The 70904-nt window shown below is 45.0% G+C and overlaps 2 protein-coding genes and 1 non-coding gene across 5 annotated transcripts; 1 reads left to right on the top strand and 2 right to left on the bottom strand.

Moving 5' to 3' along the window:
• Positions 1-20267: 20267 nt before the first annotated feature.
• Positions 20268-20337, bottom strand: Trnal-caa (transfer RNA leucine (anticodon CAA)). The gene has a single exon. It is a non-coding gene; the product is annotated as a tRNA-Leu (tRNA).
• Positions 20338-25693: 5356 nt separating this feature from the next.
• Positions 25694-48455, top strand: LOC124094791 (tumor necrosis factor receptor superfamily member 10A). 2 transcript variants are annotated; one of them, XM_046447755.2, is made up of 10 exons: positions 25694-26016; positions 34818-34890; positions 37519-37629; positions 38979-39090; positions 40099-40172; positions 40260-40394; positions 40853-40884; positions 41288-41449; positions 44734-44809; positions 45776-48455. In XM_046447755.2, the coding sequence occupies exons 1-10, from the start codon at positions 25732-25734 to the stop codon at positions 46093-46095; spliced, it is 1380 nt and encodes a 459-aa protein (XP_046303711.1). In that variant the 5' UTR covers positions 25694-25731; the 3' UTR covers positions 46096-48455. The 2 variants fall into 2 exon arrangements, with proteins under 2 accessions (XP_046303711.1, XP_046303710.1); XM_046447754.2 differs by having other exon boundaries at positions 40099-40394.
• Positions 48456-48855: 400 nt separating this feature from the next.
• On the bottom strand, positions 48856-68793 carry Rhobtb2 (Rho related BTB domain containing 2). 2 transcript variants are annotated; one of them, XM_046447753.2, is made up of 10 exons: positions 68245-68793; positions 63986-64187; positions 63270-63373; positions 62615-62800; positions 60677-61695; positions 60284-60402; positions 58071-58221; positions 53930-54018; positions 53173-53278; positions 48856-51689 (listed from the first exon to the last, which is right to left on the bottom strand). In XM_046447753.2, exons 2-10 carry the CDS (start codon positions 64175-64177, stop codon positions 51472-51474), a joined length of 2184 nt encoding a protein of 727 aa, XP_046303709.1. In that variant the 5' UTR covers positions 64178-64187; positions 68245-68793; the 3' UTR covers positions 48856-51471. The 2 variants fall into 2 exon arrangements, with proteins under 2 accessions (XP_046303709.1, XP_058436401.1); XM_058580418.1 differs by lacking the exon at positions 68245-68793 and adding an exon at positions 64408-64569.
• Positions 68794-70904: the final 2111 nt, after the last annotated feature.

The raw sequence follows: 70904 nt of genomic DNA, 5'->3' as shown, positions 1-70904 counted from the left end.
GTTTTGATAGTTAGCCACTCGCATATGGTCTGTTGTGTGGCTAGGAGGTCAAAGGCTGTGGCAGTCTGATTAATAATTTCTAGTACAGCTTGTAAGTGAATAATTCTGTTTAACAAGTAAATAGGAGTTCTATAACTCCAACTGCCATTTTGTGCCCAGGTATCTGGAGCATAAGTGGCAATAATCCTCTGGGGTGGCCAGTTACCTTCACCCTAAGATTGGTAACTTGATTCCTAAATCAAGTTTCTTTCCAATGGACCTCTTTTTCCTTTCCAAACAGTCATCCATCTATAACATTTCTCTGGTGGGACAGGTCCTAAATATATGTTTTACCACCTCTTATATATAGTGGATTGTCTTGACACATGGTTCACATGATCTCCATGGTTGGAATAGGAGTAGGGCAGAATCCCTTATGGTTATCAAAGGAAACCAAACTAGATAATAGACTAACAATTTTGGTTAGCATAGGTTAAACAACATAAGTTAACAAAGCCAAACCAATAACACCAAAGAAATCCTAGAAAACTTATATAAGCAAGATAAAAAAATATAAGTGAAATTTTGTTATCCAGAGTCCAGTCAGTAGGAGTTATTGTTATCAAACCAGTAGCAAAAACAGAGAATTACATATATATCTAGAAGCAAGGGGTGGAAATGCATTATAGTATAAGAACTATCTTAGAGGTTGAAGGAGTTCATTAGTCCTGGTGGGAGGTTTATCCTTCACTGTGTATTGATCAGCCAGTCCCTCCTGTGTGGATGAAACAGGGCCGTAGTCTCCTCAAACTTCGGCCATGCATAGACCAGTCAGCTTCCGGAGTGACTGGAGCAGGGCTGTTGTCCTTCTGATCCTCAAGCTTCTCCGGTGCTCCTTTTTCTTCGGGATGGTCAGCTTCAAGGGCATAGCAGCATCTGGAGAGCACTCCCAGTCGGCAGCTGCAGGCGTGAGTCTGGTGTAGTGAATCCAGGGACCTATCTCTGCAAACTTTACTGCAGTTGAGGTGGATAAAATAACAGTGAAAGGGCCCTTCCAAACAAGTTCAGGGGTTGAATATTTCATTCTTTGACTCAGACTCAATTTCCAGGCTTGAAGGAGTGTGCACCTGGGTCAAACTTACTGACAATCTTTCTCTAACCCATTGGTTGAGAACCTGTAAAATTTTCCCTAAGACCTGAAGCTGTCGACTCAGGGTTAATTTTCCTATCTCTCTTAAGTCTCCCTGTACTCCCGTAATAAGGGGGGGGCCTCCCCTATATTATCTCAAAAGAAAAGAATCCAGTCCTCCTAGTGGGAGTAGATCTAACCCACAACAGTGTAATAGGGAGAAGTTCATCACAATGTAAGTGAGTCTCCTGACACAGCTTTCCCAATTGAGCCTTAAAGTTCTGTTCATCCTTTGAACTTTACTAGAACTCTGCAGCCTATAGGCAGTACATAACTTTCATCTGATATTTAAACTCTTGGTCAGTAATCGTAACACTTCTGCCCAAAAGCTGGCCCATTGTCTGAGCCAATAATTATTGGGACACCAAATCTGGGAATAATTTCACAGAGAAGCATCCTAGTATTTCCCTAGCCTTTTCAGTGCGGGTGGGAAAGGCTTTCACCTAGAAAGAGTATGAACACACAAAAACCAAAAGTTATTTATAGCCCGGTGAGCTTGGTAGTTCAGTGAAGTTTACTTCCAAGTCTTCAAAGGTGCTCCTCCTATAGTTTGGGTTGTTAGCACAAACCTCATATTGTTTGCAGATCATCCAAGTGTTGCTTGTGAGCCAGAGGACATAGAAATGTTGACTCAGAACTGCCTCAAGTGCTGTATGTCCAACATATTTTCCTGCAAAACTGTTTGATAAAGGCTGGGGCTAGAATCTCCGGGATGGCTGTTCCAGCCATCAGAAAATTTCCACCATCCACCTGGGAGAAAATTTTCTTTTTCAGTCTTAAATCACTTACTTTCATGTTGGGAGTATGTGGGCTCCCTTTCTGTTAGCTAGTCGGCCAGGCAGAAGGGCAGCATTTAAACCTGGGACTGGATTTTCTTCCCGTTTCTTGCAGACAGCTAACCTGGCCTCTCTGTTAGCTCTCTGGTTGCCCTGAGAAACTGCAGTGTTTCCTTTTCGATGACCTTGGCAATATATAATCACAACCTTCCTGGGAGCCCACAGTGCACCCAAAAGTTTAAGAATTTCTTGTCCATCTATCATGTCCCCCCTTTTTTTTTCTCCTGAGTTAATTAGCCTACATAAGGCCCTATGAACATGAAGGGTAGCGAATGCATATTTTGAGTCTATGTAAAATATTCACACAGACTCCTGCTGTCAACTGAGGTACTCGAGTCAAAGCAATAAGTTTTACTTTTTGTGCCGAAGTTTCCTGAGGCAGACGTTCTGCCTCGACAGTAGAGTCCAGAGTGACCATTGTACATCCAGCAAAACATAATTCATCTTTTATGAAACTGCTTCCATCTATGAAGTACTCTGCATCAGCGTCCTCGAGAGGCTGGTCTGTTAGGTCTGATCTGCTGGAGAACACTTCACCCATGACCTCAACACATTAGTGATCAGGTTTTCCAGGTCCAATGGGCAGCAAAGTTGCTGGGTTTAGAGTTCTGACAACCTCAGCATGTGGGTTTTTACATAACATGCCCTGATATTTGACTATTCCTTCATTGGTCAACCAATAGTGTCCTTTATATTTTAACAATGTCAAAATTGAATGAGGAACTCTGACAACCAGTTCTTGTCCCATGGCCAGTTTATCAGCTTCTAACATCAGAAGAGCTGTGGCTGCAAGAGCCTATAAACAAGGTGGCCAGCCCTGGGCTATAGAGTCCAGCTGTTTGGACAAATAAGCCACTAGACGGTGCCATGTCCCCAGTATCTGAGTCAAAACTCCCACAGCCACTCCAGACAGATCATGGACATACAGAAAGAAAGGCTTTGTGAGGTCAGGGAGCCCTAATCCAGGTGTACTGGTGAGTGCTTGTTTAATGTCCTCAAAGGCCTTTTTGTTTAGTTGACCCACTTTGTGGCTTCATAGAGGGCTTTCATCATAACTGAAAGTTGGGGATCCATATATGGCTGAACCCAGTAGCCCCCAAGAATTCTCTAGTCTGAAGGCAGGTTGAAGGGACTGGAATTGAGCAGATCTCCTGTTTCTTTTGAGGCCCAGTTGCTAATTATCTGTTCTGTTGCTGAGTCAGATGGTAACCGAAGTATTTGACCTTTTTCTTGATAGATATGGGCTTTTAAGTCAGAGTCCAGTACTGTCCCAAGGATGGTGTACTCAAGCCCCTGGGAGGAACTGTCATTTAGGGAAGGGAGGCGTACATAGAGCCTCTTGTGCTTTAAGATGCAGGAATTTTTTTGTTATCTCCCAGTGCAGGATCTTGGCTGCTAGGATTCTCCAACTCTTAAATCTAATGTAAATCTTAGCAGAGACTGATGACCTGGGACATCATTTGTATAAAAGGCACCTATGTCAATCTTGCCATGGGCCGTCTGTCAAGGTTGGAGGGCAGTGGTGTGGTCCCGTGCAGGTCCTGGCGTGGCAGTCACATTGTGCCCACCTAGGTGTTTCTCCTTGTCTGTGTGGCTTTTCTCCTCTTGTCAGATGGGAGCCTGCTCTAATTGTCTATAGTAGCTGCCCCGATTGTGTTTTTGTTCAGTATGCCTACCCAGTATGCCATGCCACTCTGTGGCCCTTTCTGCTGGTGGCTCACAGCGTGTGGCTTGGAGCCAGGGTGGCATGTCCTTTTGGAGTGAGCACCCTATGGCCCACTACTGGCTGTTAACATGAACATATTCCTGGTTCATTTGGAGGCTTGCAGCAGCTGAGCCCTCCTGAGGCGCTGGGTCCCGTGCATCAGATGCAGTTCTGTGTGTCTATGGGACCCCTGCCATATTCATCAATCATCAACTTCCGAACAAGTGGGAAGAAACTGAAAGGAGGGACTGGGGCCAAAACATTGACTCCTTCTCTGTTCAAGGCTTAGCATTTGAGCATGGCAGTGGGTGCTTGTCTGCCGGGGCCACTGGAGGCTTCCCCTTTTGTCTGGCCACGCTTTTTTTTTTTTCTTATAAACATTTGGACCATTGTCTTTGTTCTAGTGAGACTCCCCTTTGAGTGACCTCTGGGTTTGTGGTGAGGGCTGCTCTAAGGAGATCCATCCTCCTTTTTATCTTTCTGGTCTGCCTGTCTTTGAGTCTCTGGATCTCGATTGATGAAAACTGTGGGGGCCACCTTAATCAGCTCACCGGCACACTTCTCAGTAAAGTCCTCTAGGATTGTAATTTTTGGCAAATGGCTCTCTGAACCTGTCCACAAAGGTTGCACTGATCACCTGTCACTTGCACCTGTGCATTTTTTCACTGACAAACTTGCATTGCGGCTGCATGTTTGTATGGTGCCCCTCTTCCCCCCGGGCACCTCTGGGCAGGGAGAGGGGTGGCAGCGGCAGTGGCCTGGACATTTAGCTCTGAGTCAGTTGGGCACATCTCTTATGATCATTGCTGCCAGTTTCATAGGGCAGAGGGGCCTTAGGCAGATGTGGGGCCAACAGAAATGTTCAGGGCTATCAAGGGTGTGAGAAGGAGATGCTGGAGCAGCGGGAGGCTTATCTGGGCTCTGTTTGTCTGCAGATGCGCTCCGCTAGGGCTAGGGCTCAGGGCTGGCTCCGATTCCTTCTAACTCTTGGACACAGACAGTGTGCTTTGTTCTCTCTCTCTTTTTTTCTTTTCTTTTTAGACTTTCTATGAGGGCTTCTTGACATCTCTTTATTTTAGAACTTCTTCTTTGTTGGGGCCCCAGCCTAGGTCTGGATAATGGGCTGCATCAGATCAGTCATGGCCCAGGGTTTCTCCGTGTAGGAGGGAGTATGATTTTCCAGCTTATGAGCTCAATGGTGGAGAAAGGCTGGCACACAAAACTGCCTTGTCTCCCTCAGGCATTTCCCTCTGGTCAACATGGGCAGGTCCTTTAGTCCCTTGCAGGGGCATCTGGAGAGTTCTCATCTGTAGGTTGTGGCTCTGGTCTTGGGACAAATCTCCCACCTTCATCTTGGGAGGTGAAAGAGTCTTTGGTCCTAGGAAGCCTTTGGCTCTGAAGACATCACAGAGGAAGGAAGAGCCAGTATTGGGAGCCATCATTTGTTTCCTCTGAGGACAAGGGGAGCTAGGGGACAGTCTGTTGTCCCTGTGGTCTTGGCAAAGTTGGTCATGGGTCCTCTTCTGGCTCACGGGGAAAACTGTTTCCTTTCCTGTCTTTCCTAGTCAGGTTTTCTGCTTAGCTGCTTTCCGCTGGGTCTTAGAGACCACTATGCTCCTGGCCAACATCAGCTTGGACTGTCCATCTAGACAGGCTCTCAACCAAGGGGGCTGTTTCTGTACTATCTCTTGCCAGCAATCAATATAAGAGAAATGGTTCAGGGGTTCCAACAGCAATCAAAGGACCTCAGCAATGACTCTCTCATCTAATGATCCTTCTGGTGGCCTGCCCACATCTTGGGTGGGCCACCCTAATTCACAGAGTATGCAACCTTTGTGGAGTGAGTCTCACCCCACAGTTACCAGGAAAACCTTCCTAAAGGTTTCTAACACACATTTCAGAAGGCTCAGTTTCCTTAGTGTGCCTCCTGTGTTCCACCCTGCATCAGTGTCGCACACTTAGAACAAAACACACTTAGGACAAGACTCGCTTCGTCCATCTCCAGCTGCTCCCCTCGCGGGGACTTAGGGCCCTCTTAGCCTTGTGGGTCGGTATCAGCCCCCGACCTGGAGCTTTCACCTAGACATTGGTTGGGGAAATTCCGCCATAGACTGTATGAGGTGCCACGGAACCGCGGATCAGGACTCTGCACTCGCTTCGGCCCTCGGGTTGGGTCGGAACCCTTCCCTTTGTCTGTCTCATTCACACACTTTCCCACAGACATGGCCAGGACAGAATTTCTATACCGCCCAAATTCCAACAATTCCAAACCAAACAGAAAAGGGAGTCACGGTGTCCCCTCTGCTCGCTGACCCCGAACAGAGACTACTTGGGCGACTCCCTGGGTCCTTTTCAGCTCCAACCACTTTGGAGGGTACTAGGGACCCAACAGAGGGTGATCAAGCCTCTCTCCACCTGCTTAGGCCTCGAAGGGGAAGTCAGGTGGGCTACAAAACCAAATGGACCAGGGTCCTACCTGTTCATATGGGTGGTGCTCCAAAACCCTAATTCTGGTTCCTGCTGCCTGTGGGTTCTGTTGTGCTCCGGGGTGGCAGCCCCAGGGCACTGGGTGAGTCGATCATCCTTCAAGCCAAGAGTGGCCTGGGCGTGCCAAGGGAACCGCTGTCCCCCATCACCCCAGGGAAGCCAGTCCCTGGAGACAAGAGAGGCAGAATAGCCCTCCTTACCTCCTCTGTCCCATCTGGGTCACCAAAAATGTTGTAGGGACAAAGGAGGCAAGGCACCAAAGTTAGCAGGAAACAGTTTTATTTGGCTGCAGCCAGGTTCAGAGGGCACAGCCTGAACCCCGAGTTCAGGAAGTTTCAGAGTTTTCTACCCAGCATGTAAGGGGAGGGGCTCAGAAGTTCACAGTCTGCAGAAGTTCACATAAAAGCAGCTTTTCCTTTCACTGTTCTGGGCAAGTTAACTCTTCAAGGACAACACCTGAGAAGGGGAGAGCTTCTTCTCCCCTTTCTTTCCTCCCCCTGCCAGCTGTTACCATGGAGCCCAATTGTAACTTATCTTAAAAATGTAGACATCTCTGTGAAGCCCAGCTCAAGGCCAGAGGCCTTGTTTGCACATTTCTTCAAAGTACTATACTGGATACGTTTGTGGAAAACTAGTAAGGGGGTGTCCAGCACCTGGAGTGCTGGTATCTTCTCAGACAATGGCCAAGTAAACAGGGTGACATGAACATAGGAAGTTTATCTACATTGGACTCTTGCTGACAGTCCTAAAATCAGCCATGGTGAAGAGGGCTTTTCTGTGGAGAAAGGGGGTGCCACTTCATGAGGACAAAGCCTTTAACATATTATCAGTTATCAATTATATAATTCTTCAACATATGGGTTCTTGGGGGACATCCAATGGCCAAACTATGACAGGATGCAAACTGGTGCAGCTACTTTGAAAAAGTTTGATGTTTTTGCACAAAACTACACATTCTCTTTCCACACAATCCAGCAATTGGTTGGCATTTATTGAAATGTATTGAAAATCTATTTACACACAAAACACCTGCACATAGATATTTGTAGCAGATCTACCAATAGTTGTCAAAACTTGGAAGGAGCAAAGATGCCATTTTTTTTTTCCTGGCTGAAAGCTTTATTGTTTTAGTGATAAGCATTCCAAATACTTTGAGATGATTAAAATAGTTATTTATGGATTACTATAATAAATGTTTTTCAAAAATTGAAATCAACTCAATAATCATACAGACTTTTTCTGTTCACTAAAGACTTCCAAAAATAACTCTTCTGTATTTAAAAACAAAAACCAAAAAACTTCCAAATGTCAAAAGAAAGCTAAGTAATGGCCTAGGCAGGACAAGAAGAAAATTCTGAGCTGGGCAGGGTGGCACACACCTATGACCCCAACAACTCAGGAAGTTGAGGCAAGAGGATTGCAAGCTTGAGGCCAGCTTCAACAATTTAGCGAGACCTTTGGCAATGTATCAAGACCTTGCCTCAAAAAAAAAAAAAAAAAAAAGAAGTGCTGAGGATTTACCTTGATAGTAAAGTGCCCTTGGGTTCAATCTCCAATACGCACCCCACCCCCCAAAAAAACCCAAATTCTGCTTGGGGAAACTGTTGGGATAAATGCTAATGGGTGCCTAGGAAAGCTTGCATTGTGATTAAAAAATTCTCTGAAGACTTTAAGAAGGAAGAAAACAGAGGAAGCTGGCTACTTCCCTTATCTCCAAGCTTTAGGTGAGGATCAAAACAGAGTGCCATTGGTTTTAAAGTTAAAAAAAAAAATGTACTCACTAGAACATTTGAAGAGGGTTTTTTCCAAGATGGTGGAAAAGAGCAGGTCACTTTCCTGGCTGCTCAGTGGTGTGAAACCAAGAAAGCAAACAGACAGTGTCTCAGCAAGGTGGGTGGATGAAAAAAAAAGGAGAGGAGGGACTTTACTGAATTTCATACTGGGCTCTCGAAGCAGATCAGGGACTCAGGAGGTTGGATCCCCCTGCCGCCCCCCAAAAAATAAGGAAGAAATCCCCAGCACCACAGCTGCTGCCACACCCAGAGCGGTCCCTACATGAGCAAAGTGAAGGGATAAGGGAATTAAAGGAACCCTTATTTTTAGGAGGCCCCCGGCACGTCTGGGTAACGGGAGTTTAGAGCTCAACGACAGACACTACCCAACTAAACTGAAATATGGGCTGTTCAATATTCTTGTATGGGAAAGAAGGTGAATCTGTCCTGGCAGTGTGCGGGGCACAGAGGAAGAAACCATTTTGCACCAGCAGCTGAGGGAGTCGATTCCTGGCACACCTGAGTCTGGCCTGAAATACAGGCCTGACAAACCCACACTGCATGACAGAGACTGTGCCTAAATGACCAGGAGAAAATCACACAGGGAGAAAGGTTCACAAAGGGGAAAACTGGTTGTGGAAACCCACCCGGCTCTACCCCACCCCCTCCAATCTGGCTGTTTGTCAGCCAGCTGGGAGAGACCCCCTGGCTGGGAACTTTAAAGTTCAGGGATGGGAGAGATTGAGTTTGGATACTAAACCCAAGACCAGAAAATGTGGGGTCCACAGATGAGAGAGTAGACTAAGGATTGGATCCTCCATTATATGAGTGGAACCAGGGGAGATCCAGCATGGGCCTGCAATTTCTGGGCTCAGGAGGTGCACTGATTTAAAATCTCCAGACCAACAGGCATTCAGCAAAGAGCCTGGAGCCCATCAAAGCCTGACCACCCCCCATCCAGGAGTTCCACCTACGGGATTGCCTCTCTCACACCTGAGGGTGGAGCAAGCACCACACTCCAGGAAACCCCACCTAATGCGGCTGAGAAGGGAAGTTGAGAAACTTCTGAGCTCCTACATAAACAATGCTTTAAGTTTTCATCGAGATTTCTTTTTCCCTGTTTTTCTTTTCTGTTTAATTGTGACCTTAAAGGTTCATGAACATTTATACTTACTTGTATTTGTTTTCTTATTTCTAGCATTTTGGAAACCAGTACTTTTTCATGTATCAGTTTTTTGAGACTAGGATGTTTGATTATTATATTTCAGTTTTGTTTTGAATACTTTTATTTTTAAAATTTTACTTCATATATATTTACATATTTTTTCTCCCACTTATCTGTTTTTCTTTTCTTCTGCTAACAGTCAATCTCTTTTGCTCTTTGTTTTCATTCTTCCTTTAATTTTTTTACTTTTTCTTCTCTCCTCCTCCCTCACAATCATCGCATTCAACATCATTTCTGTTCTTTCTCTGTCCACCTTTTGAAATTGCAAACACTTTTGCAATTACTATTTTTATTGTAGGCAATAACTGATCATATCATTTCTATTTATTGTGATGGTATTGTAGATGTCATAACAGGAACTATTTGGTTTAATGCTGTATATTGTCTGCATTGGTTATTGTTATTATTTGTCTCCCCCTAAATGGTGAGGAACTGGAAACCTTCAGGGACATTATAAGTCTACAGGATGGAAACTCTACTGCCTCATATCCATACTGTTATATGGGGTAGACACACAAACAACATGAAAAAGCAAGGGAACAAATCGCCCCAAACAAACCAAGATACTTAAATAACAGAATCTATTGACACCACAGAGAAAGAAATGTCAGATAAGGAGTTTAAAATGTACATAGTTGAACTAATCTGTGAGTAGAGGACTATGTAAGGAGTGAAATCAGAGAGAAAATACAGGAAATACACTTCAATGAAGAGATAGAGGTTCTGAAAAGAAAATCAAACCGAAATCCTCAAGATGAAAGACTCAATAAACCAAATTAGAAATCCAATGGAAAGCATCACCAACATCTAGACCATGTGGAATATAGAGTTTTAGGCAATGAAGACAAATATAATCTTTTTACCGGGATTGAACTCAGGGGCTCTCAACCACTGAGCCACATCCCCAGCCCTATTTTGTATTTTATTTAGAGACAGGGTCCCACTGAGTTGCTTAGCCCCTCACTTTTGCTGAGGCTGGCTTTGAACTTGTGATCCTCCTGCCTCAGCCTCCTGAGCCGCTGGGATTAGCGGTGTGCTCCACCATACCCAGCTATAATAATGAAAATAAAGATGACCATGGATAAAAAATGTTAACTCCCAAGAAATATGGGATTACCTAAAAAGACCAAATTTAAGATTTGTTGGGATAGATGAAGGCTTGGAGATACAAACCAAAGAATGGACAGTCTTTTCAATGAAATCATAACAGAAAATTTCCTAAACCTAAAGAATGTAATGAAAAAACAGATACTGAGGCTTACACAAATACACAAAATTACAACAGACCCACACCAAGGCACATTATAATGAAAATGCCTAACCTACAGAATAAGGATGGAATTTTAAAGGCTGTGAGATAAAAATATCAGATTACATACAGGGGAAAACCTATATGTAATCAGATCTCAGCTAATTTCTCAACTCAGACCCTGAAAGCTAGGAGGTTCTGAAATAACATATGCAACGCTCTGAAAGAAAATGGATGCGAACAAAGAATCCTATACCCAGCAAAATAAAGGTTCAGAATCGATGATGAAATAAAAACCTTCAATAATAAACAAAAGTTAAAAGAATTCACAACTAGAAAACCTGCACTACCGAACATATTCAATAAAATATTTTATGGAGAAGAAATGAAAAATAAAAGTGAAAACTATCAAAGGGAGTTATACATCAACAAGACATAAGAATTGTAAAATACTAATGCCCCAAACAATGGAGCACCTATGTACATCAAACAAACCCTTCTCAATTTCAAGAATCAAATAGATCACAACACAATAATAATGGGTGACTTTAACACATTTCTGTCTCCACTGGATAGATCCTCCAAACAAAAACTAAATAAAGAAGCTATAGAACTAAAAAGTACAATTAATAATTTAGACTTAACAGACATATAGAATATTTCATCTAACAAAGACTGAGTATACTTTCTTTTCAGCAGCACATGGAGACTTCTCTAAAATATGTAATGTCTTAGGCCCCAAAGCAACTCTTAGAAATACTAAAAGTAGAGATAATACCTTGTATTCTATCAGATCATAATGGAATGAAATTAGAAATCAATGATTAAATTAAAATTAGAAGCTACTTTAATACCTGGAGACTACATAATATGAATGAATGGCCAATGGCTAATGGAAGAAACCAGGGTGAAATAAAAAAAATGCTTAGAGGTAAATGAGAATAACAATACAAAATATCAAAATCTCTGTGACAGTTCTAAGAGGAAAGTTCTTTGCATTGAGCTCATTCATTAAAAGGATAGAAAGTCACCAAATAAATAACCTAACATTATATTTCAAAGCCCTAGAAAAAGAACAACCCACAATAAAAAATTTAAAAAAAAAAGCCCTAGAAAAAGAAAAGCAAACCAACACTAAAAGTAGTAGAAGACAAGAAATAATCAAAATAAAAGCTGAAATAAATGAAACTGAAACAAAAAAAAACAAACCCCCAAATCGACAAAAAGTTGGTGTCTTTGAAAACAATAAATAAAATTGATAAACCCTTAGCCAAGCTAATGAAGAGAAAGAGAGAAATAACTCAAATTACTAAAATTCATGATGAAAAAGAAAATATCATGATGGACACTACTACAATACAGACAATAATCAGAAACTATTTAAAAATTTATACATTAATAAAATAGAAAATCTTGAAGACATCAACAAATTTCCAGTAGAAACATATGACCTACCCAAATTGAATCAGGAGAGCCCTAGAAAATTCAAACAGATCAATTTCAAGCAAAGAAATTAAAGATGGCACCAAAAGCCCTGTAACAAAGGAAAAAGCCCAGGACCAGACAGATTCTCAGCTGAGTTCTTCCAGACCCTCAAAAAAGAACTGACACCAATCCTCCTCAAATCATTCCATGAAACAGAAAAGGCAGGAACACAAACTCATTCTGTGAAGCTAGTATCACCAAACCAGGCAAAGACACATCAAGGAAATACAACTTCAGACCAATATCTCACATGAATATAGATGCAAAAATTCCTAATAAAATACTGGCAAATCACATTCAAAAACATATTAAAGACATAGTGCACCACAATCAAGTGGGGTTCATCCCAGGGATGCAAAGTTGGTTCAATATCCAAAAATCAATAAAAGTAATTTATCACATCAACAGACTTAAAGACAAGAATCACATGATTATCTCAATAGATGCAGAAAAAGCATTTGACAAAATACAGCATCATTCATGTTCAAAACACCAGCAAAACCTAGGGATGGATAGGAATATACCTCAACATTGTAGAAGTTATATACGCTAAACCCAAGGTCAATATCATTCTAAATGGAGGAAAATGGAAAGCATTCCCTCTAAAAACTGGAACAAGATAGAGAAGCCCTTCTTCACCACCTATATTCTAGTCCTTGAAACTCTAGCCAGAGCAATTAGACACCAGAAAGAAATTAAAGGTATAAGAACAGGAAAAGAAGAATTCAAACTATCCCTTTTTGCCCATGAAATGATTGTCTATTTAGAAGACCCAAAAAAACTCCACCAGGAAACTTCTAGAACTCATAGATGAATTCAGAAAAATAGCTGGATATAAAAATAACACCCATAAATCAATTATGTTCCTATACATTAGTGATAAATCAACTAAAAGAGAAATTAGGAAAACTATCCCATTCATAAAACCCTTGAAAAAAATAAAATACTTGGGAATCAATCTAACAAAAGAGGTGGAAGACCTCTACAACAAGAACTACAGAAGTCAATAAAGAAAGAAACGGAAGAAAACCATAGAAGATGGAAAGATCTCCCATGTTCTGGTATAGGCAGAATTAATATTGTCAAAATCGCCATACTACCAAAATCACTATACAGATTTAATGCAATTCCTATTAAAAGTCCAATGACATTCTTCATAGCAATTGAAAAGGCAGTGATGAAATTCATTTGGAAAAATAAGAGGCCCAGAATAGACAAAGCAATCCTAAGTGAGAAAAGTGAAGCAGCAGCCAGCACAATACCAGACCTTAAATTATACTACAGAGCTATAATAACAAAACGGCATGGTATTGGCACCAAAACAGATATGAAGACCAATGTTACAGAATAGAAGACACAGAGACAAACCCACACAAATACAATTATCTCATACTAGACAAAGGCGCCATAAACATACCTTGGAGAAGTGACAGCCTCTTCAATAAATGGTTCTGGGAAATCCATATGTAGCAAAATGAAATGAAACCCTTCTCTCTCACCCTGCATAAAACTCAACTCAAAGTGGATCAAGGACCTACGCATTAGACCAGAGACCCTGTGCCTACTAGGAAAAAATGTAGGCCCAAACCTTGGCATAGAAACCAAATTCCTCAACATCACTCCTAAAGCACAAGTAAAATCAAGAATCAACAAATGGGATAGTATTAACCTAAAAAGCTTCTTCACAGCAAAGGAAACAATCAATAATGTGAAGAAAGAGCCTACAGAATGGAAGAAAAATCTTGCTATCTTCACCTCAGACAAAGCATTCATCTCCAGAACATATAAAGAACTTAAAAAAGCTTAATGCCAAAAAAACAAATAACCCAATCAAGATACGGGCAAAGTAACTGAACAGGCACTTCACAGAAGAAGAAATACAATGGTCAACAAATACATGAAAAAATGTTCAACATCTCTAGCAACTGGAGAAATGCAAGTTAAAACTACACTGAGATTCCATCTCACTCCCTTCAGAATAATAATTATCAAGAACACAAGTAACAATAAATGTTGGGAAGGATGTGGGGGATAAGGTACACTCATTCATTTCTGGTGGGACTGCAAATGGCTTCAACCGCTCTGGAATGCAGTATGAAAATTCCTCAGAAAACTTGGAATGGAACCACCATTTGACCCAGTTATCCCACTCCTTAGGATATACCCAAAAGACTTAAAAATCAGCATACTCTGTTGACATGTCCACATCAATGTTTATAGCAGCTCAATTCACAATAACAATCTAGTTGCCCTTCAACAGATGAGTGGATAAAGAAAATGTGGTATATATACACAATGGAATACTACTCAGCCATACGGAAGAATGAAATTACCGCATTTGCCAGTAAATGGATGGAACTGGACACTATCATGCTGAGTGAAAAAAGCCAATCCCCAAAAAACAAAGGCCAAACGTTCTCTCATATGCGGATGCTAACTCACAACAAGCAGGTAGGGGAAGGAAGAACAGAAGTTCACTGGATTAGACAAAGGGCAATGAAAGGAAAGGGGGGGTGGGAATAGGAAAGACAGTCAAATGCGTGGGTCATCCCCTATGTTCATGCATGAATACACAGCCAGTGTCACTCCGCATCATGTACAACCACAAGAATGGGAAGTTATACTCCACTATGTATAATATGTCAAAATGCATTCTACTGTCATGTGTAACTAAAAAGAACGAATAAAATTTAAAACAAAAACCATCTGAAGAACTCCAGCTGTGCAATGGGCCTGCAGCCTATCCTATATATATTCCTCCTGCTTAGAGATATGGGGCAGCTCTCCATTGTATCCCCGCCTACTGTCACCAAAGAGTGTGTGAGTAATAAAATATCCCAAACCCTCATGTTCTTTCTTTTGGATTGGGAAACAGGAAGCTCGCGGGCATCTGCAGCCCTGGAGTTGATCAGAAGCATTTTCCCCGTGACACTTTTGATTCATATATTTCACGAAGGCAGCTAGCTTTGCTTTGCTTTTCAGTGCTTAGTCTGAGATGAAATGCCAGAAACCCACAGCTTCAGGAGGAAAAGTGCTTTCATGATCTGCAGTGCAAGCCACAAACAGGATTTTCTGATAGAGGCTTCAAAGCTTGAAGAGATGAGAAAAGCTGGGCATGTGCTCCACCAGACACTCTGCAAACAGGGAAGGAGGCCTCTGCACCTGTAAAGTGTCCTTTCCCTACTTTTAGAAAGCAACAGATTTCATGCTTTGATTATTTCCTCTTGAGAACAGCTTTAAGGATTTTTTTTTTCTCAAAAGACTTAAAAGTAAAACTCAGGGAGAAAAGGTGGCCCATTTGAGGGGGGAGGCCCTTCCTTAGCACCGGCCTCAAAAGTGGGAGGCTCATTGAGGTGGGTGACTAAGGGAACTCACAAACTTAACGCTGGGCTGAAAAGAAACCACAGAGATAGAGAGAGGCAGAAACTGAGAACATAATAAAGAAATAATCCATCAGAGACGCACCAGCTTGACTGACAGTGGCGACAGTCGCCTCTGCTGAAGGGAGGGGGGAGCTCAGGCAGAGACAGAGGGCAGCAGATGGGGGGAGATGGGCTTGGGGAAGCTGTGAGAAGTTGGTAGAGGAAGTGGTTGAGTAAAAATTGACCCAAGTGCTCACCATGGACAGGTAGTGGAGCGGGAATTGGAGTCGTGGGCGCAGGAACCACTTATAAGCACCGTGCACGGCGGCCAGAGGAGAGAGAGGACTCCTAAAGGAGGCAGCCAGCGAACCCAGCAGTCACCTGACCTGATCCCCAGAGTGCCTGCACCGGAGTGGTTGAAATAGGCCCCAAGAACACTGTGCCTGGAGCATACGGGCTCTGGATTCCAAGGAGAAAGCTCCCGAGCTGCTGGTGCCCCATGAGAGCTATGGGGAGACGCCGTAAAGGCCACACGGAGCATCTGCACCCAAGGGCTGACACCGCCATTCATAGTCGTAGTGTGAATGTGAAACCCGGGGACGTTTAGTTCTTCCTGTGCCCTAAAAGTGCGTTTTACCAGAGGCCCCTGAAATCCAGAGGTCCTGCCCAGAGGCACCTCTCCAGCAGTAGAGGTCAAGGGTCAAATCTCAGATAGGCCCCCGACAGAGTTCCAAAGACCAGTCGAGACTAAACCCCAGCCGCTGGAGCTTCCAGTTTAGGACGCCTCACCACTCCCGTTCCGAGAAGGCAGTTTGCCAGCATTTATGGGTTAATCCACCCTCCACTGGGAGAGCTACTGAGAGCTAATCCACAAGATCAAAACTTAGCAAACCGCTGTCCTTGACCCGAGGGTTACAGAGCCCCAAAATAAATATAAACAACGAAAGTCCATCTCTGCCAACAGTTTTGACCACCTCAGTGGAAAGGAGCCCTTTATTCATGATTAAGATTTTTTTTTCTTTGTTTCCCCATATTCCCCCTATTTTTTTCATATTTGTGCCCTTTAAAATTTTTGTTCAAAAATAATTTTATTATTTTTACTTTTTATTTTGCAAAATATACATATTCATATAATTTAACTTTCATTTCAATTGCTTTCTTCTGCCACGGGATCTGTTTATTATTTAGCCTTGGTTTGACTTCGGTGGGGTATAATTATGCCTCAGTTTGAGTTGTTCAGGTCTTACATTTGCTTGTTTGTTTGTACCTTAGGTTTGTCCTTATTGCCTCTTCTTCACTCTCTTCCACCACTAATTACCAAGTTTTCCTATTCTCTCTTCTTCTCTTTCATTTTTAATTACTTTTAGTTACATTTTTATTCCTCCTTCTTTATAGTCATCACCTTCTACCTCTCTCCTGCCTCTCCTCTGTTCACATTTCTAAGTATTTCAAGCTCTCTCTTGCCTTCCTGCCCTATTTTCTCTTCACTTAAGAAACCATAAGGGACTGGGGATGTGGCTCAAGCGGTAGTGCGCTCGCCTGGCATGCGTGCGGCCTGGGTTCGATCCTCAGCACCACATACAAACAAAGATGTTGTGTCCACCAAAAACTAAAATAAATAAATAAATATTAAAATTTTTTTAAAAAAGAAAAGAAACCATAATCCCACTAATAGAATAATATAGTTTATGTAATTCCTACCAATTTGTGTTGTTGTGATTAATAATACAGTGGATGATATAGTAGATACCTGCTGCTTAATGCCTGATCTAGTCCACAGTTTTTTGTTTGTTTGTTTGTTTTACTGTTGGTGCTGATGTTAAATGCTGACCCCACCTTTTCTATATAGGTGGCAATTAGTGCTATAGACATCCCAGTAGACTTTGAACATTTGTCTTAAAGTTGTACAGCTGTTGCTAACATTAGTACTATCCCTGGCTCTCTGCTTCCCCTAAGAGGGGCTAGAAAGTTATTGGGACATTTTAAGTTCACAGAGTAGAGACCCTGATACTGAAAAATATCCTCAACTCAGCCAAGTAACAACAAATCTAATGCCACACACAATCTAACAATACTTCAACAGATGGACTTGGGGAGAGAAAAAACCCAAACCAGCCATCAGGCCCCAAGAGGGAATAATCAGAGGGGGACATCAGGTTCCCTTATGGATATCTACTCACACATCAAAAACAGAGAGCAGACCCAGGATGAAATAGATAACTACACACGAAAGGACTTGTGTATGAAAGAGGAAGGGGAATCCATCTCAGTGTTTGTACAAGATCTCTGAAAACATGAGGAAACAGGTAAATGAATCTCCTCCCAAATTTCACAACCCCTTTGTCTCTTATCCCATAATGGAGTTTTGCTCAGTCATAAAGAAGAATGAAATTATGGCATTTTCTAGTAAATGGACATAAGCCAGACTCAGAAATTCAATGTTTTCTCTCATATGTGAAAGCTAGAGCAAAATAAGGGAGAGCAGGTAGGGATCAGAAATCATAAAGATATCAGTGGAGTAGATGAGTAAAACACATCAGTAATCCTGACATTCTAGCAATACTGAGTCATGTAATCCATGAGTATGGAAGACCTTTTCATTCACTAACATTTTCTTTCATTTCTTTTTAGTTTTACCTGTACAGATCTTTTGTCTCCCTGCTGTGGTTTATTTCTGGTATTTGTAGGCTATTATAAATAGAGTTGCTTTCTTAATTCTCTTTTTGGGTTGTTTATTGATAGTGTACAGGAAAAACCAATTTTTATGTTGACTTATTTTTCTGCAATGCTCTGAATTTGTTTATTCATTCTAATTGATTTTTGCAGCATCTTTGGAATTTTCTACACATAAGATTATGTCATCAACAACAGAGATAATTTTATTTTTCCTTTCTAATTTGAATGACTTTATTTCTCTTGTCTAATTGCTCTGGCTAAAACTGTCTATACTAGTTTGAATAGAAATGGAATAGTGTCACTTCATGTCTTGTTCCTCAGATAACGAAATCTTTTAGCATTTTATTCTTAAATATGTCAACTTTTTAAATTTTCATGTATGGCTTTTATTATATTGAGGTCATTTTCTTCTATTCCTAGTTTGTTGAATATTTTTGTTGAATTTTGTTAAATGATTTTTCTGCATTAATGGAGGCAAGGATGATAATGTGGGTTTTGCCTTTCATTCTGTAATGTGTTCATTACATTGATTAATTTTCATCTGTCGAACTATCCCTGCATTCCAGCAATAAATCCCACTTGATCCTGATGGAGCAATTTACTACTATTGTGCTGAAAAGTTTTGCAATAATAGGCTGTGTCAGTGAGCTCTTTATTGCTCTGACAAAATACCTGAAGTGTCTGTTCATATCTTTGACCCATTTTTAAGTTGGGTTTTTCATTTATTTATTGTTGAATTTTAAGAGTCCCTTGTATATTTGGGATTCCAGTTCCTTATCAGATCAGAATTTAGCCAAGTTTCTCAGTCTGTAACTTGTCTTTTCATTCTCTGCATTGTGAAATTGCATGGAATGTATAAATGAAATTGGGAAGAACTCACAGCTTGACAATATTGAGTCTTCATCTCCATGTACATGGACTATCTCTCCATTTATTTTGACTTTTATTAGATTTTATATCAGACTTACTTTCTAAGTCATGTGCATATTTTGTTAGTTTGTGCCTAAGTATTCATTTTTCTATTTTTGGCAAAAATATTAATGGTATGTTTTTAATTCAAGTTCCACTTGCTCATTGCTCATATATAAGACTATTGGAGTTTGTGTATAAACATTGTATTCTGAAACCTTGTTATAATTGACTCTTGGTTCTAAGAGCTTTTTGTTGTTGATAATGATGATAATTCTATGGCTTTTTTTTTTTTTACATAGTCGATCCTGTCGTCTGTAATCAGAAATTTTTATTTTTACCTTCTCAGTGTGTATGCATTAACTTCTAGGATCAAATTGACTAGGAATGGTGTGAGTGGACATTCTTGTGTTGTTCCTGATTTTAGTGTGAAAGCATCTAGCTTAGGTTAGCTGTAGATTTTCAATTTTTCTTTTAATTTTTCAATCTTCTTCATTGATCTATATGATATTTAGAAGTGTGTTGTTTATTCTCCAAGCATTTTAGGGCTTTCCCTTTATCTTTCTTTTGTACATTTGTAGTTTAATTCCATTGGTGTCTGAGAGTATACTTGGTATGATTTATATCCTTTACATTTTGTAAATATGTGTTTTGTGGCCCAGAACATGGTCTATCTTGATGAATATTCCAAGGGAGCCTCACAATAATATGTATTCTTTGGTTGTTGGATGAAATATTCTATGAATGTCAATTAGACCCAGCTGATAGATGGTGTGGAGTTCAACTGTGTCCTCAATGATTTTCTACAAGCTCGGTCTTTTCATTATCAATAGATGGCTGTTGAAATCTCCATCTATAATATTGGATTCTACTGGATTCTTCTATTTCTCTTTCCAGTTCTATCAGATTCTGCCTCCCACATCTTGTCAGTCTTGTGCTGTGCATACACATAAGGAATTTTGATGTCTTTCTGGAAAATTAACCTTCTTGTTGTTATATATTGCTCCTCTTCATCTCTGATAAACCTCCAAACTCTAAAGTCTGCTTTGTCTGAAATTAATATAGCTATTCCACCTGTCTAGAATGGTTATTCCAGACATTACATCATATCTGTGTGCAGGGTTAGGGTTAACATAGTGTATCTTTCTCAATCCATCTGCTTTTAATCAATGTTTGCCTAAATTGATTGGACTTTTTTCTGAAACACCATGTAGTTGAGTTTTGTTTGTTTATTTACTCTGAGAATATTTATCTTTTAAAAGGTGATTTATATCATTGATGTACTATAATTGTTGATACAGTTAATTGTCTACCATGATTTTTACTGTCTTGTTTGTTTCCTTTGAATTTGGCCTTTGTGTGTGTGTGGTTTTTTTTTGTGTGTGTGTGTGTGTGGTGCTGCTGGGGATTGAACCCAGGTCCTTGTGCATTTGAGGCACGCACTTTACCAACTGAGCTATACCCCCAGCTACATATCTTTGTGAATAGTAGAAGTAACTTAAAACAGTGTGGTCTCAATTCTTCCCTCTATTCCTTATGACATTGCTATCATTCGTTGCAGTTATCAACAAGTTATGATTACTAGATTAAGTGTTGCTATTATTACTTTGAACAAAACTTTATCTGTTAGATCAAGCAAGAATAAATAAAATAGCTAGGCATGGTGGTGCTCACCTGTAATCCCAGTGACTCAGGAGGCTGAGGCAGGAGGATCCCAAGCCTGAGACCAGCCTCAGCAATTTATCAAGTCCCACAGAGATTCAGCAAGATCCTATCTCAAAATAAAACAATCGAAAGGGCTTGGGATGTAGCTCAGTGGTAAAGCACCCCTGGGTTCAATGCCCAGTCCATAGTCCCCTCACCCCAAAAACAAAGAATAAGTAAACTAAAGAACTTCATCTGACTTTCACTTATTCCTTCTGTGCTCTTAGTTTTCCTTTATAAATCTGAGTTTTTGACTTACACCATTTTCCTTCTTCTGAAGAAATTTTCAAAAACATTTCTTGCAAGGCAGGTCTACGGGCCACAAATTCTCTCAGTTTATTTTTTCCTAAGAGAGCCTTTATTTCTTGTTCAGTTCTGTTTCATATTTTTCCTGGATACTGAATTCTATGTTGGTAGATTTTTTTTTCTTCTAGACCTTCATCCTTTCACTCAGCCTGCCTCCTGCTTGCATACTTTCCTCAATAGAAGCACAATGTTCTTTTCTTTGCTTTATGCAGAAAGATGGTTTTTCTCTCAATTTCCATCCCCCCCCCACCCCCAGAGGGGAATCTAGCTTGGGACCTTGTACATCTCTGTCTTCTTTCAATATTTTCTTTTTCTTTGTTTATGTGCAGCTTGAGGAATGTCCACGTGTAGTTTGCGGGGCGGGTTTTCCCTCTTGTTTGCTATTTGCACAATTTCATAGATCTGCAAGCTGGTGTTGGTCATTGATTTTGCTTCTGTTCCACCCCCCACACACACCTTTTTTTCCTTCCGAGGTATCCATTACATGTTACTCCTTCTAAAATTGTTCCACTGTTCTTTTTTAATATCTATTTTTTAGTTATAGGTGGACATAATACCTTTATTGTATTTTATATGCTGCTGAGGATCAAACCCAGTGCCTCATGTTTGCTAGTCGAGCACTTTACCTCTGAGCCACAACCCCAGCCCTTCCACTGTTCTTTTTTTAAAAAAAAATTTTGTTTTAATTAGTTATATATGACAGCAGAATGCACCATGATATATCATACATAAATGGAGTACGATTTCTCATTTTTCTGATTGTACATGATGTACAATCATATACAATAGGATAATGATGTCTGATTCAGTCTACTATGTTCCTACCCCCATATACTTCCCTTCCCTTCACACCCCTCTACCTAATCTAAAGTAACTCTATTCTTCCCTCAACTCCTTCACCACCACCCTTATTGTGAGTTAGCATCCACAAATCAGAGAAAACATTTGGCCTTTGGATTTTGGGGAATGGCTTATTTCGCTTAGCACGATAGTCTCCATTTGCCTGAAAATGCCATAATTTCATTCTTCTTTAAGACTGAGTAATATTCCATTTTGTATGTATACCACATTTTCTTTATCCATTCATCTGTTGCAGGGCACCTAGGTTGGCTCCACAGTTTAGCAATTGTGAGTTGAGCTGCTGTAAACATGGATGTGGCCTTGTCACTGTAATATGCTGATTTTAAGTCCTTTGGGTATAAACCTAAAAATGGGATACCTGGGTAAAATGGTGGTTCCATTTGAGCACGTGAGCAGCAGGCCACTTACCCATAGGCACAGCCCTGGGTGTGAGGCCATGTGTTGCAGTCCTGCGATTGCTCCACTACCTGCACCTCGATTTCTCGATACAAGGACCGTTAGCTGAAATTGCTTTGGTGGCTGCCTGTAATCTGCTTAGCTACTGCCTGAGTATATGTACATGGTAACTGTGCAATAAAATCAGACCTGCTTCCTGCTTGGTCTTCAGAAGTCTTGATTAGCAACTCTGCAGCCACACTGTGCTATCCTCTACCCTGTTCTGTGGATGAGAGAGAGCCCACGTGGTGTCTTTACTATTTTTACATAATTTTGTTGAAAAAATGAACTGGGTAAAGGACTTGAGCTAAGGAGAACTTTTGCATGAGGCTTTATGTTCATCTGGCTTGGAAGGTATGTTTATTGTTTGTGTAGCTAAAATTTCTACTGTTGTCTATGTCATCTCCCCTGTTGTCTTTGTAAATAAAGTCTGAGAAATTCTCCTGAGTAATTTTTAAATATATTTTTAGTTGTCAATGGACCTTTATTTTATTCATTTATATGTAGTGCTGAGAATTGAACCCAGGGCCTCACACCTGCTAGGCAAGCACTCTACCACTGGGCTGCAACCCTAGCCCCTCCTGATTTTCTTCCTTTCTCTTCTCCTCTATTCCTTTTTCCTGATTTATTCTAAGCATGTTTTTTCCTCTGAAGCAAAATACAAGCTCATAGGGATATGGACATCTTAATACACCCAGTCAATACTTCATTTTATTATAACCGTTTTACTGTTTCCCTACAGAAGTGCAAGTTTCTTGGAGCAGGTTCTACGTATTTTAACCTTTGTAGACATTATGATTGGTACATAATCAATGATCAATAAATTCTTAAAAAAGTATTGTAAGCAAGGGACTAATAAACACTGTCTGCTCTTTTCCTCCTCAAATAGGTCTTCCTTCGAGGTAAAGTCTCTCACTTCCAGTGGTTCTTAATGCTGACTCACAAGAGAATCACTTTGAAGGAATTTTTAAAATATATGTTGGGCCAGGTGAGGTGGCACACACCAGCAGCGAGTTCAAAGCCAGCCTCAGCAAGAGCAAAGTGCTAAGCAACTCAGTGTTGTGTTGGGTTCTGCAAAACAAAAACAAACAAACAAACAAAAAAAAAAAAACAGTCAACATGAAGGGAAAATGGACTATTTCAACATATATATGATGTAAAACAGGAACCAAATGGGCATTTTAGAACCCCCAATTCCACTATCTGATATGAAAAATTCACTTGGATAATCATAAGAGAAATTAAACATAGCAGAAGAAAGTGAGCTGGAAGAGAGATTTTTTAAAAAATCGAAAGGAGAAAGGAACTGAAAGAAATGAAGGAAAAGTATCTCAGTGACCTACAGAAAAATACGGGTTACATGTGGAAATGGAGACCAAGAAGTGGCTAAAAAAGGGGAAGGGTAAAAAAAAAAAAAGGCTGATATTTTCTCAAATGCAGTGAAAAACATCAACTCACAGATTAAGAAACTTGGAAACTCCCTCCCCCCCAAGAAAGATAAACATAAAAAAAAAAATGCTACCCAGGAACATTACAGTCCATGGTAAAGAGGAAGTTTGGTACATAAAACATTTTTTGTGCATTCATAGGAACAATGATATAAAAGGTAGATGATATAAAATAGTGGAGAAAATGATAAATCTATATTCAATATCATGAATTTAGACAAAAAATATTCTTAAAGTATTGCCAGCGGGGCATGGTGCACATGCCTGTATTCCCAGCAACTTGGGGGGCTGAGGCAGCAGGATCTAAATTTCCAGGGTAGCCTGGGCAACTTAGAGACCCTGTCTCAAAATAAAACATATGTGTTTTTAAAAAAATATAATTTATTTTTTAGTTGTGATTGGACACAATACCTTTTGCTTATTTATTTTTATATGGTGCTGAGGATCGAACCCAGGGCCCCGCATGTGCTAGGCAAGCACTCTACCGCTGAGCCACAACCCCAGCCCTCAAAATAAAACATATGTTTTTTAAAAAAGGACTGGGGATATGCTCAGTGGTAGAGGGCCCCCCCCCAGGCTCCCGCCAGTTTTAATTCTCGATCTTGTTAAAAAGAAAGAAAAGGGGGGGGGGGGACAACCTTACCAAGTCAAATCTAGCAATATGTATTTACATCATAATACATCACAAGTGAAATTTAGTGGATATAACATTTGAAAGACAAACTCATTGATTATTTTAATGGCGTAAGAGAGGAAAACTACGAAATCATCTCAACAGATGCAGAAAAATATCATTTGACCAATTTCAACAACTGTTCATGATGACAATTCTTAACAAACTAGGGATGGAAGGGAATTTAACCTGATAATAAGCATCCTATCTAACAGTGATATTGGATGATTTCCTTCTAAGATTGGAAATAAGACAAGTATGTCTGCTTCAACCACTTTAACATTTAACACTGAAAGTCCTAGGCAGGGCAATTAAGCAAGATGAAAAAAGTGTGTGAAGATTGAGGGAGAAAGAAAACTAAGTTTGTTTTCAGCTACACAGAGTGTGGTTGCTTATACACAGAATCCTAAAGAATCTACAAAATAAAACTGGAAATAATATACAAATTTAACAAGATCATAGAATACAAGACCAATGCACAAAAATCAATTGTGTGATTGAACTCAGGGGCACTTAACCACTGAGCCATATCCCCAGCCCTATTTTGTATTTTATTTAGAGACAGGGCCTCACTGTTGCTTAGAGCCTCACCACTACTGACTTTGAACTGTGATCCTCTTGTGTCAGCCTCCCAAGCCGCTGGGATTACAGGCGTGCACCACCGTGCCTGGCCATCAATTGAACTTGCATGTAGGAGTAAAAACACCAATTTTAAAACAAAAGAATCCAAGCCAATTCCACTAACAATAACATTAAATATATTTAAGAATAGCAATTCTACATCACGTACAACCAGAAGAATGAGTGAGAAGTTACACTCCATTTATGTATTGTGTGTCAAAATGCATTCTACTGTCATTATAATTAGAAAAAATTTTCAAATTAAAAAAATATATTTAAGAATACACTTAAAAATGATGTGCAAGACTCAATCTTGTAAAATATTTTCACTGAGAGTTTGCAAAACACTGTCAAACTTCAGAAGACAGAAATACATAAATCTTTGATGAATTATAAGACCCCAAAATGGTTAAATGCTAATTCTTCGCATTGATATCTGTATTCAATGCTATTCCAATTTAAAACCCAGCATTCTTGGGGCTGGGGTGGTAGCTCAGTGGTAGAGTGTTTGTCTTGCACTATGAGGCACTAGGTTCGATCCTCAACACCACATAAAAGTAAATAAAATAAAGGTTTTGTGTTCCTCTACAACCAAAAAAATTTTTTTAGTTTTTAAATTAAAAAAAAAACAGCATTTTTTTTTAAATTGAAGATTTTATTCTATATAAAATTCATATGGAAATACAGACTTTTTTGGATGGAACAGTGGAAAGACTTCACAGCCTGACTCCTCCGCTACCCGGGCGGAGCTTGGGGGCGTGGAAAAGCATCGTAAGACTCCGAGCGACGTGCCTTCTAGCAGTTTCCACATGTTCCTGGAAGAGCGCAGACGCGCGGCCGAAGGCAGGTGGCAGCGCGCGCAGCTAGACGGGGCGACATTTCCATGTGGACGAAAAACGCGGAAGATTCTGCAGCCAACTCTCAATCGTAGCCCAGGGACGGAGCCCAAGAGTCCCCCTAATACCATGGTCCACAGGGGGAGCGCGCTAGGCGGCCCCGGGGCCCCGGGAGTGCGCGCCCCCGGCCCCAGCCGAGCCCTGGAAGCCGCACCTGGACTCCGGGTCAGGACCTTGACTTTCGTCTGTGCGCTGTGGGTGAGTTCCGGCTTCGGTTCTCGGAGGACACGTGCGCCCGGAGGGGCAGGAGGCCTGGGGGTCGTGGCGGGGGTGCCAGGCCCGGGTCGCTTGTCGCCTGGCATGCCCGGGCAGGACGCGCCCGGCGGCGGCGGCGGGAAAGGGAAAGTCCGGGTCCCGGTCCCACAGGACCGACCCGGGCCAGGAGGAGGGGAGGCGGTGCCCCGCGCGCCTCTCCACGGGTTGGGGACACTTTGGGGGCATTTCAAAATGGACAAGGCGAGTTCCACCTGGAAGGCAGCCAGGGACTTTTTTGCTTTTCCTTCACGCACGTCCGTCCTCGTGCGCTACCTTCCCACCGCGCTTCCGATCGGGTGAGCGAAGCCCCGCGGGGTCCCGCGGGGCCCAGGGACTTCGCCTGGCCTGCCTCCTCACTGCGGGAGGACGGCCGAAGGCAGGATACCAAGTTACAAAGTTACGACTTGAAACCTATTGGGGGACCGCGATTTCCTGTGAAGGAGGGAAAGGCGGGCGGGGGCGGGGTGCTTTCTAGGTTGCTGGAAGCTCCCGCTAATTACACTTTTCCAGGTTACTTGTATGTTAGGGGGAAAAAGCTTGAAACTTAAAAAAAAAAAAAAAAAGAAAAAAACCCACTTGTATTATTCCGTTTTCCATTGCTTCATCAAATACTTAGGACTGGTTCATATAGAAAGAAGTTTATTTATTTAGCTCTTGTGGAAGTTCAAGCACACAGCCCCAGCTGCTGTGAGGATCCTACTGATTGGTGGCTTTAGGGCGGGAGAGGGAGAGATCACAGGACAAGACAGGAACACTGAGGGGTATTGGGGTCAGGATCCTGTGTTTATATCAACCACCTCCTGGGCACTAAGAACTACCTTGTTTCTTTCCTGGACAAGGCCAGTAATGACCTAATATCATCCCATTAGGCCCCGCCTCTCAAAGGCCCCACCCACTCTGACCACCACCATCCCGGGGACATCCCCAACCAAGTCTGAATCATAGCAATAACCTTGCAAGTATCATGTCGTTTTTAATGTTTTCATGTAACCAATTCACTCCTAATCCAGGAAATAGCATTTTGTCACCATCTCAGAATAATTAGGAGATTTATTTTTTGAATATCAGTTTTATATTAGGTGGGATCCACATTTTTTGTTTTCGTTTTTTAAGCAACAGACACTTATTGTGGGATCCACATTTAGTGCTTCTCCAAGACTGGCTTATTTTTGTCAGGTCAGTGTGTATCCAGCTGAATGTAGACATCAGGGCCAAAAGTCTGAATTCGATGGTTTTGAAAATGTGAGACAGGCCTTCTGGCATCCCAAAGGGCCCTCTCATCCTTCCATAAGTCAGTCAGTCTTCCATCAGGTAGAGCTTTTTACAATTATGAAGCTAATACCAAATTACAAGAGATGTTTTATATTCGTACCTGCACCTTTTTTTCTTTTTAACAACAGGTTAGTATTTTACACGTGAACCATGGATTATCTTAATCTTCTATCCTATAGGTAGCTGTTCAGATTACATCTTGGTTTTGTTTTTGCTAATTCGAGCAGTATTGTAGTAAACGCCCTGGTATGTACCACAGGTACATATATCCATGTGCGCCATCTACTTGGGTAACTCCTTAGGAATGGAATTCTTGGGCCAACTGGTTAATAACTTTAGAATTTGTTCAGATATTGCTATATTCCCCTTCAAAAGAAGGTTCTACCAATTTGTTACTCACACCTAGAATATACAAACTTTCCTCTGTCCCTACACCCTTACCACACTGGATATAGAAACATTAACTCTTTGCTAATCTAAAAGGTAAAAAGTGATACGCCACAGCATTGTGTTTTTGATGCTGCAGCGCTATTAGAGATTTTCAAAGCTCGAGGGGATTTTCCAGGGTAGTAGATGAGCAGGAGACCCCAGATGAGGCAGCAAGAGAGCCCGGAATTCCAGCCCTGTCCTTGAAACCTTGGTGCCCGAGGCTAGTTTCTGCCTATAAATGGACACAGACCTTGCCCTGAACTGCCAGAGGGATTTCATCAGAGGAGGTCCGGCACAGAGCTTGGTTCTGAGGTCAGGTCCTCACCCTGTAAATGCTGGGATTGTCCATTGCCTGTGCCTGGACCTTCCACATAGGTCCCTCTCGATCAAAGTAGGAATTGGGAAGTTTTGGCATCTCACAGGCCCACACACTGGGTAGGGTTAGAGTACTGCAGTCAAAGGCCTGTGACCTGAGTGTGGTCCCAACTTTCTCTTGTGTCAGATGGTAAGAACACAAGTTCACTACAGCCATCTGTGAGCTGCAGTGACCTGGGTCACTGCATGAAATTGTGTGGGAGGACAGGTCACTTCCTCAGGGATAGTGTCGGCACTTTGGAGCTGAATCGCCACAGGGCACATATTGTCCACCTGTCAGTGGCTGTACCTGCTCGCACTGATACATTGATGTTGGCTCTCTGAGCCAAGGCAGGAATTTCTGAACAACAGTGTGGACAATTTATGGGGACCTCCTATTTGTGGTTCCTCAGCAGAGGCTGCAGGGCTGGCAAGATCCCCTCCCTGTGCTGCAGCCTGGAGCTGGTGCTTGGGTAGCTGAGACCACCTCTGTACTCAGTGGTGTGTCCTGGGTGGTGGTGGAGGTCCAGTTCTCCCAGCAAGTAGATGGTGAGCTCCATTCTTGGGATAGCCTGGACATGGGGGCAGGGTGGGGATCAGACTCTTTGTGAGTCATTTTTCATGGAAGCCCATTGAAAGATATGATTCTGGAAACCTAAATGACTAATAATGCCTAAGAGGCCCAACCCCCCTCATCTGGCCTCCTCTAAAGAGGCTTGGATGCCTGGTGAGACCTGCTGTGGTATTCTTGGGCTGAGGTTGTGGCTTAATTAAAATCAACATTGTGGGCTGGGGATGTGGCTCAAGTGGTAGTGCGCTCGCCTGGCATGCGTGCGGCCCGGGTTCGATCCTCAGCACCACATACAAACAAAGATGTTGTGTCTGCCGATAACTAAAAATAAATAAATATTAAAATTCTCTCTCTCTCTCCCCCCCCCCCGTCTCACTCTCTTTAAAAAAAAAAAAAATCAACATTGTGTGTGATAAGACTACAAACCTGAATATGTAAACACACACTTGCTGTGTGCCAGGCTTTGTCCTCAGCACCTTTCCATATGTTAACATATGTAACTCTATAACACCCAGGTTGCGTGGGAACCCTTGCCATCCTCATTTCACCTGAGCAGCTTGAAACAGCAAAGGTCATTTGGTGAGGAGAGAGCAGGGGTGGCTGAGCCTCAGCGGCAGCCCCACCATTGATTGAGTCCGTAGTCCTGCTGGCATGTCCCCAGGGGTGTATTCGGTGGCCATCTAGGAAGCCCACACTCAGCTGCACAGGGTCCCTCTTATTTCAAGAAAGAGAAACATGTCTAGAGGAGGGAAGGGGCTTCTCCAGAACCATGGAGCTATTCCATGTCTGGCTCTGGGCTATGAGCCAGATGGCTCAGAACGTCATCCAGGGGTGTTATTCTACAAACTACCAAACAAGCCAACAAACTTAGGAAGCAGACTTTGGACCACAGGAAGACCTTGACAAGAAGTCTTAAGCTGAAGTTAGAACTGTTCAGCTTCAGACAAACAGGGTGCTTCGGAGGGGAAATGGCGTTCTTGAGTCAGGAAATGGAGCCTAAGGTGACTCAGCACCAGAAGCAAGCTCCCCACCCTGCCCGACCCACACCCTGACATAAACACACACAAGACCCACGTCTATGGACTGACTCATCCATCCCCTAATCAAATCTCTGGCCACACTTTCAGTCTGTCACCATCAGAGGCAACCACAAACCAAAGAGCTGCCACAGTACTACTTTTCACTCCTCTCCCCCATGACTTTGGTTTTTCTTTGTATGACCCAGTGTCCCTCAGATGGTATTGTCACTTTTACTGGAGCAGCCCCGGTAGGCTCCTTTCGCCTTAGTTGACTTTGAAGTTATTAGGTCTGTGTCTCAGTGCCCTGTGAACCAGAGGTGTCCTGAGAAAAGGAGGTGCCAGTTCTTGCCATTGGTACTCCAGTTTCTTGCACAGTGAGGTCCCCAGGCTCTCACTCAATGAATGAATAACCTGGACCCCAGGATGCCTGCTCTAAGGCAGCTGAGTCAAATGCTGAGAATCTGCCCAGGTTCCAGGGCCCCAGGAGGCAGTTGCCAAGTTTTTGCTTGATATTACCAGAGTTGGGGGGCAGGGAGCACCATTTGTGGTGTTAAGAACATCAACCAGGCACAGTAGCGCATGCCTATAATCCCAGTGGCTTGGGAGGCTGATACAGAAGGATCGTGAGTTCAAAGCCAGCCTCAGCAGTGTAGCCAGACTCTGTCTCAAAATTAAAAATAAAAAGGGCTGGGGATGTTGCTCAGTGGTTAAGCACCCATGGATTCAATAATCCCAAGTGTAAAAAAAAAAAAAAAACGAACAATTCATTGAAGTCATGATAATAGTAAATTCACGTGTGCTAATAATAGATCTTTAAAATATGTGAAGGGAAAATGTCTGCAAGATTAAAGGCAGATCATATCAGCCCTTTCTCAGGAATTGATAGAATTAGCAGATGAAAATGTGGTAAATAATAACAAATCTGAACATTATCAACCACTTGATATATAGCATACGAAATATCCACTGAAAATTCATTCTTTTTTTCTTGTTTTTATTGGTACATTAAAATTACACATAGTTGTAGGATTCATTGGGACATACCTGTTTATCTTTTTTGAACTAATAAGGAAGTAACAAGAGGAAATTAATGGGGGCTGGATCTCAGTGGCAGAGTGCTCACGTAGCACATGAAAGGCCCTGGGTTTGATCCTCAGCCCCACATAAAAATAAATAAATAAAATAAATGTATTGTGTCCATCTACAACTAAATAAATAAATACACATACACACATATATACAGTTGTATATAGTAAATATATACATTTGTATATAGTAAATATATACATACATATATATGTGTATATACATATATATATATATATACATACATAATAAGTTAAATGAAATGAAACATGAACAATAAAAGGTAGTGACAAACCAGAAGCTGGATCCCTGGAATGATGAAAAAACTAATAAAATGGGCTGGGGATGTGGCTCAAGTGGTAGGGCACTCGCCTGGCATGTACGGGGTGCTGGGTTAGATCCTCAACACCACATAAAAATTAAAAAAAAAATAAAGATATTAAAAATACTTCAGTGTTTGTAAGTAATTATAAACTGTAATGTATGGATTTATAAATTTAAATAATTATATATTTTAAAGATTAATAAAATAAAATTAATACAATTCAGAATTAAAAAACAAGCCAGGCATGTTAGTGTCAAGTGCCTGTAATGCCAGCTGCTCGGGAAGTGAACTCAGAAGGATCACTTGAGCCCAGGAGTTTGAGACCACCTGGGTAACATAGCAAGACCCTGTCTGAAGGAAAGAAAGAAAAACAACAGCAAGGAGCATAAAATACTAATATCAAGAATTAATGATGGGATATTACAAACTCTGCCACCATTAAAAGGAAAAAACTGAGAGCTTATGAATTACTGATAATAAATCCAACAAGTTGGATGATATGGAAAAATTCCTAGAAAAATACACTTCACAAAATAGCCACAAGATGTAAAGATAATCTGAATTATCTTATACCTGTTTATGAATTAAAATTAATTATTTAAAAGCTGAAAATAATGAAAATTGGGGCTGATAATCATTTCACTGGTAATTCTGTAAATATTATGGAAAAAATATCACTAAAACAAATTGAAAAAATAGAAGGAGGCAATTTATCATCATTTTTATATAACATCATTATTTTTATATAATGCCTGTATATATTTGTAATATCTGACAAGGATATTACAAAAAAACAAAACTCTAATCAACATCCATTATAAATATGGATGTAAAAGACAGACAATTGAGTCTAGAAACTTTTAAAAAAATAATGTACTCTGAACAAATGGGGTTTATTTCAGGAATATGGTTTGATTAGCATTTGAAAATCAGTATTAGTCATGATATTAACAATGTGAAGGAAAAAAACCCTATATGAACATGTAAATTGTTTGCTAAAACTTAACACACATTCATAATAAAAAATTCTCATATTTAGAACAAAGGGGAACTTCCTCAATTTGATGTATTGCACGCATAATAAGCTACAGCTTTTTGTGAAAACTAAACACAAAGCTAGCAAAGGTAGTATATAATAAAAATTAGAGCAGATTTTTTAAAAAAAAAATAAAGAGTAGAAAACAGTGAAGAAAAATCAGTGAAACCAAAATTTGGTTATTTAAAAAGATCTGCAAGTGATGCTTGGTGGCACACACTTGTAATCCCAGTGACTCTGGAGGCTGGGGCAGGAAGATCTCAAATTTGAGGCCAGCTTTAGCAACTTAGTGAGTCCCTGTCTCAAAATAAAAAAGTTAAAAGGCTGGGGACATGGCTCAGTGATAGAGCACCCCTGGGTTCAATCCCCGGAACATCTACTACTATACTAGTAATAATAATAAATAAATTAAATTAAATAAGAAGATTCACAAAATGGACAAAACTTTTAAGACCTAAATAACCAAAATCATAAATGAAAATGAGAAATATAGCTGAATTTTCAGAAATCAATAGGACTTAAAGAGAATGCTCTGAGTAGGTGTACTTCAACATATTAGATCACATAGAGAAAAATGGATAAATTCTTGGAAACACACCAAGACTGAATTGTGAAGAACTAGAGGTTTTCAACAGAATTACAGCTAGTGAGGAGATTCAATCAGGGAGCCAATGCCTTCCAACAAAGAAAATCTCAGGACCAGGTGGCTTCCCTAGTGAATTCTACCAAACATTTAAATAAGCACCATGAATCCTCTTCAAATTCTTCCAAGAAGTTTGTGGAGAGGAGGAAATCCTTCCCAGTTCATTTTAGAACAAAATTAGAAGCCTCAAACTAATTGATTTCCAAAAATTTTACAAAGCTACGGTTCTCAGGACATTGAAGTACTAACGTAAAGAAGAGACAGACCAAATAGAATAGAGAGCTCAGAAATAAACCTTCCAACATTTGGTCACGTGATTCTCAACAAGGGTGCCAAGACCAACAGATGATGGAAAGGACAGTCTTTTCATGAAATATTGCCTTTTACCTTACACCATAGATGAAAGTCAACTCAAAGTTGATTAAGGACCTAAATGTAAGAGCTAAGATTATAAAACTTTTGGAAGAAAACAAGGGAAAAGCTTCACTACATTGGAGTTGACAATGATTTTTTTAAAGTATAACATCAAAAACACGGACAACAAGTAAAACTTGATAAATTGGACTACATCAAAAAAAAAAAACAAAAAAAACAAAAAAAAAAACTTCTTTGCCTCAAAGAAAAAGGACACATTTGATGGAGAAAAACAACCTACAGAATGGGAGAAATGAGATAAAAGGTCAATATCCAGAGTTTGTTTTATAAAAAACACCTGTAACGTAGCAATAAAATAAATGAACAGTACAATTCAAAAATAAGCAAAGAATATGAATAAGAAATTTATCCAAAGAAGATATACAAATATCCAACAAGCACGAAAATAGATGTTTAATACCACGAATTGTTAGGGAAATACAAATTGAAACCACAAAGAGATGGTCTGTCAAAACATGAATAACAGATTTGGGGGAGGATGTGGAGAAATTGCAACTTTTGTGCCCTTTTGGTGAATATATAAAGTGATGCAGACACTATGAAAAACAGGAGGACAGTTTCTTGAATAATTAAAGATAGGACTGCCATGTGATTAGCAATTCCACTTCTGGGTGTAGATCCAAAAGAATTGTTTGATTTGGTTTTTGCAAAGCTAGGAATCAAACCCAGAGCCTCAAACATGCCAGGCAAATGCTCTACCATTCAGCCACATCCCCAGCCCTTAGCAAAAGGATTGAAAATAGTCTTAAGGAGTTTTTGTACATGTTATGTCCATGAGTTTTATTCACAATAGCCAGAGGATAGGATCAACCCACTTATCCATTAATAGATGGATGGATAAACAAAATGCATATACACAGAAAGGAAATTTTAGTGTATGATACAATGTGAGTGGACCATGAGGGTATTTTGCTAAGTGATATAAGCCAGTCATGAAAAAATAAATTCAGTATGATTCCACTTATATGAGGTACGTAGATTACTCAAATTCACAGAAACTGAGTAGAATGGTGGTTGCCAGGGTGGAGGGGTGGGGAATGGGCAATGGTTCCATAGACACATACTTTCCATTTATCAAAATGAAAGAAATTCTGGATATTGGTTACACAAAAGTTTGAATGTGTCTAGCACGAATAACTGTACACTTAAATGATTAAGATGGTAAATTTTATCTTATGTTTATTTGACTACAATTTTTAAAAAGTGTATTTGTGTCCATGAGAGAGACCAAGAGGGAGACAAAATATTCCCATTAAGACAATAGAGTAGAGGTTGCAATTTCTGATGGAGGGAATGTGATTTTATTCTTGTAAAAACTTTCCTGTACTTTTCCATATCTGAGTAAACAGTGTTTTTTAATAAGTGAAAGAATAAAGGGGTTTTTCAAGTGTGTATCACTTGTCTAGCCCTAAGAAGCATAGATATAATCAAATGGCTGAGAGTTTTATAACTGGGAGGAAAATCCAAATTGTGTTTAGTTTTGGAAGCTGGGGTGGAGGGAGGAATGTGAGATGGATCTTATGATGGGTGAAGTCTGGAAGCCACTCATGCTAGTTCCTGCTTTGTCCCCATAGGTCCTACTTGAGCCAGCCACTGGTGCTAGAGCTTATTCACCAGATGACCTTTCAGAAGGATGGTGTCCTGCAGGTACATTCTAAGATTGAACTGTAATTTTTTTTTCTTTTTTTTTTTTTTTGTAACAGGGACTGAACCCAGCAGCACTTAACCACTAAGCTGCATCACCAGCCCTTTTTATCTTTTATTTTGAAACAGGATCTTGCTAAGTTATTTAGGTATTTATTGATCCTTTGCCACATCCAGGGTTATGAGGATTTTACCCCCAGGTTTTCTGCTTGTTTAGTTTAGTAGGCTTTGCTCTTACATTTAGGTATTTTATTCACTTTGAGATAATTACCGTATGTAGTGCCAGGTAAGGATTCAACTTCTTCCTCTTGTATGTGGCTATTCCAGATGCAGTTGTCCCAGCACAATTTTTTTTTTTTTTAAAGACTGTTCTTTCCCATTGAACGGTCTTGGCATCCTCGTTGAATATCAGTTCAATGTGAATATGTGAGTTTATTCTTGGATTCTCAGTTCTTTTCCATTTGTTTGTGTCTATCCTTTTGCCAGTACCAACTTGTAGTGTGTTTTAAAATCAAAGTGTGATTCTTCCTATTCTGCTTTCCTTTTCCAGGATTATTTTGGCTATACTGGGTTCCTTGAGATTCCATATGAACTTTGGAATCACCTTCACAATCTCTATAAAGAAGTCAGCTGACTTTCTGTAGGGATTGAGCTGAGTCTGTAGCCCAGTTTGGAGAGTATTGTCATCTTAACATTGTTGTTAAGTCTTTCAATCCATGAACATGGTATGTTTTCCCATTTATTTTAGATCTTCTTTAATTTCTCAGCAATTTTTAAAAAATTTTTTAGATAATAAACTTTGCATTTATTTTATTAAATTTATTCCTAACTACTTAATACTTGTTGATACTATTGTGAATGGAATTTTTCTTAGTCTTATTTTGGGATTGGCCATATTGTGAGCATACCACAATACAGTTGATTTTTTGTGTATTGATCTAGTGTTTTATAACCTTGCTGAACTTACATATGTGTAAGGTTCTTTCCATCCATTCCTTAGGGTTTTCTGCCTATAAGATGGTGTCATTAGTAAACACGGCTTTTATTTCCTTTTCAATCTGGGTGACATTTATTTCTTCTTCTTGCCTAATTGCCCTGATGAGAACCACTAGCACAGTGTTGAATAGTCAAGTGGCAAGAACAGATAGCTTTGGGGTGTGGCTGCCTTCCCAGCTGGTTTGCTAGCTGAAGTCTAAGGGCCTGGCTTTTTGAAACCTCTTCCCTGCCTTTGTTTTTGTGTATTGCTGCTTGACAGGTCTTCTCCATTTCCCTCCCTTCCTGGGGATCTGATGCACGCCTATCAATCTCCAGGGTCTTGTGGTTAGCCACCCACACCGCCAGGCTCTGCGGTTCCTGGACTTTGGTAACCGAGCAGCCGGGTGCTTGTCCGGGGCAGTTTTATTCCATCGACTGAAGATTCTCCTCTCTGGCCCCGACTGGCATCTTCCTCCCGGTTACCACTCGGATCTCCTGTCAAGGTCACGGTCTTCCCTCTCACCCGTTGGCACTGCCTGAACTCTGAGTCTGCTGTCATCAACCTCCTTTTGCTCAGATTCTTTCTGCTCATCTTCATCCTTTGTCGCCGCCTTGGCAGTGATCGCTGAGCTGCTGTCCTGTAGTCGCAGGGCAGCCACGCTCCTTGTCGTGGAGGTGTGCAGGAGGTGTGACCGCCTGGCTCCTGTGGCGGTGGCCACAGCCTCCTCAGCCCCCTCAGCCCCAGTGTGTGGGACGGCGGCTGCCCTGCATGCTGCCGACTCCAGACACCGTCAGCCCACGAACGCGAGCCGCTGCCTGTTGCTGCGACACAGACACAGTTGGCCACCTGCTGCAGTGTAGTGGAGCCTAAGGATCCAGGCGGTAGCAGAAGCCGGCCAAGCACTCGCTGGGTTGTCCACCTCTTCCTTGAGTTGGTTTCAGTGTTTGTTTTTCTAACAAATTGTCCCAAAGTTACCCAATTTGGGATGTACCGGGGTTTACAGCATACTCAGTACTTTTTTCAGATTCTCATATTTTCAGTCTCCTCCCTTTAGTGCCCTAGTCAACTGTGTTCAGAGAACCAGCTTTTGGTCACCATTAATTTCTTTCTTCCCTTACTGGCTGGTGGGCTGGGGATCGAACTAGGGCCACACACCTGTTAGGCAGGCGCTCTGCTGCTGAGCTGCATCCCAGCCCTGGTCTGATTGATGTTCTCCATTGTTTTTCTCATCTCTATTTAGTGCATTTCTGCTCTATCTGTATTATTTCCATGCCTTCTCACTTTCTTCACCTTTATTGTGCTTCCTTTTTCAGTATCTTAAAGTAGAATACTAGGTGATCCCTGTGATGTGACCAAAACAAACAAAACCCTAGATTTTGAAGGCTTGGTATTTAAACTATCTCACTATTACATACTGATTATAATTCATTGGACTTTATACTTTTTACTGTGGATACTCTGAGTCAGGATTTCTTGTGTGCTTTGTATTGGGCTTCTGTGGGGTGCTGGGCTAAGTTGTATAGTAGGTACAGAAAGGATGTGCTGAGCCAGATCGGGTAGAGTGGCTGTCCCTGTTTAGAGTCTCATGTTGGAGAGAGAATTCCTCTCACCACTGCCAGCTGCAGTGAAATTCATTCACGGGCTTTTCTCTCCAGGCTATTACCGGACTGAGACTGGGGCTTGCGAGATGTGCCAGGAGGGTGTGGATTACACCAACCATTCCAACAACCTCTCTTCCTGCATCCCCTGCAGCATCTGTAGAAATGGTACACAGCAAGCGGGCCCAGGGAGGGTGGTGGGCTGGGACTCGGATTCCACGTGGACTCAGAAACCTCAATTCCAGCCCAACTCGGTCTTCTTTCTGCCCTGCCCCATGATCATCTTTGATTCAATGAAACACAATTTTTTAAAAATGGAAATTTAACATGTAATGCATGCCGCTTTAGAAGGTAGTCATTTAAAACAGCAATAGGGAGGAGTAGGAGATTAATCTGCCCCCTGTGGAGGGGCTCCTTCACCCCCTCAGAAGCATTTTGGGGCAGTTGCTACTGCTGACACTGTCCCTTGATTTGTAAACTTGGCAAACACTTGCTGAACGTCTGCCCTGGGACAGGACAGGTACAGAGTGCACTGGGGCTGGCTATGAGAGGACATTTCCCTGGAGATGTCCTAAGAGGACTGAGCAGGTGACTCCAGCTACAATAGAGATAAGGACACTGGACTCCATAGACCAGGGCACATTTGAAAAGGATGTTGAAGGACAGATTCAAGGATTCCAAGTGGTAGATGGAGAACATCTCTCCATCCAGAGGTCCAGAACTGAAGGTTAGAGAACCTCATGCATTCAGGAGAAACGCCTGATTCAGTTCTGGGTCTGCTCCAAGTCTCCTGTCCTCTGCTCGGGATTTGGGGGTCCACTGACAGATTTCAAGCCACCACCTGCTTTGTTTTTGACCAAGATCCTTCTGAACATACAGGGAAGGGCAGAGGAGGAATGGAAGTCAGAGATGCAGGGCAGAGTGGAGTGGAAAGAAGGGAGTCTCTTTGAGCCTCCCCTCTGCCCTGTAGTCAGCCTCCGGCTGTGAGGGATCATGCTATGTTCTGTCCCCACCCTCAGGCTCCTCCGTCACTTCTTCTCAGTGTGGATTACTTTCTCTTCCCATGAGTTAGACCCTTCCTGACCTCAGGCCTCTCATTCGGTAACCTTCCACATAAACTCCAACACACATTCTGGTCTCCATTTCTTGGATCTCCTGAAACGTTTAGGTCTGTAGCCCAAGAAAATAAGTGACTGATGGAAAAGGCTGGATTTTATCCTGGTCCTGAGCCAGGTTCTCCATCCTGTGCTCTGACTTCCTGGCAGGGGCACGATGCTCCAGCCTCCACATCCCAAGGCCCTTCCTTGCACCTGACCTTGGGATCTAAAATTTGATGCATTAAATAATAAACTGTATTCTTCTATGTGACTCCAAATACAGGTGACAGCATCTTTATGCCTGGTACTCTGTTGCTGCAGGACCGGGCTGACTGGGGGGCGGGGGGGGGGTGTTCATGTGGAGAAGGACGGAGGAGTACCCCGGGAAATTCATCCCCAGAGCTCTTCCTTCATTTCCAGATAAAGAAAAGAAGAGTCCGTGCACCACCACCAGAGATGCAGAGTGCCAATGTAAACCAGGCACCTTCCAGGATCAAAACTCCCCTGAGTTCTGCCGAACGTGCTCGGACCGGTGAGATACTGGAGCTGGGAGCTCCCAGCAGCTCAAGGGAAGCCATAGAAGACCTGACTGTTTTAGTACCCCTTTCTCTTCCGGCCCTGCGGAGCCCCACAACCCCTCAGGTGTCCCTTGGGAGTTTCCTGAGCTTTCAGTGTCCTTTTCTGGTCCTTCTGCACATCCTCCCACCTGCGCTCACAGTGGTCCCTTCCCATCCTTTTCTCCCAGGACTTGTTCACTGGCCACAGGAGGCCATGACTTAGGTCCCATGGTCCTTTTGAGGGCCCCAGGATATGCTTGAATTCTTTTTGGAAACAGAAGAATGGGTAGAATTCAGCCAGGCTTCTGTTCATTTATATCCCAAGTCAGTAACAAAAATGTCATTTTCAATCAATTTTTGTGCAGCAGAAGCCCATGAAGACAAAAGCTCCCACAGCCCAGAAGAGGCATGTTAAGGCGGTGTGTGTGGCGCCCTCGAGGCTCCCAAGAAGGCTGGCTCAAGCCACTTCTGCCAGCCTCACCCCAGACTCCTGGCCCCTCAATAACACATCTTGTTCCTATTTGGGGCTTTCTGGGCCGATAGTTAATTTACTCTTCTCTCATGCTGGGTGTTTGCTATGCTTGGTAAGAAGGTCAGACAGGAAGGTCCGAGGAAGCTTAGTTGTGTTAAAGGTTAGCAGGAGGCTAGGCTCAGCTGTGGCTGCCTGGGCTCCTGCCATTCCCCCAGAGTGAGATCCCACCTTGCTCAGTAGCCAGGCCACGCAGCAGCACCCAGCAGAGAAGGCCCCTAAGGCTGCACCTCCACTCATAGCTGGGATTCTGAGGGATGGAAAGGTTTGTGCTCAGGTCCTTTCCCAGACTTAGGGGAGAGTTAGGGGTTGGGGGGTCCCTGGAGATACAAGGAGCCTGTCCTTTCTTTAACACCTTCTCAGGGACATTAGGCAGAGAGGGTGGCTCCCTCCTTCATGCTGTCTGGCCAGCCTTCCCTCACATCTTCCTGTTGTTTCCTGTCTCTGCACCCAGCTGCCACGGTGAGATGGTGGAGGAGAGTCCCTGTGTCCCCTGGAGTGACCGCAAATGTGTCCACAAAGACTCAGGTACCAAGGCCATCAGGGAAACCCTGGCTTCTGCAGAGCCAGTGACAGCCAACGTCAGCATTACTGCCTCTGTCCATCCCTCCTCAGACCGTAGAGTCGGATATATCGTGCTGGGCCTGGGCCTGTTTCTGGCTATGGTTGCTGTAATTTTTCTGCCTTGGATTACGTGGAGGTTTTCAAGGAGGAAGAAGATATTCAAATGTATAAAGAACATCTTTCCAAGTAAGTGTTGGCTGGGGGTGGGCATGCGAGCACCCTGCCCCCCATCCTGCTCCGTTCCCACACACAGAAATGCCCTCCCCAAATCCCAAAGCCGCTTATCCTCCCAGCCTGGCTGTTTATTCCCTGTGGTGACCCTGTCATCTCCCATCTCATGGCACCTCATGATCACCAGGATCCCACGAGTCCCAGTCTAGGACTGTCACCTCATCTCAGCCTGGTCCAGCTGGCAGTGCCCACCAGGCAGAAGTGTGATCTCTTTGACTAGGAACAAGTTAGGGTGACAAGTGGTCAGGGGCTAGACAGCTGTGGGCAGGGCAGAGCCAGGCAGACTGTGAACATGTCTCCCCATTTCTCCCCTGTGCTGTGTCTAGGTCCCCAGCCCAGACCGCCCAGCACTGCCCTCAGGGAGGTGGGTGAGGCCCCTGCCCATGTGCTAAGAGGATCCCTTTCTCTTCCAGGCTGTGGACAAGACTCTCAGCACGTGGACACAGTGAGTGGTCTCCCCTGTGCTTGGAGTCACTGAGCAGCACAGCCTGGGAAGGGCCATCCCTGTTTATCCTGTGATGCTGCCCTTGCTCTCTAAAGTGGCCTGGAACTCTGGGCCAACTGTCAGGGGCAAACGGCCATTGTGAGCTCCCTCTAGGCCTGTGGACCATACTGCTACCCTGTCCTTCCTGCTGCTTGGGAGACACCCTCTCCCATGACCTTGCCCCTGGGGGTGGGGTCACTTAGGACTTTGTCATTCTCCTTGGCACAACCCTAGGACCTTGGTGCCAGCAACAGATCATGGATGTCTGAGCCTGTGCCCACCTGGAGTGACCCCACTGAGACGGGGTGAGGACCTGGTAGGGAGTCCTAGGTGTGGGCTCCTGAGTGGTCTTTGTCTTCCCAAGGTCTCTATCCCAAGAAAGCTTGAAGCTCAGGACAATGACCACAATGAGATCCTAGCCAGCACGAACTCACCATCCACCGTGGACTCTGAGCAGCAAAGGAATGAACAACAGCTGGTGACACGTGTCACTGAAGAGTTCCCAGAGGAGGAAACAAGTCTGCTGGTGAGTGGGGACAGGCTGTGCCAGGCTGTAGACGGGGAGAGTGGGTGTCATCCTGAGGGGAAGTGGAGACTGAGGGAGGAAAGGGACTGTCTAGGTGGGGCTGCACCTGGTTCACGAGGTGACTGAGCTACTCTGGAACACTCTGCTTCATCTGGATCTCTGTCATGCTCAGGCTGCATCCCCAGAGCCTGGAGCCTACAGGCACAGATTGGGCACTGTGGTGTGGGTTGAGGATCGAACCAGGGCTGAGTACTTGTCACCAAGTACTTATTTTTTTAGTTGTAGATGGACAACTTTTTTATTTATTTATTTTTTATGTGGTGCTGAGGATCGAACCCAGGGCCCCATGCATGCAAGGCAAGTGCTGAGCTACAGCCCTAGCCCCCGTTTTGGTTATTTTTGATTCACCAACAGCGTTTTGTCCTAGGATCTTTGTAAGAAGATGTATTCCCCCGCCCGTACATTTTTTCCCATGTGGATAATAGAGTCCTAATTTCTTATCCTTTCATTTGGTGTGATATTTTCATGAATAGACGTTTTCATTTATAACTGGTGAGATTGCTAGATACATTAACTTTGTTTTTGCTCATCAGCTTAAGAAGTTTAGGGGATTAAACCCAGGGCCTTGTGCATGCAAGGCAAGCACTCTACCAACTGAGCTATATCCCTAGCCCCTTGCTCAACATAAGAAGAAACCCTCCCATTTCCTGGGAAGAAATATTTTTTTCAAGGATTTCCTTTTTGTACATTACAGTATAATCCAAGTGGAGTTTCTCTTGCAGTACCATAAGAAATGTGGTGCTGCTCAATTGCTCTAAGTCACTATCTAACTCTTCTGGCCCCAGTTAAATCCTGAGTCTCCCACATCCCTCTGCTCTTGGTACCCCTTGAATCACAACTCAAATGTTGATATTGACAGTGATGTCCTTTCTCCCAGGCTATTCCTGTTTCATTCTTGCATCAATACCCAGTTTCCCTTTAACAATGAGAAAGTAATAAATAAAAATATTCATTAAAAAGATCAATAATTGACCAGGCGACTGTAATCCCAGCAGCTCAGGAGGCTGAGGCAGGAGCATCTCGAGTTCAAAGCCAACCTCAGCAATGGTGAGGCGCTAAGCAACTCAGTGAGACCCTCTCTCTAATAAAATACAAAATTGGGCTGGGGCTATGGCTCAATGGTCGAGTGCCCCTGAGTTCAGTCCCCCATACCAAAACAAAAGAAAACAAAACAACCTAAAAAGGTCAATAATCCCTGCAACTTGATTAAATACCTTGATATTTTTAGAAAGATATAAATATATATTCAAAGTGAGAAAACTTAAACGGTATAGAAAGGGTCTCAACAAATAAGAGCTTCTTTCATTTCCCCCAGGTCCCAAGATAACTATGAGAGATAATTCCTTGTGATTCTTTCTCCAAGTCTTTATGCATAAGTTTATGGACATTTATTGAAAGGTCACATATTATATGCAATATTCTTTCACACATTGAAATTTTTTGTTTTAATAATAAACAAAATAACTTTTTCTTCATTTTTTAAAACTTAAAATTTGTCCCAGATACAATTTAGAATTCATTCATAAGATCTTCTCTATATCAAAATAATTGATTTTTTTTTCCTGATGCTGAGGATGGAACTCTGGGCCTCACTCATGCTAGACAAAGGCTTTTAACCACTGAACTGCATCCTCAGCCCCTAATTGGAATTTCTATTCCAGTTTACCTTAAATATGAAAATTTAATCTAGGACAAATTGAAATTTTGTCAGTATTCAATATTTTTCTTATCGCAGAAGTCAGCATTTCAAGACAAGTGTTTTTCTTCCAGCTAAATTAAGATCTGTCTTTTTCTACAAATAAATCATTTCTATTTCTTGACAGTGCTGCTTTCTTCGTACTTAAGCGTTTTATAAACTTTATAAATTGGGTCTTTTCGTGGCGTTTTCTAATGTATTGTTTCACTACATTTTTAGCCATTCATTCTGACTTCTGTTGCTCTTTCAATCCTTTTTAAACTTTAGGGTTTTTTACATATTCAAACATATATAAACAGTGATTCATTTTCCTGCTCCATTCCGAGACTCCTGCTCTGCGTTAATGTCTTCCCGCCTGCTGTGGAGCCAGAACTGTTGAGCACAGTGGGCAGCAATGCTGGGAAGGGCGAGGGAGCTTGCCTAGAAGCCCTGGGTTCTATCCCCAGCACAATTACAAAGAAGAGTGAGGAAAATAGGTCAGGGGGGAGGAAGGGAGGAAAACTGCTTAGCAAAGCACCTGTTGCATCTCAAGTGCCACCCCTGTGAATGACATTGGCTCATTTCATAGAGAAATGCATCTTTGGATTCCAAGCTGTTTTAAAACCTCAGAACTGGAGTTCAGTCTTACCAAGTGCCTGCCAGCCTTTGTGGTGATTGTGTCATGCTTTCATTTCCTTCTTTTGACTATTGATATGAGACATTGTTATTGATCAGAACACCTTCACATTCTTGAAACCAGCCATGACTTTGGATGGCAGCGCCTTCATATACAGGCTTCTACTGAGTCTCATAAAAATTCTGTAAGAGTCACGTGTGGTGGGGCTCACCTGTCATTCCAACCACTCGAAGGCTGAGACAGGAGGATCACAAGTTTGAGGCCAACCTGGGCAGTGAGACCCTGTCTCAAAGTAAAAACTAAAAAGAGCTGAGAACATAGTGCATTGGTAGAATGACCCTGGGTTCAATCCTCAGTACCAAAAGAAAAGAAAAATTTTCAAAAAGGGCTGGGGATGCGGGGCTGGGGATGTGGCTCAAGTGGTAGCGCGCTCACCTGGCATGCGTGCGGCCCGGGTTCGATCTTCAGCACCACATACAAACAAAGATGTTGTGTCCGCCGAAAACTAAAAAATAAATATTAAAAAATTCTCTCATTCTCTCTCTCTCTTTAAAAAAAAAAAAAAAAAAAGGCTGGGGATGCTTAAGACACTGGATTCAGTCCCCAGTACTGCAAAAATAAGAGAATAAAAGGCCTCTGAGAAGGCCGCTTCCTCCTGCTGGAGGTGGGAGGGAATCGACCAGAAGAGGAAGCTCTGGGTGGGGGAGCGAGCATTCCCTCTTGGTGGAGTGATGCTTGGAATGGAACACTTCAGGTGAGCATGCACACAGCCTGTGCGCGGCTCCAGGTGGCAAGTTTATTGCCAATCTCCACAGAGACCTGGAAGGGATAAGGGGGGTGGCCCAGATATCTCCAGGCTGGCTGGTTGTCAGAGGTCCCTGACTCTGACAGGGCATCTCCCCTTTGTTCCAGAGACCTGCAGAAACAGAGAGGTCTCCGATGAGAAGGAGGCCACTGGTTCCAGTAGAGGGAACTGATACCATTGAGAGTAAGTATTTCATGTGAGATGATGAACAGGCGCCCGGGGAACGGGAACAGGGTTTTAACTGCTGTCCCTGTGGCTGGTAGGGCTTCCCCAGGGCTGTTGATGCTGGATGCATGGGGTCCTATGCTGTTGTCACTGGGCTTTAGGAACCACCAATCCCCTTCTCGCTCTGCTTCTCCCATGGGGGCCCACCTGGTCCCTCCCCCATCATTTGCATCGTTCTATACCCGCCCACCATCCTCCCTCCTTGCTTGTAGTTCATCATCCCCCAGGTCCTCCTGAAGGCTTTTGCATACCTGACCTGTGGCCAGGCCCTGTTTGATGGGCCGTAGTGTAAACTACAATCTGGATTTCAAAGACTGAATGTCGATTATATGATGGAATAAGATTTTATAAATATCGAATCAAGTACAATGTCTTGTCAAAATGAATTTCATTTATTTCCTTTTACTTCTTAAAAGAGGCTATTAGAAAACATCAGCTCCTGTCCCTTCCGTTTCTCAGGCCGTGCTGGGCCATGCATTTCACACAAGTCTCGTTTAATCCTTCACAGCCCGTGAGCTGGATGCAGCTGATTGGTTTACAGGTTCACTTGTTCCTTGAGTCTTTTTGCCTCCATCCAGCATTGCCCAGTGGCAGTGTGGGAGTCAGGCAGAAGCCCTGCACCGCTAGGCCCTGCTCCTTCCATAGAGGCAGATGTGGCCACTCTGGCCCATATCACACATCACTTTCCTACTGCATAATAACTGTGCACCCACTTAGAGCAGTATTCTCTGCTCTCCCCCAGTGTGTTGGGTGCAGTGGGGCCCAGGCAGTGTTCATGGAAGCAGGTAGGGATGTTGGAACAACAGGTTCCTAGGCTTAGAGAGCTCATTAGTTTCCACATTTGAGTTCTAGACCTGATTTAGGATCCTCTGCCCTTGGTGAACTGCTTCTAATGCACGTGTCCTCCATGTTTCTCCTATCTAGCCATTCGGCAGTTCTTCAGTTGCCATCAGAACGTTGTACCCTATAAATCCTGGTATAAACTCATGCGGGTGCTGGGCCTTACAGATAATGAAATTCTTGTGATCAAAGATGGAATACAGAACCCGGAAGATTGCTTGTATGAGATGATGGTAAAATGGCTCAACAAAATGGGGCACAGTGCCTCCATCAACACCGTGCTGGATGCCTTGGAAACAATTGGCGAGAGAAATGCAAGGGAGAAAATCGAGGACTACATGGTGAATTCCGGAAAATTTATCTATCAGGAAGATGGAGCAGATCCTGCAAGGTCGCTTCTTTAGAAAGGCAAATGTTCCCTCCTTTGTCTTTTCTCCCCTCAAAAAAAAAGCCACTTGAACACAAGAAAGTAGGAAATAATCAAACTTCCACATGACAAGATCTGGAGCGCTTTCTTAATTCTTGTGCATTTGAAGAATGAAACCCTTGGACCAAGATGACTGTGTGTAACAGAAAGATGTATTGAAGCACAGGAAGGGACCTCCTGCAGTACAAGAGGGGCCCTAATAGTAGGCTTTCTCCTGCTGAGTGTGCTAGTCTATGGGTTTATATAGCACTTGGTTTGCTGCTATAGGACTTGAAAACTACTAAAGCCATTGCTAATTCTTGAGTTCCAACTTTCTTTCAAGTCTGCCCCACTTCCAGCCTAGTGTGGGGCTGCAGCAGGTGTCTGTACTGTGCCCAGGCCTGGCCTCTGAAGGATGACAGGTCGGTGTGCCTTGGCTTGCCTGGGTACTGGCTTTCTGTCCTGCCTATGGGGGCCACTCCATGGGCCGCAGGCAGCGCTTGCCAACCGCACTCGGACACACTTGGCTGCTCCACATCTGCTCCTCGGCTGGGACCAGTAGGCTGGCTGCATATAGCTTGGCAGCTGGGGGAAAGCCGTACCATTAAGACGTACGGCTCTTTTTTTTTTTTTAAGTGGCACTTTTTTATTCTAATACATCTTAATTTTTCCTTGTAACTATGTTTACGTGTTTACATTAACTTGTTTCTGTCATTATTTATGTGTTTTTGTAATTTGGTATGTTATAATGTAAGTGTTTGACGAGAATTCTTCTTCCTAATATGCACTTTGATTTAATGACTCTTCAGTGTTTAACCCAGTCTTTTAAACTTATAAACTTATTTATTTTCTGTTGGTGTTGGGGATCACTCAGGGCCTTGCACATGCTAGTCAAGAGCTCTACCACTGATCATCTCCAAACTTTAAATATGACACTTCTGTAAGTGTGTGAATAGTTCTTTTATTTACAGAAGATGTAGCAAGATCTTGGGGAGAACTATATTCTTCTGAAATCCTGACCTGGGCAGGGACCTTTGTTCCCTCCTCTATTGTTGGAAAGTGGGGTGGGAGATGGGTTAGATCAGAGGTGGTTCATGTTATTGAACTCTTGAGACCTCTCTGAACCTGGGGAAGAGGAGAGGGAACCTGTCCTTGATGTCTGCCTTGGTCTCAGAAAAGAACAATAGGCAGCACTCATGAATGTGAAATATTTGCTTACTAGACTACATGGTACCTCTTACTTGTGAATCTGAGCCCCAGAGCTGCATTTTGGGGTACAGAGTTGTACTTGAGAACCCAAGACCTCTATATGCACAGAGGGCTTCTGGATATGACATTCAACTCAGAAACACAGATTCTTAAATTCTGATATAGAAAGACCTAAAATGGCTTTGGGCATTTTGTCCTGGCTTTCTCCTCTATATTTAATTCCTCATGAACTATTGGAGACTACCTTCCAGCAAAACCTTCTCCAGAGCATTCCAGTCACAGAAGGACAAATTCATGGAGATGGTAGTTCTCATCTCAAGGCATTGAATGTTTTCCCATTTCAGGGCTTGTATGACTCGCCAAAGCTAGAGGCACATTAAGGATGTGGCCTCTGCAGGAGGATTGCAAGTCCAAAGCCAGCCTCAGCCAAAGGGAGGTGCTAAGCACCTGAGTGAGACCCTGTCTAAATAAAATACAAAATAGGGCTGGGGCTGTGGCTCAGTTGTCGAGTGCCCCTGAGTTCAATCCCGGGTACCCTCACCCCAAAAAAGGGATAAGATGTGGCCTCTGAGTCCTCAAAGAACTAGAAATGGAACCACCATTTGACCCAGTTATCTGACTCCTTGGTTTATACCCAAAGGACTTAAATCAGTGTACTACAGTGACATGGCCACATCAATGTTTATAAGTAGCTCAATTCACAATAGCTAAGCTATGGAACCAACCTAGCTGCCCTTCAACAGATGAATGGCTAAAGAAAGTGTACATATGTATATATACACAATGGAATACTACTCAGCCACAAAAGAACAAAATTATGGCATTTGCCAGTAAATGGATGGAACTGGAGACTACCATGTTAAGTGAAATAATCCAATCCCCCAAAACCAAAGGCCAAATGTTATGCAGATAGTAACTCACAATAAGCAGCTCTGCGGTTGTGGTGGGAAATACGAGTTCACTGGATTAGACGGGAATAAAGGGGAGGGAGTAGGAAAGACAGCTGAATGAGACACAACTTTCCTACATTCAAATACGGACACACAACCAGTGTAACCCACATCATGTACGACCACAAGCATGGGAAGTCATACTCCATGTGTGTATAATATGTATAACTAAAAAGAAATAAAAAATATTTTTAAAGAATGTGGCCTCTGTGCATCTTTAGGAGAGGGGACCCTTTCATCTTCCCATACCCTTCCCCGCCCTTCCAGGTCCCCCAAGCTGCTCCTGGCTGCTTTCTGGACGTTAGCCTTTGCTGCTGCTTTGGTGGACACTTGTCCTCCTGAGAGGAAGCCAGTAAGGCTTAGCTCCCGGCACCTTTCTCAGAGGACTTCCTTGGGTCCCACCGCAGGAAGTTAGCCTCATCAGTGTTGGGCCTGCTTATTGTTGCAATGTAAGCGGCCTGTGCAGGAGACATGAGCTCCTCCCGCTGCTGGTTGTGTGGTGTACACCAAGTTCAAATGCAGGCAGGCTCTTGAGCAAGTGCTTCCTGGGAAGCGAGGGGTTGAAAACAAGGGTGATATGGAACGACACAGGAAGGCCGTCAGGTACAAAATACTCATGTATTTATGAATTCATGACCAAATTAAATATGAAACCTTATATAAAAAGAGGTGTGGTTTTTGTTTTTTGCCCCCATCCTCTCCATCTCTGAACCAGCTCTGAGGGACCTGAGTGGGGAAATGTCTGGCCCCCCATGTAACCCGTGTCCTCCTTTCTCCCCTTTATTCTCTGGGCTCACCCTGTCGGGGGAGGTGTTTTCTACTGCCTCCCTGGGATCCAGAGGGGTGGTTCCTGGGGGGCTGAAATTCAGCACCTCCTCCTTCCCCCCACCTGCCCTTCCCTCTGGGGACAGGGACATCTGCTCTGATCTGGCTCACCCACAGCCTCCCAAGGTGGTTTCTCTGGGCTGCAGGGCTCTGTGTGGGGCAGAGCGGCCCTAAGAGAGCTGAGGGTCAAGGGTGGCGGGTCCCTGAGGGGTGAGCTGGCCGTGGTTGCTGAGGGAGCTCTGTGGCCACTCTCCTGTGGGCTGCCCTCAACTCCTTCTCCACCTTCACTTTTCCCACTGGCCTTTCCTCTCTGGCTCTAGGTTCCTCAGCCCTGCAAGCACCTGGGAGACCCATTGCCCCTTCCTCTTTAGAACCGAGCTCTCCCTCTCACCTAGATCTCAGGACATGTGTCCCCATCTCTGTTCCCCTACCACAAGGATGCTGCCAAGGCTGCATAGGTCCTCTTCTGGATGCCCCCTTCCCCCACCTCAGCCTCACCCTTGAAGCTGCAGGCAGAGCTGGGGCGCAGGGAGGTTGGATAGCCAGCAGAGGGCAGCACATGACTGGCTTCCAGCCAGCTAACCAGGAGGACTGGAGGGAGGCAGTCACAATCTTGGAAGGTAAGGCTCAGACACCCTGGGTTCACCCCACTTTAGACCTGCCCCTACCTGGGCCTCTCGACAAGGACTAACCTCAGAGCTCTAGGTCTTGGCACCACACAATCATTGCAGGATTGCCTTGGTTTCTGGGTTTGCTCTATCCCAGACCTAACTGCCCCACCCCAGGTCCCTGGGACCTAGCCAGTCCCTCTTCCTGAAGCATCTTTCTCAGGGGACGCCTTAGCTCTCAACTCACTGCCTCCTGGCTCTGCAATTCCTCATCAGGATCCACCTCATAGCATTAAAAAGGGTGTAGGGGCCACAAGCTGTTTTAATCCCCAGTCTCATCCTTCCTTTCTAGGTGAACCTTGCTTTTCCTTCTGTTCAATCCTCCCTTCATCCTAAACCAGCACTAGGTAGGGCTTTATGTCCCGTGACCCTTCATTACATGGCACTGTTGTTCTCCAACTGTGTCTTTTGTTGACATTGACCCTTGTCCTAAGTCCCCCAAACACATAATTCATAAGCATCCTGCGGGATCACCCTCAGAGGTGAGGGCAGTCTACATCCTCGAGATGGGCAAAGGCAGGGTCCAATACGGCTAAGTCCTGAGGCCAAAGCCCTCCCCTCAATCCTCACAACCTCAGTCAGGGGCAAGCAGCAGCCCAGGAGCCGGGCTGCCCCGAGGGCTGTTGGGCAGGCCCAGGACATCCTCAGCCACAGCAGACAAGGAGCCCTTCCCAAAAGGCATCTGAGTTGAAGGTATACTGAGCCTCCATCTCCTAGCCATGGGGCCTCTGTTTGGCTTTATAAAAATGTAAGCTATATAGGGTCTATTTCTCATTTCCATTCTTTGGGGAAATAGAGGATAGCGTTTTTTGGTTGGTGGTGAATTCCTTTTGAGTTGGTTCTTGTTTGTTTGGGTTTTTTTTTTGTTTTGTTTTTGTTTTTTGCTAATTTTGCCCCAACCCCATAAAAAGCAGTACTACCCAGAGGCAGGGGAAGGGGCCCAGAGGAGCATGGGATTGCTGCACACAGACCCCACTCCTCCCTCCTCTCCCAATCCAGTTGTTTCCTTTGGGTTCCATCTGAGGAGTGCAGAAGGGGCACGGAAGGTTTCTCATTGCACCAAGAAGCACTGCCTCCAGGCCTGGAGCTCTGAGCTACCTCTGCCACCCACAAATCAGGCCTCATTGCCTGCAACCTGGGAGGGATGCAGAATGCAAGCTTTTCCATGTGTGGCCTCTTGCAGCTGCAGCCCAGGATGTAGAAGCCTTGAGTTGAGCTCTGAAGGCTTAATTTCTACCCTGACTTCTCCAGTGAGGATCTGAGTAGGCTTCATGTGGAAATCCCACAAAACATTTGCAACCGTCTAGTCTGTTGGGAAGATGTGGCCCATGGAGCAGGACCCTGGCTGCTCTCTGGGAAGGGGGCTGCCTCCCCAGCCAGAGCAGAGACCCAGACACGCAGGCAAGCCCTTGTGCTGGGAGGCTTTCCCCTTGACTCTAGGGTTCTTGAACCCAGGGAGAAAATGCCAGAGCTCTTGGCTCTTCCCCTGCTTCCTGCCTCCCCGAAGGTGTCTCCTGTCTTGCCTTGGAACTGGGGACCCGCCAGCAGGGCCTGGCTCCTCTCTGGCTGAGCTATGTTGGCTGGTGAGAACAGCTCTGCCCTTAGGGTCCTGGTGAGGTGGGTCCCCTTGTCCCTGGTGGGTGGCGGGGGTGATGCAGAAGAGCAGAGGGACAAGGGCAAATGGGGACAACAGCAGCAGGGTCAGAAGAGGGTGGCAGCATCTCAGACCACAGCCGAGGATGATGATGGGGAGGATGAGTTGGCTGCAGAGGAGGATGGTGAGGAGGGACTGTTCCAGAACAGCCACCGCCGCTTGGGCTGCCGCTTCAGGTGCAGATAGTCCTCCTTCTCCCGCTCCTTCCGCGCCCTCTGATAGTGGTCCTCCTCCTTCAGGTACCACACCGGGGGCCACCGGTGCTTCTCGAAGTACTCTTGGTTTTCTAGAACAGAATGCATGGGGCTTGGTTAGGAGAACAGGGGCAAGAAGGTCCACCGTCCCTTGACCTGCCTCCAAGCCAGCACCAAGTACACCTTGACCTGTGGTCCAGGACCCCATGGTCTCCTGCACAGAGCCACTGAAGGAGGTGAAAAGGGGAGATGTCACAGTCGGCCTGGGAAAGGCACTTCTGGATAACAAAGGGAGGAGCCCAATCAGCCCACAGTAAGTGGAAAATATCATCAGCCGGAAATGTTCTTGATCCCCCTTCCCTACAGAGCACGACACTTAGCAGCCCCGGGCACCACAGGATGGTGGTCATTTCCCTTCCCAGTTGCATGGCTGACTGGGAGCTGCAGTGGCTGCCACTGACCAGTATCGCAGCCCAGGAAAAAGCCAAATTCAAAATGGAAAGCTGAGTTTCTATTCAATGTGCATTGCTTTCACACCATGGTCACTCAAAAAAACAAAAAACAGTAAGTCAGGGACCCCGTAAGTCGGGAAGAAAAACAGGAAAGACCAATGAGGGAGGAGGGGAGGAGAACAGCCTCCAGCAGGAAGGGACTCTGCAAGGTTGAGGGGTGAGGGGGCCCTGCAGCCAAGGTTCTGGGGGGAATCAGGAGGAAGAGCAGCAGCAGGACACAGGTCAGACTGGAGGGAGGGGCGGCAGCAGGACACAGGCTATTCTGGAGGGTGTGGGAAACTGTGAAAGGAGTGGGATCAAGGGAGTGATGCAAGGCTTGAGAAAGAAAATGCCAGAATGGTTGTGACAAACGTGAAAACACAGGAAAGAACAGGGCTGGGGACTGGTCGGGTGCAGCAACAACCCTGCAGTGGGAAGAGGGTCAGAGCCCAGTGGACGGAGCCTGGTGAAGACCCAGGAACGCTGAGTGGCAGACCCCTCAGGGAAGCCAGGCACTTCTCTCCCTGGAGCCCGTGGATTCTGGGTTGGGCTCTTGGACCTAAGAAAATCATTAAGAAGAAACAGAACTGCAGGCGACTGCAAGGGATATTTAGATCTGGGTGGTCCACGCTGTGGATCGTGCCCGTTCCTAAGTTGGGAAATCAACTTAGTGGGTCGTGTGTAGCATTTTTTGTTTTTTATATGCTTTTCTATGTGTATACTGGTCATGATATCAAACATAATTTTTATTGTGGTGTACTATCCAAAAGAGTCTGAAAACTACCAACTCTGGTCCAATGACCTCTTCAAACCTTTGAGAAACAGAAGCCCACAGAGGTAGAGTGAGTCGTCTGAGGTCCTGAGTTCCCCACCCCCTCCAGGACAGTGCTTTTCCCAGGGTCCTCTCTGCATGGCCAGAGACACCTCTGCAGGGTGCTCCCATGTCCAAGGTCAAGTGAGGCCCAAAGATCTCAGGCCTCCTTTGGGTTCCTGGGGTTAAGTCTGAGCTGTGCACCCAAGCTGAGGGCGCTTCAACACAAGTAGCGAGCAGCAGGTGCTGCTGGTGCTGGCTCTGGATGCTCACCTGGGGACATAGCCTTCATGTCTCGGGGGAACTTGCGGCACACGTTGTTGTAGTTGGTGCAGATGTGGTGGAGACACCAGTCGGCCAACTGGTACGCACAGTGGAACTGTGGAGGGAACATAAGCAGGTCTGTCCTGAGATGCCACAGTCTCCTTCAGAGCTGCAGCACTGATGCAGTGTGGACCGCACCTCCAGAGCCCACCTGGACTAGAGGAAGAGGATGCTTGACTTGACCAATTCCACCTCACCACGGTCCTGCCCCTGATGTCCACCCTACAGATATCCATGGCCTTAGGGGTGGCTTCCTACTGCATCTACCCTCCCCGGCCCTTGCCCCATCAGCAGCGAAAGTCTGCACGGGCAATCCTGAGAGCAGACCTTGCGTTAGCTGAGCTCTGACTTCATAAGATAAACTTTGGTGGCTGAATTTCTGGCATTGTGGGGGCTAGCATGGGAGATTTTGCTTGCTTGTGTGGAATTAAGGAGGTGGGCAGTTAGTTTTAAAGAAAGAGTCCTCAATGACTGAGCCTGGATTCCCTCGCTGCCCTGTGGCGGCCTAGTCCCTTCTTTCCGCGGCCAGCTTTCTTCTGGGGGGTGTCTGGGAGTTCTCTAGCTTTTGTCATGGAGGATAAAATGAGGTCCACCCAATGAGGAGTCCAGATCTGACAACGGCTCCCTTCCTACCTACCACCCGCCCAGCCCCTCTGTCCACTGCCCAGAGTTGACACTGTGGTGGATTCTTCCCCTGCCACGATACCTGAGCCAGTTCCAAGAACACAAGCACGTCCCCATCGATGTCCACCATCATCTGAGTTGCTTCCATCAGCCCCGTCACTGTGTACTGCTCTGTGACACACACAGTCAGCAATCAGCTGAAGAGCCACACGTAAAGACCTGCACTACTTACAGGGGCTCACTGCAGGGCAAAAAGAGATCAGGGCCAAGGGCAAGTCCCAACAGGCCAGGAAAGGCCACAGGTAACTTACATTCGCTCCCAGCAGGGAGGGCAAGACTTCTCAGTGGGGTGGGGGTGGGGTGACAGAGGATCTAAAATCACTAAGAGGATTTTTCAAACTATATATGTCCCACCACATAGTCTAATGTATACACGGTGAAATTCTCCGACAGAATTAGCCACTGATACAGACAGGAAAGGAAGCATCATGTTTGTTGAAAACAGAAAAAGGCTGAGAACTTTGAGTTAGAACTACGGTTTAGCCAGGCACAGTGCATGCCCATAATCCCAACAACTTGGGAGGCTGAGGCAGGAGGATCACAAGTTCAAGAAAAGCCTGGGCAACTTAGCAAGACCTTGTCCCAAATTAAATTTAAAAAGAACTGGAGATGTAACTCAATGATACAGCACCTGTTTATTATATGCGAGGCCCTGGGTTTGATCCCCAGCAACACACACATGTGCACACACACACATGCACACACATATATGCACACACATACACACACACAGTTAAATACATTTCCCAACTCCATTCATGGAAAAGACCTGGAAACAATAACCACTCCTGTAGCAATGAGCATCCTCATGCACAGAAACAACATTTCTATTTCCAACTAAAAGAAACCTGAACTTCTTAAGGAAATGGTTGTCCAGGTGCAGTGGCTCACACCTGTAATCCCAGGGGCTCAGAAGGCTGAGGCAGGAAGGTTGTGAATTCAAAACCAGCCTCAGCAACTTAATGAGGCCTAAGCAACTCAGCAAGGCTCAAAGCAACTCAGTGAGACCCTGTCTCTATATAAAATACAAAAAGGGGCCGGGGATGTGGTTCAGTGATTAAGGTTAAGTGGCCCTGGGTTTAATCCCTGGTACCCCCCCTCAAAAAAAAAGAAGAGGAAATGGTTGGTCTGGGACATAAACTATACAAGAGGACCCTACACTATCACTCCAGAAAGCAAGAAATCTCAGAGACTCTGAAGCCAACTCAAAGAGAGTCCTACTGGCTAAAAATACATTATTTAAGCTTCAATAAGGATAATTGCAATGAATTAAAACCAACCAAGTGCATCCAAATCCAAAATTTCATAAGAATACTTTAAAACACTCAAATTAATTGGTCATTCTCTCAAGGAGGATAGGAAACAGATTATCTCAAAATTTAGGAAATAAAAAGGAAGAATCAAGAACCTGCCTGTCTTTCCTATATGAACCATACACTAAGTAACCAAACAGTAGGTAAGGGACAGTTTCTCTCCATTTAGAAGTCTTCCAAAAGATAAGGGAAGAAGGAATGAACAAATTGGAATATTACTGTATTGCAACAATAACTTCATAGATCCAGGCAATGATATTCAACGGCTAGTAATAGGACAAAAAGAGAGAAGAGACAATCTTTCCCTCTTCACGGAGAAAAACAACCTATTTTTATAAGGCTATAAAGCAGCCTTATAAAAATAAAATTATGTGGCTGATCTAGCCTCTAGGTTCAATTAGCAGTTTACAGGCAATATGATGGACAGAGGACTATGTTAAATTACACTATAAAAATGCAATCAGCAAAAATATAGATCTTGGAAAACTCTATAGGAACAAAAACCAGTGTTTGTTTGTTTTCTTTCAAAAAATAAATTTCAGAGGAAAAGAATTTTTTTAACGGACAAGGTACACATTGATTAAAAACTACTTAAAAGATTATTTTTTAAAAAATCATGCTATAGTATCTAAGAAAGTGCACTTGAATAACCAAATTACAAAGGAGGGTAAAGAAGTGAGTTCATAGAAAAGTCCCATAAAAAAACAGTGTGGGTTCTTCTGGGGAGAAGGGGGGGACCTATGATGGGGCAGGACAGGTGGACACTTTTTGTGTGGCTGGTTCCAGCCCCTGACAGGCATCATGATTAGAAAGACATTCTGCTTTATAATAATTCATTACAATGAACATTAAAAAAAGAACATAAGATAAATTTTGTGTAACTAATGTCTTAATAAATGAAAAAGAAGGGGGCATAATTTGACTTAAAAGTTATGAAGTAGTAAAATATTATGAACATATGCTTCATGGAGCTTATATATTTGTCTTATATTTAACAATAAGTTTTATATAAAAAAAAAAACTTCACAGACAGAATATCTCACAAAACTTAGAGCATCACCAATAATACAAAATTCTGAACTCTGCATCTCCCAGTGATCCTTAACAAGGTATATGTATACATTTTTGTATCTGTGTTCTTGTGTGTATGGAACATTTCCAGAGAAAAGCTTTTCAATGTCATCATGAGGTTCCAGGCAGTTTGTGGTTTAACATTTTTTAAAATTATGTATTTATTCTAACTTGTTATATATGACGGCAGAACACAATTCAATTCATATTACACACATAGAGCACAATTTTTCCTGTCTCTGGTTGTACCAGTTTAACATTTTCAATGGCTGCCATGGGAAAATCACCGATGTGGGCTTAACCAAGGGTAGGTACTTCTCTGACTCACTTTCAATTGCCTGCCCTAATGAAATTAAATTATAGAAATATCTTTCTGTAGTTTATTTTTCCTTGGGGTCATTTCTTTGGAGATCGTCTTTTAAAAGTAGAATTACCACATCCAAGAATTTAGAATTTTAGGTGCTCTGGGAAGACCACACTGTTTTTCATGGGCAGCAGTGAATGACATACTGTTGTGGCTGTAATCTTGGGACACCTTTCTTACTCCCTACCCCAAAGTCCCTTCTGCCCCTAGCTGGGGCCCCTGGGCCCCACTGCAGGATTAGCTCTTAATACTCTGATTTTGATCAATGATTTCTGCCTTCTTCCTCTGATCAAGCTGTACATTACCATTCCTTTCTTGTCATGGGATTGCTTTTTTCCTCATGTCTGTGCCCCAATCTTGATCACCCTCCCACAGTCCAGTAGTTCTGACACTGGCCGTTTCTTGCCTGAAGCCCAGCTCAATATCTGAAGGTATTGTCTCTGGCCCTCAAGACCTGCGCAGGAATATTAAACTTGACCTCAATGCCAGCACTGCGGTTTAACATTTTTTTAAATTATGTATTTATTCTATTATGTATTTATTCCTCCAATCCAACAACACACAGATACCAACTCCAATATCAGCAGAAGCTGTCTATCTGCCTGGGTCTTTGGCCCCAGACTCCCTTCACTCCAACAGCACCTTTTATCTCCCTCACACCCTTGACCCAGGCTGCCCACTACTCAACCTCCCAAAGCCCAGTTCTCTCCTCAACACAGCTCTGGGATGGGCCCATTCTAAATGCTGAGCTCTGGCTCTCATAGTCTTTTTATTTTGGGTGCCAGAGATTGAACCCAGGAGTGCTTAACCACTGAGCCCCAGCCCCTTTTTTATATATTATGTAGACACAGGGCCTTGCTAAGTTGCTGAGGCTGGCTTTGAACTCACGATCCTCCTGCCTCGGCCTCCCAAGCTGCTGGGATTATAGGCATGCGTCACCATACCCAGCTCTCACAGTCTTTTTAAGGAATTAGGAATGGCAGGTCAACACTTGTTTTCTGTTTCTGGAAGAAGAAAGGAAAAGTAAAGTTGAAGGTCAAGGAAGAGGAGAAAAAAAGAAAATAAGAAGAAAGGGAAGGAGGAAGCAGATAAGAAGGAAAAGCACAGGTGGAGCCTGTTCTATGCTTTATCAACCTTAGGCTGCTTGAGTGAAGCCAGGCTAAGAACGTGATGCACTGTCACATGCTGGAGACCTCTGGGCTGAGCTCTGAGGTGACCCTATGGAACATGTGTCTCACACACTTCCTCTCCTCTACACCCTCATCCGAAACTCTACCACCCACAGGTTTCATTCTAGGGAGCTTCTTCCCTTGGCACTTCAGCCTGACACCAGGGGGAAAGAGAAGACAGAAGACACGTAATCCCCAGGGTCTTCTTGGCCTCACCCCAGGTCCCTGAGCACTCCACTTAGTTACCTGTGAGGGCAACCAGGTGCGGCAGGCAGAGGCGGTTGGCCAGGATGATGAGCTTCATGTCGTCCAGGTCCGGACTGGAGGTGAACATGCCCGTGTAGAGGTACTCCAGCACCGCCCTCATGCAGCTTTTGCTCGTGTAAGGGAACACCACCTGGGGGAAGGAGGAGGACAGGAACAATGAGGCCTGGTGCATGGAAAGAGTAGCTCAGTCCTGAGAAGCCAAGAAGCCCTGGTCCACAGGGCTGGCCCCCCGGGGGCAAGAAGCCTTCTCTGTGCTATACTTACACATGCTTAGGAGACCACGCCCCCAAAAGGTCTGGGCCCACAGCAGTAACTGGTGCTGGTCCCCAGTTTGCTGAGAGCATCAGTGAATGGACATCTTTTAAAGAGACTTAGCTTCTCAGTGGCATCCTTCTGAAACCACACTGGCTTGGAAGATGTTGGAAGGAGTCATTTCAGTCACCTACACCCCAACCCTCCACATGCCTGCAGGGAGCTGTCCAAGTGGGATACAGAATGAGCAAAGGGAACACCAGCTGGTTTCTCTGGCTGCTCAAAGCTGCTGCTTTGGGCCTGCGGGATCTCTTCAGAGAAGCACTGCAACAAAAACTGCTTTCTCATCAGATGCGAGTCTGGGCACACTGGGAATTAGACAGAGCTTTAAAGCTGGTGTCTATAGTACCGAGAAGTGCCCAGGGCAGGTGGGCCCCTGGGGCTTCAGCGAATCCTTGGCCCACACTTTTCACATCCTAACCCTACTCCCACTTCGCAGTGGCTCACATCTCAGCCCTCCACTTAGCCTCATAAGTGCATGGTTTCCCGGAAATCTTTGGAAGCTCATATTCTGGATTGCAGGATGTGATGCTGAATTGCTCTTCATTCAGTTTTTCCTTCAAGCACTTGGTGAGCACTTGCTAAGAGACAGGCCTGGGGTGGGGGCGGGGTAGCTGGCAGAAGTCAAAGACCTAGTCCCAGCACTCAAAAGCGATTTCACACCAGCTGGGAACTGCAAGGAGAGGGTCTTTTAAAAATGCCTCTGTACAAAATGGAAGCTTATTAACCACAAGGTGAAGTGAGGGTATTAGTGTTCCAGGATTCAGAGGTGATGAGAGCATGAAGGGCTGAGGCCTGGGCCACTCAGCTGGGCCAGGAAGATGAAAAATAGACAGCAGACTCGGAGCAACTCTAAGGACACCTGCATAGACCCTTTAAACCTCCAGCTTCCAGTCCAGTGCTTGGGAAGGAAGAAGAATCTGAAAAGAACAGGTGGAGAGGGAAGCCTTTCTATAATCCGAAAAGAACAGGTAGACAGGTGTTTTGATGTTTTGACATTTAGAAGTTTGCTGGGAGCCTGTGCCTCCCAAGATGAACCAATTCCTAGAGACAGTAAAGAAGTTGCTGGCAAGCGTGTCTTTTTATTATATCGCAGACCACCCAATCCAGAGCCCATACCCCACCACCTCCTCCGCCCAGGGCCCTCACACTCCAGGCCTCATTCCTCTGAGGAATCACTCCAGAACCAGGCACTAGACAGCTAGGACATTTCCCCCTGCCCCTGAGCCAGTGGACTTGTTCAAGTTAGCAAACCTAAATCTGCTTAACCTGCTTCAACTATTCCTTCCCACAGAAACCCTCCACTTCCTGACCACCCTGGTGCTTCCAGGGCTGATCCCCTGGTGTGCATGGTCCTCCCTGCACTGGTATCTGTGAGTAACAGACTAGCTCTTCAATGGCAGTCTCTCCTGATCTGTTGATCTCACCAGAGCTCAATAAGAATAAAACCTATCTTTGAAGACACCAGTGACTTCAGTTTGGAACACATTGATTTTTTTTTTTTTTTCTACTTGTTTCATGTGTCCCAGGGAGGCAACAGAGTGAAGTGTAAAGAGCCAGTCCTGAACCGTCCTTTCTACTCACAAGTGTGTGCAAGTCACACACTTCCTAGGGCCACACATTTGATGCAGGAATGCTGCTCAATGTGAAGATAATGTATGGAAATGCTTTCCAAGATATTATGATGTTACTGTAAATCCCTCTCCTGGAACATTGCAAATCCTTGGCTACAGCAACCATCTCATAAAACTTCTCTTGGGCTCATCATTCTGTGCTTAGCACAGTAAATGCTAAAGAAAATACCATGAACTCCTGGTGCCTCCTAGGCAAATGGCACCTATGTCTCCCTCCTTCCCTCCCTTTCCCATCCTCAGCCTCACCTCCCTGGTGGAACTCTCCACAAATGGCCCCCCAAACATGGCAGCCATCCAGTCACAGCTGGAAATCAACAGGGGCTTGTGGGCACTGATGGTGCCGTCATCCAGGATGAAGGTCACGTCTGTTGAGGAGAAGAGACAACACAAAAGAAAACAGTGTGAATGTGAGATAACCAACCCCCAATCAGTAGTCACTGATCCCCAACTATCCAACTTCTTTCTGAAGCTACAAGACAGGAGAACTAACAACCAAACTTTCATCTTTAAGAGCAGGGTAGCCCCTTCTCCAGGGCATCAGGCTCTGAAACCAAATCAGAATGTTAAAGGAACCAACCCAGACACCCCTCAGAAAGCTGTCAGAACGTACAGCTCCTGCCTTCTAAGCATGATACATACCTGAAAAGGTGCCTTTGGCCAAGCACTCCTTAATTCGGTTGGTGCGGCGAACGTGGAAGGCCTTGGTGATCTCCTGGTTCATGAAGGCCTCATTGTTGAGGATGTTGGCCACCATCATGCGCAGATCGAAGACCTCCAGCAGCTCAGCAATGTGGGCAATGTGCATGAGGTCCCGTTCGTTCTCACCCAGCTCCCCAGTGTACAGGTACTTGAGAACTGCTCGGAAGGGCCCTGGCTGGATGGAGTTGTCCATCTTCACCACCACCATCAGCCGGGATTTGTATGTCAGAGGATCCTCTGCCATCTCTTCCTGGATGCTCACAAAAGCTCGGCTCCAGGAAGATAGCACACGACCCCTGCCGGGCAGGTACCCTGTTCCATTGCCCCTTAAGATCCCGTCACTGGTTGAAGCCCGGAGGCCGGCAGGACCAGAGCCCCCAGCCTCGTCCACGCTCTCACACACATCAAAGCTGGCTGCCCGAAGCAGAAAGTCCCGCCCGTGGTGGTGGTGGTGATGGTGGTGGTGTTGATCAGGGTGGCCCCGGTGGTCCTCTGGGCGGGCCCCCCCTGGCCCCGAGGGGCCCCCCAGCTCCCCCTCGCTCAGGTCCATGAGAAACAGGTCGTAGAACTTAGAGGAGGAGGTGGAGAGGTAGATCTTGTGGGCAAAGATGCGCACCCGCTCCTGCAGCACCAGGATGACGTCCGCGCAGAGCGGGTCCTCCAGGAGGTGGGCGGGGCACTCCTCACTGCTGGAGGGGGGGTCGGGCACCACGATGATGGGGGGCGGGGGCTTGGGGGGCAGGAAGGGTGCCTGCAGCAGAGGCCGCTGCACATTGCGGAGGTGGGACTTCCAGAACTGCAGGTGGCGGCGGGAGATGAGCGCAGCACGAATGGCATTGTCAAAGACGTCCTTGATGCCAAACTGAGCCACCACGCTGGTCTCATAATAAGGGATGCCCAGCTCCTTAGCCACCTCCCGGCCTTTCTCCGGAGGAAGGATCTCATTGGGCTTGATGGGCCTGGCATTTTCAAGAGGAGAAACCAAGCATGTTAGTGGTGGAGGGAGCCTGTCTATTGTTCCCCAGGCTGGAGGGACTCTGCTCAGGGTCCATTTCATTGGCCCCTCTCCTGCCCTGCTCTTTTTTCTCTGTCTGGCCAAATTCCTATTAGGTCCTTCAGATCCACCTTCAATCCCTTGGTCTTCTAGGAAGCCTTCTGTATCTATGCCAACCCTCAGAGACCTCCAGAGATCAAAGTAGTGATAATATCAACTCCCTGTCAATTAACGTGCAATGTTTCACACTGGTATTTAACCTGTTTATATATAGTCATCCCCAGTATCCAAGGGAGATTGGTTCTAGGATCCCATTTGGACACCAAAATCCATGAAAGCTCAAGTCCCTTATATAAAATGTGGTGATAGTTATATATAACCTATACACACGTCCCCTATACTTGTCATCTCTAGATTACTTATAATACCTAGTACTATGTAAATGCTGTGTAAATAGTTGTTATAATGCTTTGTGAGGGAATAATGACAAGGAAATAAACAGCACATGTTCAATACAGATGCAATTTGGTGGTGGTGTGGGCGGGTATTTTCCATTCACAGTTAGTTGAATCCACACATGTGGAACCCATGGATACAGAGGGCCAGCTATATTATCTCCAATAAAATTAGTTCTTTTCATGAAAATATTCCCTTCTCTCTGTCTTTCCCCATAGTGCTTAGCGTAGTGCTGTTCACACAGCAGGTGTGCAATACACACTCGGATTGATGGATGAACAGATGGATGGATAAGCGCACATGTGGCTCTGACATGAGCTTCCTCTGGATGCAGGGAGAGGTAAGGCTCTATAGGATTCCCTCAGGGAGCTAGGGTGATGTGCGCGCCCTCTGTGCCACTTCCTCTCCTCAGGCAACAGCACCCCTACCTGGCCAAGGGCCTCCTGGCCCTGTTGACAGCCTCCAGGTCGGCATAGCGCAGGTCCAGCTGGCAACCCACCAGGATGACAGGTGCTCGGGGGCAGAAGTGCTTGATTTCTGGGTACCACATGGTCTTGACATGGTGGAGGGAATTGGGGTTGGCAATGGAGAAGCACAAAACCACCACATCTGATCTGAGGGTGGGACAGAGAGGTTATTGACAGAGAGAGCTGGCAGGGGGTTACCTGCTCCCAGAGTGAGGGAAACGTGTGCCCGTCTCCATGCCCTACACGGTGGCTCCACACCTGGCTTATGAACCTGTTCCTATGATCTTCCACACAATGCATAATAATAGTACATTCAATTATGTAGCATTTTAAAGCTTGAAGACTCATTTGGCCTCGCACCTATTTTTTGAGTTAGAAATTACCATTTTACCATCTCACAGTGAGAAAAATCATTTCAAAGCTAGTAGGTGGCAGAGCTGGGACTGAAATCAGGCCTCTGGACTCCAAGCCCAGGCTGTCCCCACCCCTGGGAGTGTCTTCCATGCTTTTTGTCTGCTCCTTCCTCCCAGTTTCAACAGCAGAGTTGCTTAGTTCTCTGGGAAAGCAGGAAAATCCTCCCACTTGGCTCTCTACAGGCAGCCCAGGACTCCCCTACCTCCCATAAGCAAAGCGGCGATCTTTATGGTGGTCTCCAAAGGTGTCCCAGAGGCGCAAGGAGACGCTGACGTCATCTACCACATCTCGGGAGCGTTCCAGCACCTGGAGGGGAGAGGGGAGACAGTTCTCAGGGTAGGTGCCAACTAATCCTGATATTCTCTGGCATCACGAGGGGTGGAAGGACAGAGCTGGTACCCCCTACTATGTGCCTTGCACAACATGCTCCTCCAAGTAAAATCTCTGAAGACTCAATAACTGCACATGTTCAATACATGGCAGCCTCCAAGCCACACAGAAGCAAGCAAAAGAGACCCTAAGAGGGCAGAATTATGAATACAGAAGGGAGACCCTCCTTTGGTTCCCAGCTTTCCTTGCAATTGTATATTCATGAGCCTCTGATCTTCCCAACCCAGTTCTCACCTCTCCCAAGCCTCAGTTCTAGGATTCCCCATTATGTAGCGCTGTGATTTCACGAGACGTGGTACTCAGCCGAAGCTGGGGTCCTAGGCTCCAGCTCAGCCACTAAGAACCCAAATGGTCAAAGACCCCTCCCTCAGGCTGGGCTCCCCTCAGCCCCCTCCCCAGGGGCTCCTTCTGCTCCAGCCCCCTCCCTGTCCCACCCCTAGGGGGCTCCTGTGAGCTCCAGGGACACCAAGCCACAATTTAGGAAGATGCATGGTGTGAACCCCCAGCCAAATGGCATTGTAGCCTTACCTCCTGGCAAACACGATACTGGTCGATGGCCCACACTGTGGGCACATGGGTGGCAAGCAGCTGGTATTGAGTGAGGGTGGCATTGCAAGCCCGGGCACAGATGAGTCTGGTCTTGCCTACGGCGTTGTCCCCCACCACCACGCACTTGATGGTCTCTACGTTTGGTCTTTCATAATCCATGTCAGAATCCATTAATTGGGACCTGAGGAGCAGGAAAGGAGTAGTCAGGACAGGCTGGCACACCAGTCCTTGGAGGACCAGGACCCGTGCATACAGCCCTCCTCGGCTGGAGCTGTCCCGGTGTGGAGCACTGGCACTGATGAAGGAGAGGGGAGTGGGCAACTTTCCGGGAGGTAGCACTGCAGGGACCTGAGGAGAGAGGAACCCATTCAGGCTGAGAGGGGCAGTCCCAAGATGACCACCTGTCTCCTTCCAGTCTCCACTATCCTCTAGCTGGGCTTCTGGATAGAGAAGGCCTGGGAGAGATCCCAAGGTGGAGCCAACCCAGGGCCTGTCTTGCCCCACTCCCCCAGAGAGGAGCGTCTGCCTGGGAGCTCACTCCTCCCCTTCTCTTCTCCTCCTCCTTCTCCCGGGCTGTGGCAGCAACAGAACAAACAGCTGAGAGAAGCAGAGTTGGGTCCAGGTCCCCACCCCTTCCCAGCATGCCGTAGGGCAGGGCCACTTAAAAATTTAATGGACTTATCAGGGCTGGGAGGCAGCTCTCTCCTGGTCTTTCCTCTTTCCCCTGGTTTTCTGTGGTGGTGGATTTCCAACCCTAGCCTGCTCGCGTGCATCTTCCAATCCTAGCCCCTTTATGGAGATGTGAGAGTTTTTTCCTGTCAGCCTCTTTGGGCAAGGAAGGCTTCTGGATTCATCTGCCTAGACCTGTAGGCCTCCGCTCCTCTACTTGGGGTCCAGCATGTTGCCCATGTGTCTCCCTCAGCTGAGGGCCCGGCTTTGAGAGGGAGTAACCATGGCCCCAAACGATGGACTCCATGGCCCATGGGCATTCCATCCCCTCTCTGGGCTGCCCCCAACATCCCACATCCTGCCCCAGACAGGGTAGATCTGCCTTCTCAGTGCTTCCCATTCCTAAGGAGAAGGTTCTCAAGCTGAAAGACCCAGACTGCTGGCCCCCCTAGAAAAACTCACTTTATGTCCATGAGGGGAAGGGGCTGCTGGAGGAAGCAGAGGTCAAACTTTCAGTCTGAATCTCTGTGTAAATGCCTGCCTCAGTTTCCTTCAGTGTTAGGTAGACAGGAAGAAGGGGGACCCGGCCTGAGAGGGATGGCATAAGTGAACAAACAGAAGGCCCTTCTGTAGGCAAAATGTCATGTCAGTGCTTTAAAAGCTGTTACCAGGAATACGAGGGGCTTTGAATGGCAGCCTCCCTCGATGATGGCACCACCCTCCTAGAAGGATTGAGCGGAGAAGGGGCAGGGTGGGCACTATGAGGAAGCTTGATTTCTCCAGGCTCATTGGCCGGCCCTGGCTCACATTCCCTGTGGGCAGAAAAAGTCATCTGGGGGGTAGAACAACATGAAATAATCCTCCCTAGGCTACGAGAGGCCGAGCTCAGAGGAGTCCTGGAGGCTGCCCAGGCGCCTCGCCGCTGAGCCATCTAGCCTGCAAGCCAGGCCACCAGCAGCAGCAGAGAGCTCCATTCCTGCCGGGCTGTAACTGGATGCCAGCATGCAGGAATGCAGAACCGAAATATCCAAGTAACGATGGCAACTGGGATTTGCGCGAGTGGATGCAGCTCAGCAACCTAAGCAAAAAGTGCAGCAAGGACTTTTCAATGAGACAGCCTCCTCCTCCTCCTCGGAATTTTATAGGATCTGGACCCTGAATCAACAAGGGGTCTCCATGTAGCTCCCTCCCAGTCTCCAGGGAAACTGTCTGCATCACTCCTCCTTCCTCATCCTCCCCCTGTAGGCCCATTATTCTAACCACCAGCTTCCTCCTCCCTCTTCTCTCTTCAGCTGAGGCTGGGAACCCCACTTTGACAGTTCCTGGTCTCAAGTCAGACAATTAGGGGATGTGTGGGCACCAGGAGGAGTCATCTGGGTGTGGTTTCTGTTTATCAAGTGAATAACAAAAAACATAGAATCCCTACTACAAATTATATGCAGCTGCCCTAAGCTAAAGATAAAAAACCTGCTGGCCAACAGAATTTCTTTCTGAAGTTTAGATTCTAGCAGCATGAAGTCCGGAGGCAGAAGAGGCTGGAAAGAGGCATGCAGGAGGACCTGGTTCTTATATTCATGAACATCTTGATAGTGGGGATGACACCAGGACCCCAGCGAAGCAGTGTTCATCCAAGTTCAGCTACTTTATGATTAAAACACTCAAGCACACCTTATGCACCTCTAGGGTTAAGTAGGGGACAGCCAACCAACAAGTAGCAGAGTGACAAATACTGGGCCCTGAATTTAGACACCATGCTTCCTAGATTGCCACCCAGGCTGAACACTCCTCCCCCACCCACTCCCAACTGCCCCTTCAACCTTTCCCTCTATGTCCTTGCACTATCTCCCAGTTGTTATCAGCCTCATCATGCCGCTCCTGTCCCAACTGCCTGACCAGCAAACCTCATGGGCTTATCTAGGAAAGAACAGGTAGTTTCACTTTTGTGGACATCAGTCTCCCCCTCCAGAAAATGGGTATGAGAGTGTGGGAAGAAAGTCTCACGAATTTTGATTAATTTGTGCCAAGAGAACCTGGGTGAAAGGAGGTATTTGGCTTCTTATGTAATATAGTATTATATAATGCTAGATTGCATATCTATATATGTAATTATATCCATTTTTAAGATACAGACTGGCCCAGTTAAGCCAACAGAACTCTTGATCTAATCAGGCCTGCCTTACACAAGGAGTTGGTTCTGGATATAGTGTGCTAACTAATATAATTTTTGCTCTAGAACATGGCTAATTTTCTGGATCATTGCTGATGCAGGGTGATACAACCCACTAGTGAGCTTCTCAACTTTGCCTTTCCCTCTGGCACACTCTCCTCCAATGACTCTAGACTTTTCCTCATAATTGCCTCATCCCCTCCTTCTGAGCCTCCTGTCTACCTTCCATTAACTATGGTTCCCTTGCCACTCTGTCCTGTGTATCACAACTCCCCATTTACCTTCTCTCCCATGACAATCCCAAAGTCACTGATATATGCTCCCCCCAACTTTTGTCCCATGATCACTGCCCCCCTCTCCAAAAACAGCCTCCTACCCAGCTGTTCTCCCAGTCCTTTATACTCAGCCCAGACTAGAGCCAAAGGTGTGCTCAGATTAGCTACAAACCTCATGGGCTCCCATTCCCACCCCCACACCCCTACACACACTCTTTGCAGAGCTCAGAAAAGGCCCCCTTTCCCTCCCACAGCTGATAGGAGGTTTGTTCATCTGTGGCTGCCCTAGTCTGGTTGCCAAGGAAACGACAGAATCTCCCTGGGAGCCTGGCTTGTCTCCTAGCAACCAATATCCCACATCCTGCATCTTACAAAACGTGAAAAAGAAGGAAAACCCTGAAAATGAAGGTAAAAATCAAAGAAGATGGATAGGAAGGGAGTATCTGGAGAAGAGCAAGCAGAGGGTGGATTAAAGGAACTCCCACGGGGGTCGCTGACATTGTAATAAGGGGAAGGCTGAAGGATGGATTCCTCCGGTGCAGACCCAATGGAAAGCAAGGCCCCAAGGGATCTTGCATGGTCATTAAAAAAAAAAAAAATGCAAGCTTAAACACACGGCAAGCCTTCTGAAGCCTAGAATGTGGAAATATTAACAACGCTAAAGATTATCCACCAGTAGTTTGCCAGAACTCAGTTGCACACACTGCAATGGAGTTGAGAGCTCAAGCATCTCCACAACCGCAGGCAAATACCCAAATTTCACTGTTTTTTTTTTTTTTAACAGAAACACGTCTGCCACTCTGGGCTTCCTTCTCCCCACCCCCACCCCTTACACGCTACTCTGCACACACACAATATAATTTTATATATATAAATAAGGAAAGGGGAGGGACACGCCACGCCAAAACAAGTCATCTTCCTTCCCCTAAAAACACAGGAAAAGGTTAGTTTTTCACCCCTCAGAACCCAGCAGCCCAAGCAAGAGCCCAGGGAAGAGCGAGCCCAGGGGAAGGTAGGAGGGCGCAGGCAGGGCCGGAGAGGGCGCAGGAGGCAGCAGGAGGGCGAGGCGGCGCGTTTGCTGAGGCTGCTTGCAACCCGGCCATAATAGAAATTAATCATTTACTTACACCACTACATGTGACGGGGTAATTTCTAGTGTAAGGAACACATCTCTTCCTGCTAAGCACGTTCATTTTAGTGAAATGTCTGGGGTCACTCCGCGCGTACAAGTTAGGACGACGCCGGCGCCGCCGCGCTGCTGCTGGGCTGCAGGCTCCGGGCCCCGCTCGCGTTCGATCAGAAACTCTGACAGAGCAGCCCAGGCCGGACCGCGGGCCGCGAGCGGCCGCGCGCGCTGCACTGCAGCCACTGCTTCTTCCGGATCAGCATCTCCCTGCGCCCCGGGCGCCCAATGTCATGGAGGCGCGCGGAATCGGGCTGTGCGCGGCCGTTCCAAGCTGGGGCGGCCGGGCCGCTCAGCCACCGCCTGGGCTCGATGCGGAGGCTGCTGACGGTGCGCTGGGGTGGAGGGAGCAGGGCGAGGCCGCCGCCGCCGCTACGCGCCGGGGCCCGCGGCTCGGGCGCTGCCGCTGAGACACCTAGCGCAGCAGTCCCGGGGACCGCTCGCGACCTCCTTTTTTCATTCACAAAAAAGGAAAGAAAAAAAAAAAAAAACGGGAAAAGCAAAAAAGGGAGAAGAGGGGGAGGAAAAAATCGCACCCAGAAACGGCTGCTGAGACAAGGACCGCCCACCGCGGCGCACGGTTGGTGGAAAGGGGGCGTGGGCGTGGAAGGGGCGTGGAAAGACGGGGATTGGGCGCTCAGGGGCTCCGCCTTGGTCCCGCCCCTCAGCGCCGCGCTCGCCTCCCGCCCCCTCTCCTCCCCAGGGTAGCCACGCGAGGGTCTCGGCTCACCACTGGATGTGGGCTGTGTCTCTCCACCTCACTGGACTCCCACAGGGTTTTCTTCCCCCCCCACCCCCTCACCCCCACCCTGGAGACATCCTAGATCTCCCTGAGGGAATAAGAGTGTAATGCAAGCATTTTCCTTGTCCTTCCCCTTAAACCCAGGACTTCACCACTTGCCCACTTGCCCATCCCATACAAGTTCTGTGCTGAGTTTTCCCGGCACTTGAGGGCCTTCCTCTCTCCACCACCACCGCAGCTATAGCCTGTGCCTCTGATGGCCATGGCCCATAGTGAGTTTCTGGGTTGGGTACCTGTACCTCTTTACCAGTCCTCCACCTAGTCCTTCTTCACCAGTCTCCATCTGATCCTTTTGCGATCACAAGTATCTTCTGACCTCCCAAAAATGCCAGAAATAGTGCCTAAGTTGGACTTTCTCTTGATTTAGAATCACTAAATCAAGAGATTAGCAGGAAGAGATGTGTTCCTTACACTAGAAATTACCCCGTCACGTGTAGTGGTGTAAGTAAATAATTTTTCTCTGTAAAATAGAGTGATTCTAACAACATCTAACATGAGTGACTGATCATCAGAAAGAAGCTTCCATACTCATGGCTGGTTTTGTTATGATGATCTGGCTGCGAGTAATTACAGAAGTCAGCCCTTGTCATTTGCCTCTGGACAGTTTTTAAAGCCCAGACTGGCATGCCTCCCACCTCATCCCCCTCCATCATACTTCAATTTGTGCTCTTGAGAGTGCAAACCTACTTTAATATTAGTTTATACAAACTATGGTTAGGAAGAGAAATTTACTGCCAAAAAACCTGAAGTTTGTACTGTCTGAAGCCTGCTTCTCATCTGTTAATGCATATAATCAGAAGGTACCCATGAAGGTGTTCATGACATGTTTACTCTGGCCTGCTCATTGTACAGCAGGTACTCAATTGCTGAATTCCCCTACGTCCTTAATCTACTCAGAACTGGAGAAAAGGTTGACAGTGACTGAGAGTACTACTTCACACTTCTGGTTAGGACTCACCCTCCATAAATCCAAAAATATTACTTCAAATCCATGTCTATGAAAGAAACTAGATGGTGCTCAGTTATGTTCTTCCCCACACATTTGGGATGGAAAAGCTTCTCCTCTTTCTCTATGTGCCAAAGAGTGATCACACCAAAGAAAAGCACAGTATGAGATTGCTCAGGGTTTCCACAGCATCCTGAGTCTCCCACTTTTACCATGTTCCCTGTTCTCAGCTCCAGAGAGCTACCTAGGCACTACCTGGACCCTCAACTTCATCCTTCCTACTGTTCAAGACAACCTTACAGCAGATCCAGGATCAAGGATCTGTTACCATTCTCTCATTGTCTTTACCCATCCCTTCAATGCCAGACTCTGGGAAACAGGGCCACTACCTGAGGCTGGTTTCCTCACCAGCATGCAAGGAGTGGCCCACTCCATGCCCCTTCCTGTCCCCGGCTCTCATCAGTAGCCATCACAGCACAGGTGGCCAGCCTCTCACCTGGGCCTGCCACCCCAGCCCTGAGAGTCTGCTTTTCTTTCTGCAGGTTAATTCTCAAGGCAGGCTTGGGTGGGAATTTTCCCAAGTAAGTTTCCTGGGCATTCATACTCTCTCTATCTCTCTGCCTCTCCTGCTCTCCTCTCTCTCTCTCTCTCTCTCTCTCTCTCTCTCTCTCTCTCTCTCTCACACACACACACACACACACACACACACACACACACACACCAACCCTTCCTGCCCATTTGTTGCAGCATGGAGCCATTTATTCTGCCACACCACCGGCTAGCTGGGCCCTTACTGGTGAGCCTTGCGCGGCCATGGGTGGCCTGGCCTACTTGCTCTGGGGGCAATGCCTTACTG

The sequence above is a fragment of the Marmota monax genome, unplaced genomic scaffold, assembly GCF_021218885.2.
Source record: "Marmota monax isolate L192 unplaced genomic scaffold, Marmota_monax_Labrador192_F-V1.1 WCK01_AAM20220418_F8-fsc00040, whole genome shotgun sequence".
In the NCBI taxonomy this organism is placed as follows: Eukaryota; Metazoa; Chordata; class Mammalia; order Rodentia; family Sciuridae; genus Marmota; species Marmota monax.
This window is presented reverse-complemented; position numbering and strand designations above follow the sequence as displayed.

Excerpts from the sequence above, each read along its gene's own strand:
- Rhobtb2 (XM_046447753.2), bottom strand. The coding sequence starts at position 64,177 with ATGGATTCTGACATGGATTATGAAAGACCAAACGTAGAGACCATCAAG. Across the intron at positions 60,403-60,676 it reads GGCCAAAGGCACCTTTTCAG|ACGTGACCTTCATCCTGGAT; the intron begins GTATGTATCATG and ends TCTCCTCAACAG. Across the intron at positions 58,222-60,283 it reads TGGAGAGTTCCACCAGGGAG|GTGGTGTTCCCTTACACGAG; the intron begins GTGAGGCTGAGG and ends TCCTTCCCCCAG.
- LOC124094791 (XM_046447754.2), top strand. The coding sequence starts at position 25,732 with ATGTTCCTGGAAGAGCGCAGACGCGCGGCCGAAGGCAGGTGGCAGCGC. Across the intron at positions 34,891-37,518 it reads AGAAGGATGGTGTCCTGCAG|GCTATTACCGGACTGAGACT; the intron begins GTACATTCTAAG and ends TTTTCTCTCCAG. Across the intron at positions 40,885-41,287 it reads ACTCTCAGCACGTGGACACA|GTCTCTATCCCAAGAAAGCT; the intron begins GTGAGTGGTCTC and ends TGTCTTCCCAAG.